The sequence below is a fragment of the Magnolia sinica genome, chromosome 19 (genome assembly GCF_029962835.1).
Source record: "Magnolia sinica isolate HGM2019 chromosome 19, MsV1, whole genome shotgun sequence".
Taxonomy (NCBI): domain Eukaryota; kingdom Viridiplantae; phylum Streptophyta; class Magnoliopsida; order Magnoliales; family Magnoliaceae; genus Magnolia; species Magnolia sinica.
Window position 1 is genome coordinate 859,601 of NC_080591.1, and position 72,089 is coordinate 931,689.

At 40.4% G+C, this 72,089-nt stretch overlaps 1 protein-coding gene and 2 non-coding genes across 4 annotated transcripts; all 3 read right to left on the reverse strand.

Annotated features, from left to right (window-relative positions):
• Nucleotides 1-13,928: 13,928 nt before the first annotated feature.
• On the reverse strand, nucleotides 13,929-23,089 carry LOC131234793 (abscisic acid 8'-hydroxylase 2). Of its 2 annotated transcripts, XM_058231750.1 has the most exons (10): nucleotides 22,855-23,089; nucleotides 21,066-21,387; nucleotides 19,104-19,253; nucleotides 18,797-18,968; nucleotides 18,594-18,673; nucleotides 18,079-18,162; nucleotides 17,848-17,926; nucleotides 17,158-17,264; nucleotides 14,716-14,834; nucleotides 13,929-14,353 (listed from the first exon to the last, which is right to left on the reverse strand). In XM_058231750.1, exons 1-10 carry the CDS (start codon nucleotides 23,067-23,069, stop codon nucleotides 14,239-14,241), a joined length of 1,443 nt encoding a protein of 480 aa, XP_058087733.1. In that variant the 5' UTR covers nucleotides 23,070-23,089; the 3' UTR covers nucleotides 13,929-14,238. The 2 variants fall into 2 exon arrangements, with proteins under 2 accessions (XP_058087733.1, XP_058087734.1); XM_058231751.1 differs by lacking the exon at nucleotides 17,158-17,264.
• A 7,617-nt stretch (nucleotides 23,090-30,706) lies between these two features.
• LOC131235774 (small nucleolar RNA R71) lies at nucleotides 30,707-30,813 on the reverse strand. Its single transcript, XR_009166295.1, has one exon. It is a non-coding gene; the product is annotated as a small nucleolar RNA R71 (small nucleolar RNA).
• A 6,679-nt stretch (nucleotides 30,814-37,492) lies between these two features.
• LOC131235775 (small nucleolar RNA R71) lies at nucleotides 37,493-37,599 on the reverse strand. Its single transcript, XR_009166296.1, has one exon. It is a non-coding gene; the product is annotated as a small nucleolar RNA R71 (small nucleolar RNA).
• Nucleotides 37,600-72,089: the final 34,490 nt, after the last annotated feature.

Genomic DNA, 72,089 nt, shown 5'->3' on the forward strand with positions numbered 1-72,089 from the left:
ACTGAATGGTGTACCATATCCTTTTCAATTGACAAACATTATAAGGATGAAGTAGTATGCGATGTGGTTGACATGGAAGCATGTCACATACTACTCGGTCAACCCTGACAATCTGACCGTGACGACACTCATAAAGGGTGAGATAATATATATATATATATATATATATATATATATATATATATATATCTCCATCAAGGATGACCGAAAGATTATATTGGCCCCTTTGGATTCAGAGGGACTACCTAAAACTTCTAAAGTGGAGGGCCGTTTTCTCTTAACCATATGACAAGAATTTAAAGAAACATAACAGACTTATGCATTAATTGTAAAAGGAAAAGAATTCGAGCCTACCATCATCCCTAAACGACTAAGGCCTATATTATATGAATTCAAAGAAATTTGGCCTGATAACCTTCCCGATGGGTTACCCCCCATGCGGGATATCCAGCACCATATCGACTTTGTCCTTGGCTCCAGTTTACCCAATCGTCCTCACCATTGGATGGGTCCAAATGAATTTGAGATTCTGTAGGGGCAAGTGGAGGAACTGATCTGTAAGAGTCTTATTCGAGAAAGAATCAACCCATGTGCCATACCGGCTCTATTAACTTTAAAGAAAGATGGGAGTTGGGAGTTGGTGTACGTGTGTCGACAGCCGGGCCATCAACAAAATCACCATAAAATACAGGTCTCCTATACCATGGTTAGACGATATGCCGGACATGCTGGAGGGCTCAAAAATATTCTCTAAATTGGACCTAAGGAGCGGCTACAATCAGATTCGAATACGGTGGGGTGATGAGTGGAAAACGACTTTTAAGACTAAGGAAGGATTGTATGAATGGATGGTCATGCCCTTCGGTCTTTCGAACACACCTAGCACATTCATGAGATTGATAAACCAAGTTCTGAAACCTTTCATTGGGAAGTTCGTTGTGGTTTATTTTGATGATATTTTGAAATACAGGCAAGATGAAACCACTCATATGGAACACCTCAAGAAGGTCCTTCAAGTGCTAACTGAAAATAAACTGTACCTCAATTTAAAAAAATACAGCTTCATGACTGATAGCCTGTTGATTTTGGGTTTTGTCGTAATATCTACGGGCATTCGGGTGGATGAGGAGAAGGTGAAGGCAATTAGAGAATGACCGATTCTCACAAATATTTACGAAGTGCAAAGTTTTAATGGATTTGTGACATTCTATTGTCAGTTTGTGAAAAATTTTGGTACCATTGTGTCACCAATCACAGATTACATGAAAAAAAGGGCAGTTTTAGTGGATTGATGAAGTTGACAGGAGCTTTGCCGAAATTAACCACTGGTTATCTACGACCCCGATTCTTGTACTTCCTAACTTCAACAAACTGTTTGAAGTTGAATGTGATGCCTCACATGTCAAGATTGGAGGAGTTTTGTCTCAAGAAGGTAAGCCGGTAGCCTTCTACAGTGAGAAACTTAGTAATGCAGGCAAGAAGTGGTCTACATATGAGATTGAGTTCTACGTAGTGGTTCAGGCACTGTGACACTGGCGACATTATTTGATTCAAAGGGAATTCATATTTTACACAGACCAACAAGCTCTCAAATTCATTAATAGTGAAGCTAACATTAACTGTGTGCATGCTAGATGAATCTCGTTTTTGTAGGAATTCACGTTCGTGCTAAAACATAAGTCTGGATAACAGAATAAAGTAAATGTTGAGGGTCAAATATTGCATATTAGACCCCAGTTATTACCTGCTTTATGAACATGATAATGTTTAATGCCCTATTTTAATCGTGTTTGTGCTGCAAGGTGAATTTAGGAACCTGGACTGAAAAAGGGTACTAAAAGCATGGATTTAATGTTCAGACGCCACCAAGGCAAGGGACGGACCCCAGGGGATTGAGATCGAAGAAATTACACGCCGTAGATTCGATAAAATCAAGTCATTCACATTAACGATGCTTAAAAAACGTCCTGAATGCAAAATCATAGGGTTTTCACAATCCGTTCGGCTTGAAAATTTATATATGGCCTGAGGACCATAAATTAACTTTATGCGTCGAATTTCAGCCATTGGATCCCTGTGTAAGTGGCCCAACGGACAGATCAGACCATAAATCATCAATCTGGGGCCCACCTGATATCTGGATTTACTTCGAATTCGGTCTCAACCCCTTAAATGAGATTGAAAAACGGATGGACAGAGTGGATTTCGCATGATCATCACGATGGGCCCCACCTTGGGTTGCATGTGTGCACAGCACATGGGAGTGTGATGTACACCGAACCCATGAAATCGGTCAACAGCCCGCTGATTGATTCCTTTTTAAAAATAAAAATTTAAAACGTCCAGCAAGGGACGTTGTTTCTCCGGTTTTAGCTAGTGGGACCCATCCATCGTGCTGATGGACGATCTGAACCGTCCAGTCGCTCCAAGGGGTGGGCAAGAACCTCTTCTAGCTTTCCTTTTTAGCTCATACACGCGATCATACGACTTCCACCGTCAAACGCAAGATGAACGGCAGCTTGAGTTTATTTAGTAGGCCACGATAAAACCTACCAAAACCACTCCTTCTCGACTAGTTTTTCGCTAGGAATCTAATGATGGATTTCATCAAAAACATCACTGTGGGGCCCACCGATCATCGCAGCGTCGATTTTTCGCAGGCCATGCATCCGAAAAATTCGGATGTTCCGGGCTGTTCCGCGATCATGTCCGTGATCGGATTCACCATATGAACCGTCCAAGGGTGAGATAGGGTAGCCATAACCTCGTCCAAGAAGTATTTTTTGAGAGATATGGACGGTCAGCCTTCTAAACTCGGTCAAACGCAACATTTTCTTGATACGTTGAAATAGAGCCGCTTGTTGTGCAAAAATTCCGGCCGACCGACCTTGCTCTTCTCTTTGCCGAGAAAGAGAGGACGTGAAAGGGACATATCCAGGGATGTGCAGCCATGGAGGTGTGGTGGGAAGCAAAGGCAGAAAAAGGGAGAGAATGTGGAGATTAGCCGGCCATAAGGAGTTTCTTTTTCCTTTTCTTAAGTTTTTTTTAATTCTTTTAAGAGTTTTTAGTTAATCGTGCTTATGGTTGGCTAAACCTCTTAGCTAAGGCTAAGAGGTGAAGCTTGTAGCGTGATTGGGGAGTTAACTTTGCTTTGATTTATGTTTATTGAACTCTCATGGATTCTAGTTTGATTATAAGGAATGTTTTTAGTTTTAATGGTTTGTTGTGACTCAAATTACAATAGATCTGTAATAGGTTGAGATATTCTCTTTTTATGTATTGAGATTATGAACTTGGGAACCCTGTTGTTCACCTTCATCTCATGGGCATGGTTGGGTGATGGAATCCTTCATAACTTTCATAATTCTTTCATGATTGGTTGTGAGATTAGTAAATTGCTGTCGTTTGCCATAGTCTCTTGGGCATGGTTAGGTGACGGAATCACTTCTAAATCTTCACCATTTTTATCTATTGATGATTAGACACATGAGAAGTTCAGAGATCTGACAAATCTCTTCTTACCAACTAGATAGGATAGGACTCTGATTCCAGTTGTCTTTGAATCATTGCTAGGTAGCGTCCCAATTGCTACAAGTGGATCATTAGCACTCTAGTTTCCACCTTTATTTTTATTAGTTTTTAATTAATCTATTCATAATTAATCTCTTAATTTTCTCTGATTTAGATTATATCTTTGCCTAGTTTTAATTTAAGTTACTTTCAGATTACGTATAAGGTTCAGTCCCTGTGGATTCAACCTCAGACTTACTGAGATTATTACTACATTACAACCCTATACTTGGAGTGTGAACAGTAAATGATGCACTCAGTCGCCGTGCAACTTTGTTAGTCACTATGAGCAATGAAGTTGTCGTGTTCGAGTGTCTCAAAGACATATGCCGACGACGACGACTTAAAGGATGCATAGGTTAGATGCCAAGAAGGTCACCCTGGAGACTTACATATGCAAGACGTGTTCCTTTTCAAGGATAATCAACTGTGCATTTCTAAAAGTTCGTTAGAGAACAAATAATCCAAGAGCTACATGGAGGTGGCTTTACTGGACACCTCGGGCAAGACAAGACATGAGCTCTTGTGGAAGGGCAGTATTATTAGCCACAATTGGTACATAATGTGGGAAAGGCAATCCAACGTTGTTATATTTGTCAGACCTCCAAGGGATAATCTCAGAATACGGGCCTCTACACCCCTTTACCCGTGCTTGACAGCTCTTGGGAGGATTTATCTATAAACTTCGTACTTGGTCTCCCATGAACACAACGTAGCATGGATTCAGTGTTCGTGGTAGTAGATTGTTTCTTCAAGATGGCGCACTTTATTCCATGCAAGAAAACTCTCGATGTAACACACGTGACGAATCTATTCTTCAGAGAAGTTGTGCGGCTACGTGGGGTTCCCATGACTATTACTTTTGACCGTGACACAAAGTTCATTAGCCATTTTTGGCAAACTTTTTGGACTCGATTCGATATACTACTTCAGTTTAGCAGTGCCTACCACTTACAGACTAACGAGCAAACCAAGGTTGTGAATCGCATGTTGGGAAACCTTGTTCGATGTATATCAGGAGAAAAATCAAAGCAGTAGGATTTGACCTTGTCTCAATCGGAGTTTGCATTCAATAACATGGTAAACATCTCGACAAGAAAATTCCTGTTTCAAGTTATTTACAGACGAGTACCTTGCCACACACTCGACTTGGTCCTTCTGCCTAAGTTTCCAGGCATGAGCATTACAACAGAACATATGGTAGACAGGATCATGGGCATTTATGCGGAGGTACAGACCAAGCTACATGCTTTGAACGAAAAATACAACGAGCAAGCAGACAAGCATCAACGATAAAAAGTGTTCGAGGTGGGTGACCAAGTAATGGTCCATTTGTGCAAAGAAAGATTTCTGACTGGAACATACAAGTTGAAGAATAGGAAGATTGGACCGGTACCAATTATCCAAAAGATCAATGACAACGCTTACGTTGTTGATCTTCTAGATGACATGACAATCTCACGGACATTCAACATCGCTGACTTGACTGAGTATCATGAACCAGAGCAAGACGAAAACTCGAGGACGAGTTCTTTTGAAGTGGGGGATACTGATGTAGAGAGGGTCGCGGATAATTACATGGCCAAGATGGATCAGAAAAGGCCTAGTCGATGACAGAAGTGATCCAGACCATCGGACCTTAAATCAGGCGTTTCTCGCAATCCGAAATGAGTTATTGGACGTAAAATATATAATTTTGGGGTATAACGAGCTACTTTAGCCAACCAACCTCGTTATGCCGGGTTATGTAAGCCGGATTTACAAAATACAGCCAGATCGACGGTCGTTTCCTTATTTTAAGTCCGTTTTTACTATAAATAATAAATTTTAGTTTGATTATAACTCTTCATCCGTTGGGCTTTAGGAGTTGCACCCAAAGCGAAAAGAGCTTAGAAAAATTAGGAGAACAGCTTGGTCAAGCCAAGTAGGACACTTAATATTTTGGCCGAAAACCTTGCACAGTAGTAGACATCATGACAGTCTATAAATAATAAGTTTACTATTTATAGTAAGTCGCGAATTCTAGAAGTTTTAGTTATAGTTTGATTCTGATTTCTCTTCCATTGCTTGGTATCCCTATTTAAAGGGCTGTGAACTCGTTTTTATTCATTCATCAATCAATTTCGAATTCATTAGAATTTATTTCTATTTTCATGTTTTCTTTCCTCGTGGATTCGAGAAGTCTCTGTGAGGAGTCTAGAAAAGTTCTGTGGATTCGGAATAGTTATCCTCTTGAGGAAGACGGTGCTTGACCTCACGTCCTTGGCTGCATAATATATATATATATATATATATATATATATAGAGAGAGAGAGAGAGAGAGAGAGAGAGAGAGAGAGAGAGAGAGAGAGAGAGAGACTCTCAGGCATTCCTATCCATATTTTCCTTGAAACTTTCCTCCAATGGGTGTTGACATCCATATTTTCCTTGAAACTTTCCTCCAATGGGTGTTGACATGATTTATGACTGGGATCGTGAGCATGAACTATGGATCTTAATATTAGAATTTGCATGACCTTTCAAGCAGGCTTGGGCAACTTAGGGTAGTAGGTGGTCATCCCATTCAAGGAGACCAATTATAAATTGAAATGAAAAGTCTCCACCATTAGACTAAACAATGAATTGATGCCTTAACCTTACCTTGCACAAGAGTCCGAGTGTTTATAGATCAAAGATTTTGATATTAGACTTTTAGATATTTATATTAAAGGATCATTTCAAGTCTTTGATCATGAGGTCCATCATATCAAGTCTAGGTCGACTTATACATATACCAAATTTGACTATTCTCTAGAGTTGATGATATATGAGGAATTCAAATTCCTAATATAGTATCTCTCCTCTACTGCATTTTCCTTCATCTAGAATAGATTAGAGAGAGATCTCCACTGCGGAGAATCCGCATCCACACTTTTACATCAAGATTAATGGCCAACAAGTCAAAGTATGAGGTGTGTTTATGGTTTTGGTTAAGGTTTGGATTGCATTCTACTTGGGAATTTTAAATTAATTAAAATTTGATGTTTTTCAAAATTTTAATTTTGTTGCGTTTATAAAACTCTTGCAATTTGATCTACATGTATTTTAAGCAGTTCCGTCCAAAATAGGATGAGTCACCTTAGTTACAAATGGGCTGAGTGGGGTTGGTCCTATCCTTCCCCAACCTGACCTTAGTTACAATATGGAAAGATAGCTCTACCATAATCTGGTTTTGTGCACTCCATTGTAGAATTTTGGCTAGGAAAATGATCCAGGTGGCCCTTTCCAGCCTTTCCCTACTCCCCTACACCATATCCCAAACCAGGTTAATTTAAAAGCATTGGCCTTGGCCTTGGCCTTGGTTCTACATGGTCGGCCCTGGGATTGAAATTGTCCAATCTAATAAATTTTCTGGGTATCCCCTCCATCCATAACAAGTCTCATCATACGAATGATTTTGATAATTGAAACATAACCTCATTTACAAAAGTACTTATAAACAACAAGTATGTTGATGTTAGGCCAATGAATATCTTTCAAGTGTCTCTTATTTTTAGAAATGACAGACAGGGCCCTGGTCTAGGTCATTCATCATTGGTCCTAGCCTAACACGGGCCTAGATTTAAAGACCAGGCAGCCCAAACCCTGGCCTTACGGGGCCGGTTCACCAGTCCATTGCCATTCCTAATTTAGAATGAATTATAAAATGGTGGCTGACTGTTTAAACATACACCGTTCATAGTTGTCCACTAATCTAGATTGTCCGAAATTCATCACTCAACTGCTAGCAGATCATAACCAAAATGTTGCAATTAGAAGATAAGATTGACCATCTGATTTTATTTTATTTTTTTAATCTTCAAACCATGTAAATGAGACCCGCATTTGGGTGGCGTGGACAGCCTACGTCAATGCCACAAGTGCATCTGATGAGTCACCATGATTTTATTTTATTTTTTCCTAATGTTGAAAAATTAGAGAGTAATCCAACCCTCGGCCAATGATAGTTCTGTTAACCTTGGAAAGCGACGTAGATAGTGTGTCTACATCACACTCTTAACTCAGGGATGTAGATTAGGTTCAACCTCAGTGGTGGTGTGGTCACGAGGTGAGATTTTATTGGTGGGGCCGTATACAATGAGAGATGGGTTTTTTATGACTGAGTACGTACTCACCACGGCCCACCTATCAATTCTCACCATGTCACTACACTGCTGAGGTAGTGAGGGCCTTACTACCTAATCCACTCAGGTAAGGGTTGAGATCTGGTGCATGCCACGTGGCAAAAATCGCGGCTCAGGGCTTGTGTTTTAAGTTGGAAGGAAATCACCTGTGGCCCCCCATATGACATCGATCCATCCATACACCGTACAAAAGGATAAGATGTATTATAATGTCTTCCTCCGAGGAAGCATATAGAATTTACTGATGCTTTTAGTCCATTAATGCCTGTTATTTGATCATCCAAACTGTTTAAATGATGGGCCTTTAGGTGAGCCATATGATAACAAATATTGGAAAATCCTAATCCTTGTATTAGTGGTCCAAAAATAGGCAGTCCTAAAGAAAACGCCTATACCATTTCATAAGAAAACTATGAAAGATGTCCCAGAGTTGTGATCTACCCGTCTGGATTTATGCTACTTGAAGTTTGAGAATGGATCAACCGTAGGAGGAATATTTCTCAACAATAGATACTCTCTGATTCTCTCTCTACTAGATTTTGAGGCCCAATTGATCAAGCCCAGGCCCATCTCGTTGAGCGTATTGCAGGGAAGGCTCAATTCCGTTTCATCACTACTTAGGCATCCCCCATTCAATGTATGCCCCACCAGATCGAAGGGCCCAAGAACAGAATTGCATATTTTTTTCATACTAATAACAGTAACGCGTTATCTACCACCCCCACATATTCAATCTCCTAGCCCATCAGACTCAATCTGGGATGCTTCTTGTGGCATCACCCATTCAATGTAGGGCCCACCAGATCAAATGGTTGAAATCAAAATTGCCCATTTTCCAAACTAACAAATAACACATTATCTGTCACACCCACATGTCCAATCTCCTAACCCCTCAGATTGTCTAATATTTGCGACGTTAAGTTCAATCCAGGTTTCTTCATAGGCATTCCATTAAATTCTAGGGCCCACCAGATCCAGAGGTTGAAAACAGAAATAGAAATTTTCAAACTATCAAATTACATATTATCTACCAAACCCACAAGTTCAATGTCCTAACCTGTCTGCTCATCAAAGGTTAGGCTTTGATACATATCTCTTCTTGTACTTAAGATCTCTCTTTTCGTACACTTTCTCATGGCTGATTTAAAATCAAACCACCCAAAAATAAAACATTTAATTAAGAACATGTGGGTTTTCTTGGACTTGTTTCCACATGTCCACCCACCGTGATGTTTGTGTTATATCCACTCCGTCCATCTGTTTCGTCAGCTCATTTTATGACATGGACACAGAACGAGGACAGAGATCCAAGAATCAAGTGGGCCGCACCACAAGAAATAGTGGGGATTGAATTCCCATAGTTGATACCTTCTTGAGGTCATAGAAGTTTTTGGATAAAAGTGATATTTTTGTTTTCCCTTTCATCCAGGTGGGAATCAGCTTTTGAACCCGTTGGATGGGATATAAACATCACGGTTGGGGCCAAGAAGCTTTCAAAGGTGGTCTTTTACATCCCCATTGTTTCCTATGGTGTGCCCTCTTCAGTTTTGGATCTCCCTACTGTTTGGACTTATGTCCTAAAATGGCCGCCAAAACAGATGGACGGAGTGGATGTAACATGAACATCATAGTGGGCCCCACTGTGCTTGGGGTCGTAGGGAATCCGCGTCCAGCTAGAATTAGATCATTGGCTCATGGTTTGGACGTCAACATGCTTCAACCATGGTTAGAAAATCCAAAAAAAAATAAATCAACTTGACTCGATGTTCAGTTGATTCGATAGGAGAAGATATTTAAAAATTATAAATTAAGAAAAAGGGATGGAAGTAGATATTTAACATAGTAAAATAATATAAAAATACAAATGTTATTTTCAAACCACTCAGTGGTGGGCTGGATAAGTTCAATTTTTTTTTTTTGTAGGTTCCATTTGTTTGAAGCTCCTGGAAAGTGAGCACGGCTGCTTTACATCATTTCCATTCTCATCCAGGGAGCAAAAAGAAAATAAAATAAAATAAAACCAACAACTAGGCATGCTGTGAGAAACTTCGGAAACAATCTAGCCTGAAGAAAAAAAAAAATCAAAATAAAAATCAAAATTAAAAAACAGTGATTGTTTCTCTCCCCTCAAATGTAGTCTCTACTTTAGGTTTGCAAAGCAAAAAAAAATTATTAACCATGAGTATTCACATTGGGAGATAATTGGTAGGTTTTGAAATCCATAGAGATTGATCTGTTCAGCATCTATATTGTTGGATTGGATGATTCACATCTCTAGTTGCCCAAAATAGAAACAGAAATTCAAGATTTGAAATGAGTTGCAGCGTCATGACAAATCCAGTCCATGCCTTGTCCAAAATATCAGACTGATCTGGAATTCATAGTTCCTGTATGCATTCATTTAAAAGGATTGTTGGTTGAAATGCATAACTTCTACCACCGAGACATTGCATATACACCACTTATTTAGTGGTTATGTATTAATGTCAGTAATAGCATATCCAATGTCCAATCATTTGAACACCTACTTTATGAAAGCGAACTCAAGCCGAGCAACATATGACAACATATTATACGGTAGTGATTGGAACAAAATTTTAATATACGCATTTTTAAAGGAAAACAATGTGACAAATTACACTTGTAGCAACTCTGGCTATAATGGATGCCCACGTGTAACAAAAGTAAGCCAACTTATATTAATAAAAGCATGATGGTGGCCAAACCCCATGCATGAGAAAAACTTAAGAGAGCTAGAGTTTGTGGATACTTTCTAATTCCGTAAATACATGGCATATATAGCCCCACCTACGGACTTTATAGCCTTAATTTGATGCATGGGATTTTGCTTTTTTAATATTGAGCAACAGCAGTATCATACTAGCTTGCACTCTAAGAGCCTTAATTTGAAGCCCAAATCATGCAATCCAATTAGGGCCCGTTTGGCCGGTCGGATTGGAAGGGATACTGATGTAGAGCGGGTCGCGGACAGTTTCATGGCCAAGATGGATCAGAAAAGGCCCGGTCGACGACAGAAGTGATCCGGACTATCGAACCTTAGATCGGGCGTATCTCGCAATCCGGAATGAGTTAGCTGACGTAAAATATATGATTTTGGGGTAGAACGAGCTACTTTAGCCAACCAACCCCGCTACGCCGGGTTGCGCTGCCCGGAATTGCGAAAAACCCCTTGATTGACGGTCGTTTCCCTGTTTTAATATCGTTTTTACTATAAATAGTAAGTTTTAGTTTGATTATAACTCTTCATCCGTTGGGCTTTAGGAGTTGCGCCCAACGTGAAAAGAGCTTAGAATAATTAGGGGAACGGTTTGGTGAAGCCAAATAGGACACTTACTATTTTTGGCCGAAAACCTTGCGCACTAGTAGACATCACGACCGTCTATAAATAGTAAGTTTACTATTTATAGTAAGTCGCGGATTCTAGGAGTTTGAGTTGTAGTTTGATTATGATTTCTTTTCCATTGCTTGATACCCTTATTTAAAGGGTTGTGAACTCGATTTTAATTATTCATCAATCAATTTCGATTTTATTAGAATTTATTTCTATTTTCTGCTTTCTTTCCTCGTGGATTCGAGAAGTCTCTGTGAGGAGTCCAGAGAAGTTCCGTGGATTCGGAATAGTTATCCTCTTGAGGAAGACGGTGCTCGACCTCACGTCCTCCCCTGCGTCAGTTTGGTATCAAAGCGAGGTTTCTCCTCGGATTGATGGCTTCTAACGACGGGTCGGGCAACAATCCCATGGGCGGTGTTCTAGGGAATTTACCTTTAACGGCGGCAGCTTTCGAAGCAGCACGACGAGAGAATCGGCAAGCCATGCAAGGGCTGCAGGCTTCCATTGATCACATGGCGGATCGTTTGGCGGAGGCCCTAGGGCAGCTCCGTGTTCATGGTGGTGATCCACCATCAACAATTGCTAGAATTAGTAATCATATTGATTGTAGGGCGATGCTATCAGTGAACCACAGGATCCCTCCTAATAAAGTGGGATCTAGCGACATGATTTTACAGCATCCTAGACGAGCCATTGATCAGGTGGATCGGATGGATCAAGAATTCAAGATGAAAGTCGATCTTCCTAGTTTTAATGGTCAACTCTACTTCAAGGACTTCCTCGATTGGTTGCTTAAAGTCGAACGTTTCTTCGACTATATGAACATAATGGAAGAAAAGAAAGTTAAACTCGTGGCCTACAAGTTGACGGGCAGAGCTTCAGATTGGTGGGAACAACTTCAACTCGAGCGAACGAGACGGATGAAGGCGCCAATCCGCATGTGGTCGTGGATGAAGAAGTTATTGTGCATGCGATTCTTCCCTACCAATTACGATCAGGTATTATTCCAACAAAATCAAAATTATTGCCAAGATAACCAATCATTAAAGGGTTATGCAGAGAAATCCTATTATTTATCGGCGAGAGGTGACCGAGTCAAAACGGAGTTACAACAAACCACAGGATTCATCAGTGGAAAACATGTGACCCCTATGGGAACGATGAGCCAACTCAAGACTTCTAAAGTGAAAGAACAATCTCTCATGACTGAACAGGCCTTTGTTAAACAATCTGAGGAAACGGGAGACATATATACAGTAGTTGAAGAGAAAAAATATGTGGAGCCTGTGAATATCCTAGAGGATTTGGAACCAGTATCGCAGGAGTTCAAGGGGATTGTGCTCGATGAACTCCCTAATAAATTATCTCCCATACGAGATATGCAAAATCACGTTAATCCCATCGCAGGGGTAAGTCCGCCTAATTGTCCACATTATCAGAAAATATATGAAATCTTGAAGACAGATGTGAAGGAATTAATCGATATTAGTCAAGTCAAGGAAAGCATGAGTATATGTATCGTATCGGCTCAAAAGCTTAATGCCAAGTACGAAAAAAAGTCTAATGAACATCGGCGTCAGAAGTTATCTCAGACTCATGTGTCAAGTCCCTTGTGTAACTCGAGGACGAGTTTTTTTCAAGTGGAGGGGTCTGATGTAGAACCTGTCACAGACACGTTCCTAGCATGGTTGAGCCAAAAGAAGATGGACCGTGAATTGACTATAACTTTTGATCCGGGTATCGTTATGGGGCGCACAACCTATCAATCTTTACTGAAATGGGCCATCCGAGGTGAACCGACCCACAAAGTGGGTCGCATCTATCCGTTTCGTCAAAAAAGGCGCGCTTTCAGTTCAAAAACGAATTTTTAGGAAAATTTTACTATTTTTAGTAATTCCGATTTTTTAAATATTTTTAGAGTTTTAGATTTTCTTTCCTTTTAGAAATAACTTTTAGTTATACTAGGACTCTTCTAGAGAAAGTTTATTTGCAATTTTTATTTTTAGAAATTAGGCCTTAGAAGAGTTTTATTAGAATTAGGATTTTTATTAGAGTTAGAATTTTGCTATTTTTGGTAATTACGAATTTTAGTTTATTTTTTTTCCTATATTAATGGTGTAAGGAGACACATTAGGAAATTATCAATTATTCATCAATCAATTTCGAATTTATTAGAATTTATTTCTATTTTCTGTCTCTGTGAGGAGTCCAGAGAAGTTCCGTGGATTCGGAATAGTTATCCTCTTGAGGAAGACGGTGCTCGACCTCACGTCCTCCCCTGCGTCAGGATTGGATGTCAAATAAACAGTACAGTGGGCCTTAGGAGGATTATAATCAGAGTCGGTGATCTGATCCCAATCCCATGTATCTCAAGACAATCCGCTGACAACACCATCATTACATTTAAATCCCATCAAATCCACCCTCATCCTTCAAATTTGCCTGGGACGTGTTTGGTGTGAGGGATTAGAAGGGATGAGAAGGTTTAATACCGGGATTGGCCGGGCGCGCCAAACAGACTGGATATAGCAATCCAGGGATATATCAATCCCATGGATCTCCAGACAATCCACTGACAACACCATCATTACCTAGAAATCCATGCCATCCACCCTACTACCATTCAATCCCTTCCAATCCACCCGGCCAAACGGGCCCTTAAAGCGTCCTCACTTGAACTCACCATGCATGTGGGCGCTCTGGTGGGCCCCACCACATGGGGTCCACGACCAACGATTAATCATATGGATTGTGATGTTAGGCATACAGCGATCAAGCAACTCTACTTTCTCCCCCAATGGGTTTTATTGGGTGCACCTCACCCGACCGTAGATGGCCCATGGAACAAAAATCTACCTAATTATAAAGTCCCAACTACTGAATGGGTCTAACATATACATAGTTAAAGAAAGAAAACATAACAATGGTTCACAATCCACTGATAAAAAGCCAAACATTCTATAGCTAGGATCTTCCTATCAATTATGAGATTTTGTACAGCAATGGATGGATCCTGAACCATGGCCCCTACTTAATTTTGATATACTGTGGCTTACCTGAGGTGTGAAAATGCATGATTTTTATGCCAGAAGAAACCTCAGATCTCATACACGTGTGTGTACGAGTGGGAATGTGAGGGAAGGCATGGGAAACTTAAGGCAGCGTCTCATCTGGCCTAATGCAGGTTACACGAACTGGACATCCGCTTTTGAGCCTTGGAAAGAGTGCCCATTTCTCCAGGCTTGAATCTGGGTCAATCACCTTCCACCTGCTTAAAATCAAACACATAGCATTTACATGATCATACGGACAATTGAGACTTGGGCCCAACAAATACAAGACATGGGGCACCCTTCTATGGTTATACTAGCTATTTCATTTGTCAATGACACTCCAACCTTGATAGTTATCCCAACATACTTCAAACAGTTGGAATGTAAGGTCCACCATGTTGTCTCTGTCTTCCAACTGAGTCAATGGGACAAGATCATTGCCTTGCTTGAGCCCTAGATCTTGATCTGGTGGGGCCAGGCCTATTTCATATTTTGATTTTAGCCGTCCATACTAGACCGGTGGAAGACCTGACCCAGGTTGGTGTAACAACCATCAGATGAAGAGATGGCAACACACCTGTATGTTGTAACGAGTCGGTGAAGAAAGACCAGCATCATGGCCTTAGCCAGGTTCATGCCTAGACATGTCCTTCCCCCTGTTCCGAACGCTAGGAAACTGTACGGTTTTGAGTCCTCCTGTCACATAAAAAAAACGAAGAAAGTGTGGGATATGGTCCAAAAATTGAACTGATTGGATGATCCTAGCTAACCATTGGGCCACGGTCCATGTTTGTAACAATCAAATGGTCCAAACTGATTGACGCGTCATGGTCCCAAAAAAATAAATTTCACTGACAAAATAAAATGATCCCGTATGTTCATTGGACATTTTACCGTTGAATGTGGACATAACCGCTTTTGGCCATTGATAAATGTGGACCATTGGCAAGTTTTTGAAACCGTCTATTCTTTGTCATAAGTGTGCGGGGACATCCGAGTGGTTGATGAAGATGGCCATTCCTAAATTGCGCAAGTCAGTTTTATGTTGAATGTGACCATTGCCAATTTGTTTCTTGATCCGTCTATTCTTTTCATTTAGGGATGGTCCACCTGATGGGCGAACCAATCTCTTGCATTTAGTCATCTTCACAGGACGGCAAGCAATGGCATGTTCAAGAGCTGTGCCAACATCTCACGTATGTGCTTGATCCGTACATAATTTGCACAGGGTGGTCCCTATATATGGCGAATATTTCATGGCCCAAAAATTCATTCGGTCTATTGATCGGGTGAGCCACACAGAAATTGACAGTTACAAGATTGATAATCATTGGTTGTTTCTTACATAATGAATCCGCCCAGTGATTTTTATGATAGATGGCTCGCCAGCCCACCTTATGATCGTCACAGATTCAGCGCACGTACGTGTCACATTGACACCTGTTTATGATGATAGATGGCAGGATAATAGATGGCGCCAATAGCTCCATGGTGTTAAGCTACAGTGGAATTTGATTGGCCCAGGTGCTGTTGTCAGAGATGAGCATGCCCGTAGCATGTTTGAACGATGGGCTCATCCTTGGCCGGCGCAAGTGGTTCTCAAATGTCCCAACACTACCAAGCTACATGATGGTGTGAGGACCTTAACACATAACTCGTGTTAAAACTCGTCAGAGTCTACCACTAAGGTAAGGACTGGAACTAGGGGTGTACATGAACTGAGCTAGCTCGGTTAGCTCACTCGACTCGACTCGAAAAAGCTCGATTTAACTCGGTTCAAAGCTGAATTCAAGCCGAGTCGAGCTGATTTTTTGAGTTCGAAAATGAGTTCGAGCAAGCCCTAGCTTGACTCGACTCGGATTGAATTCAGCTCGAATCAAACTCAGATCGAACTAGTTTGGTGACTCGGTTACTTTGCCATTGATGTCGCTCACCAACTATTTGATAAAATGACTCAACAAAATGTGGCCGGTGGCAAGGAAGGTTTGGCTGATGGCAAGGAAGGTATGTACATGAAATGGATACCTTTTTTTTTTTGGTTCTTGTTTTTATGTTACTTAGGTGTTTGAGAAAATACTTGTAAAATCATTGCCTTTGTTTGTAAAACAATGGGATTTTGAAGTTTCAGTTCAGGTGTTTATGGAAATGCCTTAATGCTCGCCTCGATCTTGACTCGAACTTGGCTCTAGTTGCTGATTGAACTGAGCCAAGCTGGCCAGCCAGGCTCGGGGACCGAGTCGAGCCAAGTTCGAATTGAGGTCAGCCACTATTTGAGCCGAGACCAGCTGAGGCTAGCTTGACTCGGCTCGACTTGATGTACACCCCTAACTGGAACCCCCTTAACACATAACGCGGTATGTTATTATGTGACGGGATTCGATTGGGCCGCATGCTATTGGTAGAGATAGGCTCATGCAAAATAAATTTTAAAATTATTAGGTTAATTACTGCTTGACCACCATGTTCATCTCTAACCATAGCATGTGGCTTAATCAAATTCACATACATCCCAATACACTAACAATTCTATTGATACTCTGTCAATCTTAATACTCCATGTAAAGGCAAAAACTTGTACATGTGACATACATTAACTCAAATTAAACATTATAAAGTGCCAAGGCCACTCCTATTAGGTCATAGTCCCTAAATTAGATGGGTTAAACAATCCTAGCCTCTCATATTGGGGGGCGCATCTTTGTTGAAATAAGGCGGTTGAGTATATTTCATTTTTAAGCATCCAATAAATATCCACCAATCACATAGCCAGATAATCAAATATGAATAAGTTTTTGGTTTGGATGCATCTAAAGTGGGACACTAAATTTGGACAGTTTAATTTAAATTACTTATATGCCACGTATGCAATATTTTAAAGTAATTACAACTACAAATGTATCCTCAATAAAAATAAAAATAAAATCTTCAAAGTAATTTCTTAGTGCCTGCGTATTATTAGGCTCAGCCAGAGTATCAGTGTCTCCAAATTCCAAAGCGGCTTATATTTGTATAAACTTACATCGAACCTGGAAGGACAAAACTTCATTGGGTCATCATACACGGTTGGATCGAAGTGTATTGACCTGGCGTCAACGTTCACAATCCATCCTTTTCTGACGTGGAAACCTGGAGGAGTTTTGAAAAGTCACGTCTATTAATAAATTGATGCAAGTAACCTCCAAAACCTATACAATATGGTTTGATAGTGGATTGCTTGTCCTTTTGAGACGTGGCTTTTCCCATGTGAGTTTTTCTACATAAAATTAGTGTGTTCTCTGCATATTTGATTTACGTTTTATTTCATCTTGTTTGATTGAATTCAGATTTGCTTCCACACCATCCCTATTATTGGACCCATCAGATCCGAATTTTAACTCGTCCAAGTCATGGATCCAAGCTGAACCCAAGTAAGTACGATGATTAAATCCAATCTAATTTTAACCAGGTCCAGTTAGTAGACCGAACCTGATATGATCGTAGCTGGGGTCCAAATTGCTTGACCCAACCTGAACTCAACCAGACCTGATTTTAAACAGGTCCAAGAAGGTGAGACCCAAACCCCAGCCTTTATCTCAATGGGTCCATAAACTGATCCCTTAACCGATAAAATCCGGTCGGGTCCATTGGGTCCCTATTGACAGCCACAATTCCAGCCCAAGGAGATAAAAAGTGTAGGATGTTGATAAAGGGTGAAATTTGGAAATTGAACCTTCAATCCAGCAGTCCTTGAGTGCAACCCTTGGGAACCATGAAACCACAGACGCCATCCTCAACGACTCCTTCACAACCTGCATAAACATCAATTCCTGAGCTCAGCTCTATTCAAGACTCATGCATTCGAACAAGAGATTTTAGGCTGCTGGTAGAGGCCAATGGGCTGGTGGATTACTAATTTCAGGCCCACTTAAATCAGTTTAAGTGGCGTGATTTGGTTTATTACCTTAGAGGCGTATGGCATTTCATTCAAATCTTCAAGTCTGAGAGATGGCCCACCAGCTGTGTTGGCTAATAAGAATTGCAATTCCTGATCAAATGGTTAGAATAACATTTAATTCACTTGTAAACTATAATTGAATAGAAATAGGAAATAAAAAGGATGGATACACACACATTATGAAGATCAATGGCAGAGAGATTGCCCCAACATTCTCTCTGTAAACAGCTGCTTAGGCCCCTTAAGTAGTTTGCCCGAACTACCGGTGTTAATGGGCCTGGCCCAACATCTTATGAAGTACAGTTCAGTATAGACTATGAATAGTTAGCTTATGTAGCTTTAAACTTTAACCACCCATTTACAGGAAATGGTGTGACCCACCAGATCATGCAATCAGTAGCATTTTCACATCATCTTCCATCCAAGTAATAGCTCACAATCACAAGGCCTGAAGGACTACCCGCACGGGTGGTCCTGCAAAACTACCATTCATTTTCCCCAAAGCTAAAAACAAAGCTTACTCTCAGTGTTTCTTGAACCCCTTGATTCTCATCAAGGTACTTGACCATCCATGTCATTGCACTTGCTGTCGTAACCTGACCTGCACCGTTCAATTTTTTTATTTTTTTTTCTATCAGTTAAATGGTCCCACTTTTCCTCATAAACTGATCTACCAAAAAAAAAAAAAAAGAAAAAAAAAAGAAAGAAAGCATGAAAGATTAACCTGCAATGATCAAAGTCAAGATGTTATCTTGGATCTGTACATCTGACAGTGGGACATCACATGAAGATCCACCGTCCATTAAAAGGGATTGCAAAAAATCTTCATGATATTCTAACCCTTGTCTTCTAATTGCTATTATTTTCTTCAATCTTTCCATCACTCTTTTCCTTGCCTGGTTGTCTCATCTAGTTAATATTTCTTATCTCATATTCTAAAGGATTAACCAAATAAAAATAAAATGTTGGGCCACGTGTACACTCATTCTAAAAACCCAACAATTGGTAAAAGATTAAATAAAAATAAGTACCTTGAGCCCTTTGTAGAATCTAGTCCAGGGTAATTTCAAGGGAAAAGCCAACATTGCATCACAAACCTCACCAACGTCTCTTTTCAACATTTCAAGTTCACCCAAATTCTCTAAACTCATCAGCATCTTGCATATGGCAACAAACGTTATCTGCAACAAAATAAATAAATAAATAAATAAAAATAAAAATAACCTAGATTTCAGGATATGGAAATGGGAGTTGATATCTACATCTTCCTTTTGTGGTCCACTAGTTGGGCCATGCACATGGATGGGTGGAACTGTTCAGGAGCTAGGTCTCGTCATGAATGGGCCATGGGGAAATATGGATCCATGGACGGATATAATCATATAATGGTCCACGGTTTACATTTAGCTCAAATTTTTTTTTTTTTCTTCAAATGTATAGGTTCATCTTGAGTTAGACCTACCTCCTGAAGTGGGACGCGCACACTAATCCACATCGGCCAGCTGGAGGACTACAATTTGAATTTAGTCCGATGATTACTTGCCATCTATCCTTTACATGTTGGACTTGGATTGGGCTCACTCGTACAAGCATGACATGGTGAGATTTGATTGAATGGCATGTTGCTTTTAAAGATAGAAACCGTACAATTAGGTATTTTACTGAACAACTTTCAAACATAGTACCTTTTGTGGCCCATCTGTGTTTGAACAACTTTCAAGCATACTTTATGTGGCCCCACCTGTGATGGTAAACTGCCATCTAATCCAATCTCACCATGTTCTTCGTGTGCTGAGCTTAGTATAGGCAGAGGGGAATACCCAACCCAAGTCCTTCATGCTAGTGCAAAGCTGTACTGTTGCAACATGAAGTAGAAAAACCTACCCAACGGGTGCATGGAGAAAAAGGAAACAAAGATTTAACATATTGTTGTGAGGAGGAATAAACCTTTCAATCTATGAGGAAAGAAGACATTGAGAGAGAGAGAGGCAGAGAGATCTTCATAATAGTAGACATGTTTGTTCTTTAAAAGATGCATGATGTGTTTTTTATAAGTAAGGACGTCCAAAACACAATTTAATTCAAAAGAGTGTTTTTTTTTTTTTTTTTGAATGGTAAAATTTACTAAAAAGAGTAGATATGTCTAATCTAATTCAAACTCTCATAGATAGTTTAAAATGGAGATTTAAAATCATCACAAGATCCTTTAAATCTTAAAACAACTATAAAAACAACTTACTAAAAATAAAAAATAAAAAATTAACACTTGCTTATAATTTTGACATAAAAACGGTAGTTTTTTGGTAGTGGCAAATTGCCTCCCATCAAAAGTTATAGTGCATTCATGAAGTAGTATGCAATTTGTACTACATCACAAGGGTGGGCTTATCTATCAACAAGGAGGTTGTAAATAGTGGCTCTAGAATTAGAAAGTATAAAACCCAAAATCCATGAACGAAGGAACTGCTAATGGAATGTACTATATATATATATATATATATATCCTACTCTCCACTCTTTCTTTCCATCCACTACTCTTTCCTATGAAAACTCACTATCTGGGTCGTTGGATGCATCAGTTTCCATGCCCATTTACATGCAGGTTTGGACCTAATTTATTTTCTGTGGGCTGGGCTTCCTTATGTTAGCCCAATTAGAAAACTGCTTGGTGCGGCCTAGATTGAACAGTTCTTAAAACATATTGTTGGCCGAGCAGGGATCCAGGCGTGTTTTTCCTGCCAAGGCCACGGTTCATTCACATGCGCTGGGATTTCTATGAATTGGCCCAGGCCCAGCCCATTCATAAGTCTTCTCACAGTCGACATCTAAACTAGCACTGCCAGTTTTATTGAACTGTGAGTTGGCAACAAAGGGGTCCATAACAATTACTCACTTTATTGATATCGTGTATCAAGAGTAGTACTCTACCAGAGCATTAAACAATTCCCTTGAATGTAGTTCTAACACACCAATTTAGAATCTTGGTTAACAACCTTCATGGTGTCGTTGAGTACAAGCACAGACTCCTTTCCTTTCCAGTCATTCAGAGCCTCAATAACCATTACGTCGAACTGTTTGATAAACAAGGACGTGGAGTCCGTCGTGAAAAGATTAGAGAGGCCACTTCGGATGAGCTTATGATGTTCTTGAGAAGCACATAGCAGGCTCTGATTACCCACAAGCTCCGCAATTGATCTTATATATCTCTTTGTAAAATCTATGAAATCACTGCCTAAAACCGCCTTAGCAGCCTCAGTACTAGAAACAAATACATGGGTCTTCCCGAAAATGCTCGTCTTGAAGCAATTCCCATACCTGATGAAGAAATGGTCCAACGTTATATCAATGCAGTTTATTTATTTTGGTTCATGATCTAGTGCAAATATTTTCACTATATTTATAATGATAATGAGTTCTGTGGCGGCAACCGTGATATATTAAAGATATCCACTCCGACCAAACCAAAAATCAGTCCAATCTGTGACTCCAGTGGGCCACACAGCATGAATAGTTGGGAGGGGATGCCTACCACTGATTTGTTGTGCTCCACTCAAGCTCTAGAATGGCCTGGTTTTTGAGTTATACCCTCATCTGGGGCAGATTTTTCACCTCAATGGATTAGAATGGCATATACACAAAACGGGGAGCCCTGAATGAATATCAATGGAAAATGAGGTGAAAAATCTTAAGATAGCATGCGTCTTCGTTGAGGAACCATGCACGGACCCAAGTGTTCAATGATCCAGGCTGTTCATCCACTGGGACCCATGCATTCGCTTGCATGGTTAAAATCATTCAAGGGAGGAGATTTTTTTATTTTTATTTTTTGCCTACCACCCATGAAGCACAACAGTTGAACGGCTTAGAACACTGGAAGCAAATGCAGCATTGCCTCTACAGTTGCTGGGTTGCACCTTTGCATGAAGCATCACTGTTATAAAATAGCTTTGCTGTCTAACTTACCTTTAACATTATATAGCTCATTAAAATAACTTTAGTCACATGTAGTTGATGTTATTTATTTATTTCGATACCCTCCAGATAACATAACTTGTACTATATTCTAAGTAAGTGTATATTACACGTTATTTTTCACTAAAACATTATAATTAATAATTTATTAATTTTTAAAATAATTTTAATAAAATAATATAAAAGATAGTATTAAAGCAGTTAAGTTGTACTTTCTCAATTAAAAATTTAGAACTCATAATGTAAGCTTAAGTCTCATAATTCAGAGAGACGAACACGACGCTACATCCTTGCTGTTTAAAACACTGGTGCAACCAGTATATTGGGTCACATTAAATAAATAAATAAATAAATAAATAAAAGGGATTAGAGATTCAAGCTATCTGAAGGTGGGCCGCAGCCAAACCGATAGTTCGGATTGCTGGCAAGATCAGTTCTTTTGGGCAATGGCCAAGTTGTTGTGGGGCCCACTCGGTAGACTGTCCAAATCAATGATATGATCACCTCCATATTTGCAATTTATTTGAATTTCACCCCAATAGCATGCACATGAGTTGCATGGTGAAAATCTGGCCCGAGCCAACATCGTCCCATCATCTAAATCCAACGGCTAGGATGTACTGGCTCCATTCAATCAATGGATGCAGTTGGAGCGTTTTAGTAGATCAGATGCTAATTGATTTGGGAGTTGCGCCGGATACATCAACTGGAATCCTGAGCCAGTCAATGTAGCAGTCGGATGACAATCTGACGGCTCAGATAGCCTGGCTCTTTACCACGGCGTAAATTAGCAAAACTCAACCGACTTACCGTTGACGGCGAATCCGGACGAAGTCGTAGAATCCCCTGCTGCTGTTATTGGCAGCAAGAAATTCAAGCGTCTCTCCCATCAAAGGGAATCCACAGCTCCCAGGAGGAATCCCCACCGTTGATTTATGACGATGGAAGCAGATCTTCGCGATCTGGAAAAGAGAAAGCGAGATGAGAAGCAATGAAATGAGATGGAGAAGGGTAAAAACAACCATCGTTGCTCCCGTATCGGCTCCTGGGGATCGGTCGTTTCCCATTCCATTTATAACGAAAATGAGGCCTGCGTCAGATTTGATGCGGTTTGGCTAGTGACCCCAACATCAGCCAGCTATCTGGTGTCAAGGCGCTGTGTTCTCCATCATGTTGTATGTTTTTTTTTTTTATCTACACCGTTCATCCATTTTCCAGCTCACTTATGGGAATGATCCAAAAATTTAGGTATATCAAAATATCAGGTGGATCACATCATAGGAAAACAGTAGACACTGAACGTCCACCATTAAAACCTTCCTAGGACACATTACAATATTTATTTGGCATTCCACCTGTTGGTAAGGTTACATATACCTGGATGGATGAAGGGAAAACACAAATATGAGATTGAACCAAAACTTCCGTGGCCCCTAAAATGTTTTCAATGGTAACCATTCAATCCTCACTTTTTCCTGTGGTGTGGTCCATCTGATATTTGTACTGCCTCATTTTTAGTCTTATCCACTAATATGAGCTGGAAAAATTGATGGACGGCGTGGATAAAACAAATACCTTATGGTGGGGCCCAAAGCACTTTGACACCAGCAAGCTGGCTGGTGTTGGCGTGACTAGCCAAATCACGTCCCATCAGATCCCGGCCATGGAATCGAGCAGGACACGCGTTAGCAGATGATGGGGGAACGAATATTGCCCTTTGGCAGACATGAGTGGAGAATCTTTTATGGGTGTTTCCCCACTGATCAGCTCTTATAGCGGTGGGCTTTCGTCATGAAGGGGTCAGGTCTGCAACTTGGTCTGGGCCCGGACCTTAAATATTAGGCTATAGGTCTCCTAGCTGGATGGGGTCAATTGGACTGTCCATCAATCTATCTGAGCTGTCCACTCATATCCGATTCAGTCGATTTAATCAACCGTATCATCGAGGGCAGGCCATGTGCAAAAATACAGTTCGTCCAATAGCATGGAAGTTTTGATAGTCAAGACCCACCGGCGAAAAAAGTTGGTCCACTCATCATCTTGAAATATACTTCAATAAAGATGGAAGTTGGAGTGTGCACAATTTCAAAGAAGCAATTAGTTTTGATGATGCCAACCCACCAACTTACGGCCGCCCACACAAATAGATGGCTGTAACAGAAGTTTGAAAGCTTGGAATAATTGGATTGGCAGATTACTAGTTTTTCAGAAACTATGCATCTTATGGGCTGTTTGATTTTTTATTTAAATGGTAAATACAAGTAAATTCTTAATAATTAAAATTTCTATTTAATTGTTTGAGATGGAAGTTGGAAAGGATTTTTGCTTGGAAACTCATAGGAAAAGTACCTTCTCAGTACTGTTTTAAATTTGTGGGCTCCACCATGATGTATTTGACTTATCCACGTTTTAATAGCACATTTCGGGGCATGAGCCGAAAAATGAGGCAGATCTAAAGGTTAAGTGGACCACACCTTAGGTAAAGGGCTCATATTAATTTCTATTTGTAATCCAACTTGTTCATAAAGTCCCACAGTTATACATAAAGGGCCACATAAAATATCAGCTTGATCCAAAACTTCTAGCCCCACTAAAAGTTTTCAACGGTAAGCATTCAATTATCAGTATTTCCTGTGCTGTGGCCTACTTGATCTTTGGAATTGCCTCGTTCGGCACATGCCCTGAGATGATATGGGGTAAGGGATGGATAGTGTGGATAAGATACAAACATCACAGTTGGCCCTATGATTTTAAATATTGGAAAAAATTATTACTTATTTAATCTCACTTACTATGAAGTATAAATGAAATTTAAAAATCAGACACCCCATGTATATATTTTGATAGATTTATGTAAATATGCTTAGGTTTCTTGGTTTTGGTTGGATTCTTAAAAATTAATTATTCAAAAGAAATAGATTGTTTTTTTGAGAAATTTTATTTCTAGAAAATTGTAAGAAAGGAAATATTGTTTTACTTGTTTTTCAATAAACAATGTATAAAATTTAAAATTTACCTTCAAATTTGTTGATTAGTAAAATAAAAAGGAATTTAAGAAAAATTTCTAGGTAGTCATTAGCATGTGCCAAATCAGAAAATATGGACGTGGGAGATATTTGAAGATGCATAATATCATGTGTATACGCGTAATGTGGGCGCTTGATGCTGAATTGTGGCGAACATTGTTTATGTGTGGAGCTTGAGGTTGTATGGTGGTACTTGTGGCAGAAGACATGCATTGACAGGTTTGACACTGGGACAATTAAAGCTAGATGGTAGCACTTAGTGCATATTGGCACCATAGGCACATATGCCATATTTGGAGCAGTTGAAGATGGACAATGGTCCATGACATATGAATGCATGTGGAGTGTTTTGCTTATGTGGGGTGCAAGAGAAGATGAGTGGTGGTACATGTGGTACATTAGTAGATGTAGGGCGGGAGAGAAGATGAATAGCCTCACATGTGGGATACTAGAATAATATGAGAATGTTTACATGCGGGGTGCACAAGAAGATGGATGGTGACACATGTAGCATCGTAGCACATGTGGGGCATAATCAAAGATGGACAATTAGCTCATTTACCTCATTTGGCACATGTAGATGGTGGCACAGTTAGGTTTAACCCTCATGAACTAATTTTCCTTCCAACATGGGAAAATGAGTTTCCCAAGGATAGAGGTGGGAAAATAAATTTATTTTGTTTAGGGTTACGGTGAGAAACTAAAATTGTTTATTTCCAACAAAGATCAAAAGTGAAAACTGGTGTTTCATAAATTCCCACAAACAAAGGCTTGAAAATGACGAAAAGCTTGGTGGGAAACATTGTTTGCTTTCCTCTTCTTTCCATGAATCCAGATAGGTGACTATAGAAACCTACAAATCTCTCACCTCTTAATATTCCTGTCATTTCTCAATGAAAAAATAAAATAAAAGTAAGATACAAATTCCACAATGTAGTATCTTGTTGAGCAATTAATAATTGATTACAATCTGCTCTAAATATAATTAAACGGACTGTCGTGATCTTTTGCCAAAAAGAAGAAGAAGAAGAAGAAGAAGAAGAAGAAGAAGTAAAGAAAAGAAAAAGAAAAAGAAGCCTCGGCTTGGACCTTGCATGCATGGCCAGATTTTAAGTCAAGTGGCTTGGGCTCAAGTTAAAGAAGCCTGGCCTAGCCTGGCTCACCTTGACTTATATGTACATGTATTATATTGCATAAATATGCCATTTTACTTCTCACCGTTGGTTTCATTCGTCCAAAATGTCTATTACATGTCTACTTTTTTCTCGGCCTGTTGGAATATTCCAATGGCTATTTGTAGTGAGCGTCCTTCCCTGCTCCTCTTTTCCCTATATCTCTGCGGCTGGGGAGATGAAATATCGCATGCGCCCCGTTAAACAATGCTAGGCTATGGCTGAATTGTTTCCCTCCAAATTTTCATTCTATGTGCTGGGGCTATGTTCTTCATTATCCTAATCTGAATCCCCTCCCTTGATAGATGCCTTGAGCTTATTCTTATTGGTTTATCCAAGTTTTACAGGGCTAATCTTATAGGGTTTGTCCTGGAGGTTCAAAACCGCCAGTCTGTCCAAGGATCTGCTTCTTAGGCCACGTGCCTTTTTGCTATATCTGTTTGTCCCATGGTTTCCAGTGCTAATGCCAGCATTAAGCTTGCTTCGAGTAGGCATAGGAAGTTCATCTCTAATATGAAAATTGCATCAATTGCCTTGGTTAGGCATGACTTTTTCTTTTTCCATTCTTGATTCGGGGTGTGTGATATGGGGCTTTCATTTGTTTTCTTTTTTACTACAGTGGGATGTGTGTTTCTTCGTTTGCTTCTTGTCTTTTTTCTCCTGGCTTGGGATGTGGGTGAAGGCTCCTTGTTGTTGAGGGTCAAATATTGCATATTAGACCCCAGTTATTACTTGGATCTACAAGCATAATTCCGTTTAATGGCTGATTTAATCATGTTTGTGATGCAGGGTGTATCTACGAGTCTGGATTAGAAAATGGTACTAAAAGCATGGATTTAACAGTCTGAAGTTACCAAGGCAAGCAACGGACCCTAGGAGACCAAGATCGACAGATTTGCACGCTAGGGATCTGAGAAAATTGAGAAACTGAAGCTCAAGTGGCCTGAAAAGTGTCCAGAATGCAAGATCATAGGGTACCTACCATCTGATCAGTTCAAAACTCCATACGTGGCCTGAGGATCGTAAATGAACCGTACACGTAAAATTTCATCCATTGGATCCCTCTAGAAGTGGCCCAACGGACAGATCAGCCCCTTTAATCATTATGTGGGGCCCGCCTGATATCTGGATATGTTTCAAACTTGGCCTGGACGGTTTAAATGATATGACAGAATGGATGGACGGAACGGATTTCATGAATATATCAAAGTGGACCCTATGCAGCAGTGCGTGTACACCACGTACCGGACGGCTCGCTGTGCACCGAGAAATTGAAGACGGTCAACAAGGCGTTGGCCGATTACAACTCAAAAAACGGCAAAGCCGTCTGCTGTTTGCAACAGAGAGTTGCGGTTGAAGTCAGGTGGGCCACCATCATCGCAGATATCTCTAATCCGGGCCGTCCATTTGTTTCAGAAGGTAAAACCAACCGTACACATGAGGTTTTTCAAAACCTATGCTCGCATACACAGGAAAATACCGTTCAAACGTTGGTTGAACGGCAATATGGAAAATCAGGTGGGCTGCTTCAACGTCAATCCAAAACCGACCAGATCCGAACGGTTTTTCGAGGAAAGTGCAATGGACGGTGTGAATTTCTCATATATGGTCGATCAATGCCCATCAGCCACGGCGCAAGAAGCCTTACGACGTCTCTGCTTCGCGACCAGATCTGCGGACGATCCTGGTGGGCCACGTAAACGATCTTTTCGGATGATCCGGTCCACCCCTCTTGATCAGGGTCAAAAACCGACTGGTCAATGCGCGTTTTCTTGATCTATGTTAACCGGACGAAAATCAATCCGCACCGCACTGTCCGCGGACTCCGTTGCACAATCCACGTTACAGATCGTTGTGGGCTCCTATCTTCAAGGTGATTGAAGATCTGCATCGTCCATCTTGTAGGGATGAGGGACTAGACCAAACCCTAGAAGATCTTTCACCGATCAGCAAGATCAGCAAGGGTGGAGTGCATCGTCTAAATCCCTGCGTAAACAAAGGTTCCGTAGGAGGCCTTGCGTAAACAGACTTGCGGAGGACGTTTCACCGTCAGCAAAGCCCTATTAAAAGGGAATCGGCGTGGGGAGGAAAGGAGCTTTTTGACCAGGGAGTTGGAGGCAGTGGAGGAGTTCTCGTTTTGGCTTTGACGAAGGAAGAGAAACGGAGAGAGAAAGGGAGCAGGGACGTGGCTGCTGGCACGTAACGGGAGGTGTTTTGCTGCTGCAACGTGAGCACAGGTTTGTTTAGCTGATGGGATTGACAGGGCTGCCGGCTGGAACGTGGAATTTGGCATGATCTTGCCGGCACGTGAGCTCGGTTTTGGAGATGAGCATGTGGAGGAAGTATTAGAAGGCTTGGGCTGGACCTGGACCTAGTTGTTTCCCTTTTTCCTTTCTCCTTCTTCTGTTGTTGATTTTTAATTTAGCCCATATCATGTGTTGCTAAACCTCTTAGCTAGGGCTAAGAGGTGAAGCCTGTAGCGAGATGGGAGAACCTACTTTATGCCTTTAATTTAAAATTTCTAAACTGAATTTGATATAGTTAATTATTAAAGGAATATTTTTCTTAGTCTTTTATGATCTGTTGTGACTGAAATTACAATGGGTTTGCAATGGCTTTGAGTATTTCTTTCCCCTTTTTAAGTTTATGAAGTCAGGAACCCCTGTTGTTCATCATTGCTCCATGGGCATGGTAGGATGACAGTACCCTTCCTGATCCTCATACATTGTTGATTGGTTGGTAATTAGTTTAATCCTGTTGTTTGCTTTGTCTCCTGGGCATGGTTAGATGATGGAATCCATTCTAATTCATATACCTTTCATCTCTTGAAAACTATATCAAAGGAAGTCTAGTTGATTTTCATGATTTGCGAAGCAGGCATAAGATCTCCCTGATCTCTACAAGTGGATCCTCTGAATCCCTAGTTTCCTTCCTCTAGATTCCTTAAGTTTTCGATAATTATTCTACAATTATTCCTTAAATTCTATTTGGTTTAGATCACATCTTAGACTAGTTCTAGTTCTACTTGGTTTCAGATAACGTACAGGTATCAGTCCCTGTGGATTCGACCTCGGTCTTACCGAGTTTATTATTACATCACAACCCTATACTTGGGGAGTGAACAAGTTTTTGGCGCCGTTGCCGGGGATTGACGGTTACGATTCTCTGAAATTAATTAGTTTTAGAATTAGGTTAGGATTAGGATTTTACTAACTTTAGGCTAAAAGTTTTTATTTTATTTTATTCTTAGAAACTAACTTGTTTCCATATTTTGTAGGATCCTGACATAAGTCCATAAATTGGTAATTCCTTCCTAATCTCTTTACTTTTTCTACCTTTTAGAATTAGGGTTTAAATTTTGAAAATTTTAATTCTAGTATTTTTTCTATTTTTAGGAAGCAGTTTATTTTTAGAAACTAGATTAGTTATTTCTCTTTCTAGAAAAATCCTCTAATTTTAGAAACTTTTCTCTTTTGTTTTTCACTTTCTATTTTTAACTCTTTTTAAATCTAATTTGTTTCCTCATTTATTTTTAGAATTTTTGTTTAGAAACTAACCTTCCTATTTTGTAGGCTTTTAAAATAGAAATTTCTAATTCGGTAAGCTCTTTCTCTACTTCCTATTTTTCAGTTCTCTTTTAGTAATTTACTTCCTAGTTTAGGACTTTCCTAATTCATTTTAGAAGTTTCCACTTTCTTTTAGAAATTAGTTTACTTCTTCCTTTATCTTAAAGGATTGTTCCTCTTCTTTTAGAATCTAACTTATTTTGTTTTTATTTTTGCAGGTCCTTAACTTAGGGGCATCAATTTGGTAATTTCTTTCCAACTCTCTCTTTCTTTCTTTTTAGATTTTCTTTTCCTTTCTTAGGATTAGACTTTGAATTTGATTGAGGGCTGCGAGTGTTTCATGCCCAAGTGGGCCCGTGACAACACTCGACGTCTCTTGACTGAAGGAGGATTGGTTGAGGGGTTGACTATCCATCGCAGGATTAGACACCGCTGGAAATCCCCTGAGTTAACTGAGATTATGACTGAAGACCAACCTCCTCTACTTCCACCCAGGGTAGAGGATACCCAAGATGAAAATGAGGTGCAACAGGCACCCCCGCCTCGTACTTTACGAGATTATCTACAACCAGCGGGAGTGAGTACGCCCTCATGCATGATTTTTCCTGAAAACACGGGACAAATGGACATCAAGCCAGGAGTTATCCAACTCCTTCCCAAATTCCATGGACTTGAATCAGAAAGTCCATATTTACATTTGAAAGAGTTCGATGAGATTATAGCTACATTATGTTTTCCTAATGTATCTGAGGATACAATTAGGCTGAAACTCTTTCCTTTTTCCTTAAAAGAGAAAGCTAAGACGTGGTTACATTCACTGTGTCCTAGATCCATTGGCACATGGAACGACATGCAGAGGGAATTCATAAAAAAATTCTTCTCACATCATAAAACGATTACCCTCAGAAAAGCAATCATGAACTTTGCCCAAAAGGAAGATGAAACATTCTTCCAATGTTGGGAAATGTTCAAAGATTTGGTCAGTTCATGCCCACAACACGGATTTGAAACGTGGCGCATTACAAATTTTTTCTATGATGGACTGACATCTTCCATGCGCCAAATGGTCGAGACAATGTGTAATGGAGAGTTCATCAACAAAGATGTTGACGAGGTATGGGATTACCTCGATAGTCTCTGAAAAACACAATCATGGGACTATTACCCAATGGCGAACACCACGTCTAGGCCGACTCAATTAAAGGAAAAAGGTGGATTATATCTCTTGAAAGAAGAGGATGATCTCAAGTGTAAAGTGACTACGCTTATAAGGAAAGTTAAGGCCATGGAAGGAAAGAAGGATAAGGTCAATGAAATTGTTTGCGGCATCTGTGATTGCAACATTCACACAACTGAAAACTGTCCTACAATACCCGCCTTTCGAGGAGTGTTGAATGAACAAGCCAATGCCGTAAATAATTATCAAAGACCTTTTACTGGACCTAACTCCAATACATACAATCCTGGCTGGAAAAATCATCCAAATTTTAATTGGAGGAATGGACAAACGGCGACTCCTCCAGGTTTCTTCAATCAAAATCCAAATCAAGTGAAACCTCAAGAGGAACTGGTTCAAAATCCCATACAAGAGCTGGCTCAGGCAATGCGGGGAATTACAGATTTTATGCAAAAGATAGACTCTCGTATGACGGTTATAGAAAAGGGGATGCTTCCTGTACAACCTCTCCCCAATCCTAAACCGCAGTACGAGAGTAATGATCCCAACTCTTCAAATCAAATGGGGCATGCTAAATCCATCACCACTCTTAGGAGTGGGAAGATCATTGATAAAACTCTTCCGGTTAGGCCCGAAAAGCCTCAAGAACCAGAAGAGGACAACAATGATGGATCCAGTGATGCCCCACAAAAAGTAGAACCGGAACTTCTAGAGAAGCCAGTTGCTCCATTCCCCCAACAGTTGGTTTCACCAAAATCTCTCTCTAACTCTTAGGATATCCTAGAGGTGTTGAAACAGGTGAAAGTCAACATTCCTCTACTTGATGTCGTTAAACAGATACCTTCATATGCCAAATTCCTGAAAGACTTATGCACAACAAAAAGACGGAAAATTATTCAAAAGAAAATCTTCTTGACTGAGAAAGTGAGTGCCATCCTGAAGCAAGACATGCCGCAGAAATTCAAGGATCCCGGTAGCCCAACCATATCATGTGTAATCGGGAACCATCGAATTGATTACGCACTTCTTGACTTAGGAGCGAGCGTCAATCTGATTCCCTACTCGGTATACAAACAGTTAGGTTTGGGTGAATTAAAACCCACCCTAACCACACTACAACTTGCTGATCGCTTTGTTCGTGTACCAAGAGGGATAATTGAGGATGTGTTAGTCCAGGTCGATAAATTTTACTACCCTGTAGATTTTATCATCCTGGACACCGAACCCATCAATAACATGAGCATTTAGATTCCCGTCATTCTTGGTCGCCCATTCCTTGCCACGTCAAATGCAATTATCAATTGCAGGAATGGTATCATGACTATGTCTTTTGGAAATTTGACATTGGAGTTAAACATTTTTTTCAATAACGGCAGCAACTCAAAGGATGATGACGATTTCCACGACATTAACATGATTGACTCTTTCGTGGAAGATATGACACCGCTGAGCTTATCCTCCAACCATCTGGAGACGTGCCTGGCCCACTCCCATGATTTTGATGATGACATGATTAGGGAGACGTGTGCCTTGCTTGATACTGCACCGGTACTTGAAGTTAACCGGTGGAGGCCACAATTTGAAGAATTGCCACAAACCGATGTAGTGCCTCTACCGTCTAACCTCAAGCCGCCGAAGCTTGACCTAAAACCTTTGCCCTCTGATTTGAAATATGCCTATTTAGGTCAAGATAAGACATACCCGGTGGTGATCTCTGCCCACCTGGAGAAAGAACAGGAGAGTATGCTCATATCTACTCTCATTGAGCATAAAGGAGCCCTGGGATGGACGATAGCGGACCTCAAGGGAATCGATCCCTCGATTTGTACTCACCACATATATCTTGAGGATAATGCAAAAACCGCTCGGCAACCACAACTTAGACTAAATCCAAACATGAAGGAAGTGGTTAAGGCCGAGGTTCTTAAACTATTGGATGTGGGTATTATATACCCTATATCTGATAGTCAATGGGTGAGTCCAACTCAAGTAGTCCCTAAGAAGTCCGGAATCACCATCGTAGCCAATGCTAATAATGAACTCATGCCAACTAGAGTCACTACTGGTTGGAGAATGTGCATTGACTACATGAAGTTGAATACCGTCACGAGGAAAGACCACTTTCCTTTACCATTCATTGATCAGATCCTGGAAAGGTTAGCTGGTCATTCCTATTACAGTTTCCTTGACGGGTATTCGGGCTACAACCAGATAGAGATAGCCCCTGAAGACCAGGAAAAGACCACATTTACATGTCCCTACGGCACCTTTGCCTATCGAAGGATGCTATTCGGACTATGTAATGCCCCTGCCACCTTTCAACGATGTATGCTTAGTATCTTTTTTGATATGGTAGGGCAATATCTAGAGGTCTTCATGGACGATTTCTCTGTTTACGGTCCATCTTTGAGCAAGTGCTTGGAAAGTCTTAAATGTGTGTTGAAAAGATGTGAAGAAAAGAACTTGGTACTTAATTGGGAGAAGTGTCATTTCATGGTTCAGAAGGGAATTGTCCTTGGGCATATCATCTCGTCCAAAGGAATCGAGGTAGATAAGGCAAAAATCGATCTTATCTCTAACCTACCTCCACCCAAGAACATCAGAGGCGTGCAATCCTTCTTAGGACACGCAGGATTTTACAGGCGATTCATAAAGGACTTTAGTCTTCTCTCTCGTCCTTTATGTAATCTTCTTCAAAAAGATGCTCCGTATGAGTGGACTGAGCAGTGCCAGGAAGCTTTCACCAAGCTTAAGGGCACGTTAACCACTGCACCTATCATGCAGCCACCCGATTGGAGCCTTCCTTTTGAGCTTATGTGCGACGCTTCTGATTATGCTCTTGGGGCGGTGTTGATGGTCAAATATTGCATATCAGACCCAGTTGTTACCTGGATTTAAAAACATAGTATTGTTTAACGGCCTGATTTAATCATGTTTGTGATGCAGGGTGTATTCACGAGCTTGGACTGGAAAAGGGTACTAAAAGCATGGATTTAACGCTCTGATGACACCCAAGGCAAGGGACGGACTCCAGGAGACGAAGATCGATGGAATTATGCATCAAGGATCCGAGGAAAGCAGGCCCTTCACGTTAAAGAGGCCCGAAATTGGTGAAAAATGCAAGATCACATAGTTCTTGCCATCTGATTGGCTCAAAACTTCATACATGGCCTGAGGGCCATAAATTAACCGTACATATCAAATTTCAGCCCTCGGATCACTATGGAAGTACCCCAACTGACAGATCAGCCCATAAACCGTTGATTCTGGGCCCACCTGATATTTGGAACTGTCTCAACTTTGGTCTCGACGGTTTAAATAAGATGGGAAAATGAATGGATGGATCAGATTGTTGAAACACATCACAGTGGGGCCCGTATGTGATGTGTGTGTGCACAGCACACGTAGACCCGAGCCGCACCGAGCCAACAGACGCGGGTCAGCAGCGCTGACCTGCGTCTCCTTCCCAAACACGGCAGCAGCCGTTTCGCGCTGCGTAACGGACGGACGACGTCCGTTTTGCGGACGGTAGTGGGACCCACAGTGTAATTTTTCAGATGATCCAAGCCATCCATCGTGTAGAGGGCCTCAAATACTATAAACCCTTACTAAAATTTTACACCCAAGCGTGCACATGTGCACGATACAGAGGCCACAAACAGGCACTCCTGCAACGTTCAAAATGAATTTTGGCATGATTTCTTCTTTGGGCCTCATGAATGGACGTTCAAAACCACCCATTTTTGACCGAAATTTCATCCTGAATCTAATGGACGGGGTGGATTTCTTTAAAAATACCTCTGTGGGGCCCACCGAACACGTCAGCGCCTCTGCGTACGCCTTACGTGCGTTCGGGGAATCCGGGATTTGCGGGAGGTAGTGGATCACGATCATTAACATTTTGAGTGATCCAGACCGTCTAATATGTCTACAGGGAGGCCAATACCCTAGCTAAGATTTCAGAATTGTCAGGAAGGTCGATATCACGCCGCAAAGACACTCCAAACGCAAGTTGTTTTGCGTTTTTACTGCGCAGACGAACTCAGTTGCTGCGAAAGCTCTTCTATTCCGACTCCAACACAGTCTCTTATGCGAAAAACTTCCGCATGGAGGACGGAAATTAGGTGCCAACGAGAGTGCTATAAAAAAAGAGAGAGAGAAAGTGTAAGAGGATCAAACGGGTCTCGGTTTTGAGGAACGGTTTCGGCTGCTGCTGCACGTCAGAGGGAGGCTTGCGGTAGGCTGCTGCTGAACGTGGTTTGCTGCTGCTGAGGTCGGTTGCTGCTGCACGTGGGAAGCAGCAGGTGTTTTTTCTGCTGGATCGTGGGGCTGGACGTGAAAAAGAAAGCAAGAGGTTGAAAGGAGACGTGGCTGCTGTCAGCGTGTGGATCCAAAGCTTGGCTGAAACGGTTCTCCTTCTTCCTCTTCTTTTTCTTCTTCTTCTTCTTTCTTTTAGTTAGAATTTAGCCCATATCATGTGTAGCTAATCCTCTTAGCTAGGGCTAAGAGGTGAAGCCTGTAGCGAGATGGGAGACACTATTTCCTGCTTTTCATGAACTGAACTTGGTTTTGAGTTGATTATTAAAAGAATATTTACTCAGTCTTTAATGGTCTGTTGTGACTGAAATTACAATGGGTTTGCAATGGCTTTGAATATATCTTTTTCTCTTTTGATGTTTATGACGTCAGGAGACCCTGTTGTTCATCATCGTCTCCTGGGCATGGTTGGATGATAGTACTCTTCCTAACTTTCATGTACTTTCGATTGGTTGGCAATTAGTTTAATCCCGTTATTTACTTTGTCTCCTGGGCATGGTAAGATGATGGAATCCATTCTAATTCATATACTTTTCATCTCTTGAAAACCAGATCAAGTAAGTTCAGTTTGAATTCCATAATCCTTGATGCAGGCATAAGATCTCCCTGATCCCTACAAGTGGATCCTCTGAATCCCTAGTTTCGTTCCTTTGAATTCCTTAAGTTATTAGATAATTATTCCACAAATTATTTCTTAAATTCTATTTGGTTTAGATCACATCTTAGTCTAGCTTTATTTCTACTTAGTTTCAGATAACGTACAGATATCAGTCCCTGTGGATTCGACCTCGGTCTTACCGAGTTTATTACTACATCACAACCCTGCACTTGGGGTGTGAACAAGTTTTTGGCGCCGTTGCCGGGACTGACGGTTACAATTCTCTGAAATTAATTAGTTTTAGAATTAGGTTAGGATTAGGATTTTACTAACTTTAGGCTAAAAGTTTTTATTTTATTTTATTCTTAGAAACTAACTTGTTTCCATATTTTGTAGGATCCTGACATAAGTCTATAAATTGGTAATTCCTTCCTAATCTCTTTACTTTTTCTACCTTTTAGAATTAGGGTTTAAATTTTGAAAATTTTAATTCTAGTATTTTTTCTATTTTTAGGAAGCAGTTTATTTTTAGAAATTAGGTTAGTTATTTCCCTTTCTAGAAAAATCCTCTAATTTTAGAAACTTTTCTCTTTTGTTTTTCACTTTCTATTTTTAACTCTTTTAAAATCTAATTTGTTTCCTCATTTATTTTTAGAATTTTTATTTAAAAACTAACCTTCCTATTTTGTAGGCCTTTAAGATAGAAATTTCTAATTCGGTAAGCTCCTTCCTTTCTATTTTTCAGTTCTCTTTTAATAATTTACTTTCTAGTTTAGATCTTTCCTAATTTACTTTAGAAATTTCCACTTTTTTTTTTTTTTTAAGAATACCTTCTTTTAGAAATTAATTTACTGTTATTTTTCTTTTAAAGGATCATTCTTCTCTTTTTAGAATCTAACTTATTTTTGTTTTATTTTGCAGGTTTTTAACTTAGGACTCCAATTTGATAATTTCTTTCCAACTCTCTCTTTCTTTCTAGATTTTCTTTTCCTTTCTTAGGATTAGGTTTTTAATTGAGGGCTGCGAGTGTTTTCATGCCCAAGTGGGCCCGTGACGACACTCGACGTCTCTTGACTGAAGGAGGATTGGTTGAGGGGTTGACTATCCATCGCAGGACTAGACACCGCTCGAAATCCCCTGAGTTAACTGAAGTTATGGCTGAAGACCAACCTCCTCTACTTCCACCCAGGGTGGGGGATACCCAAGATGAGAATGAGGTGCAACAGGCACCCCCGCCTCGTACTTTACGAGATTATCTACAACCGGCGGGAGTGAGTATGCCCTCATGCATGATTTTTTCTGAAAACACAGGACAAATGGACATCAAGCCAGGAGTTATCCAACTCCTTCCCAAATTCCATGGACTTGAATCAGAAAGTCCATATTTACACTTGAAAGAGTTCGATGAGATTATAGCTACATTATGTTTCCCTAATGTATCTGAGGATACAATTAGGCAGAAACTCTTTCCTTTCTCCTTAAAAGAGAAAGCTAAGATGTGGTTACATTCATTGCGTCCTAGATCCATTGGCACATGGAACGACATGCAGAGGGAATTCATAAAAAAATTCTTCCCACATCATAAAACGATTACCCTCAGAAAAGCAATCATGAACTTTGCCCAAAAGGAAGATGAAACATTCTTCCAATGTTGGGAAATGTTCAAAGATTTGGTCAGTTCATGCCCACAACACGGATTTGAAACGTGACGCATTACAAATTTTTTCTACGATGGACTGACATCTTCCATGCGCCAAATGGTCGAGACAATGTGTAATGGAGAGTTCATCAACAAAGATGTTGACGAGGTATGGGATTACCTCGATAGTCTCGCTGAAAAAACACAATCATGGGACTATTACCCAATGGCGAACACCACGTCTAGGCCGACTCAATTAAAGGAGAAAGGTGGATTATATCTCTTGAAAGAAGAGGATGATCTCAAGTGTAAAGTGACTACGCTCATAAGGAAAGTTGAGGCCATGGAAGGAAAGAAGGATAAGGTCAATGAAATTGTTTGCGGCATCTGTGATTGCAACATTCACACAACTGAAAACTGTCCTACAATACCCGAATTTCGAGGAGTGTTGAATGAACAAGCCAATGCCGTAAATAATTATCAAAGACCTTTTACTGGACCTAACTCCAATACATACAATCCTGGCTGGAAAAATCATCCAAACTTTAGTTAGAGGAATGGACAAACGGCTACCCCTCCAGGTTTCTTCAATCAAAATCCAAATCAAGTGAAACCTCAAGAGGAACTGGTTCAAAATCCTATACAAGAGCTGGCTCAGGCAATGCAGGGAATTACAGATTTTATGCAAAAGATAGATTCTCGTATGACGGTTATAGAAAAGGGGATGCTTCCTGCACAACCTCTCCCCAATCCTAAACCGCAGTACGAGAATAATGATCCCAGCTCTTCAAATCAGATGGGGCATGCTAAATCCATCACCACTCTTAGGAGTGGGAAGATCATTGATAAAACTCTTCTGGTTAGGCCCGAAAAGCCTCAAGAACCAGATGAGGACAACAATGATGGATCCAGTGATGCCCCACAAAAAGTAGAACCGGAACTTCTAGAGAAGCCAGTTGCTCCATTCCCCCAACGGTTGGTTTCACCAAAACCTCTCTCTAACTCTCAGGATATCCTAGAGGTGTTGAAATAGGTGAAAGTCAACATTCCTCTATTTGATGTCGTTAAACAGATACCTTCACATGCCAAATTCCTGAAAGACTTATGCACGACCAAAAGACGGAAAATTATTCAAAAGAAAATCTTCTTGACTGAGAAAGTGAGTGCCATCCTTAAGCAAGACGTGCCACAGAAATTCAAGGATCCTGGTAGCCCAACCATATCATGTGTAATCGGGAACCATCGAATTGATCACGCACTTCTTGACTTAGGAGCGAGCGTCAATCTGATTCCCTACTTGGTATACAAACAGTTAGGTTTGGGTGAATTAAAACCCACCCTAACCACACTACAACTTGCTGATCGTTCTGTTCGTGTACCAAGAGGGATAATTGAGGATGTGTTAGTCCAGGTCGATAGATTTTACTACCCTGTAGATTTTATCATCCTGGACACCGAACCTATCAATAACATGAGCACTCAGATTCCTGTCATTCTTGGTCGCCCATTCCTTGCCACGTCAAATGCAATTATCAATTGCAGGAATTGTATCATGACTATGTCTTTTGGAAATTTGACATTGGAGTCAAACATTTTTTTCAATAACGGCAGCAACGCAGAGGATGATGACGATTTCCACGACATTAACATGATTGACTCTTTCCTGGAAGATACGACACCTCTGACCTTATCATCCGACCATCTGGAGACGTGCCTGGCCCACTCCCATGATTTTGATGATGACATGCTTAGGGAGACGTGCGCTTTGCTTGATACTGCACCGGTACTTGAAGTTAACCGGTGGAGGCCACAATTTGAAGAATTGCCACGAACCGATGTAGTGCCTCTACCGTCTAACCTGAAGCCGCCGAAGCTTGATCTAAAACCTTTGCCCTCTGATTTGAAATATGCCTATTTAGGTCAAGATGAGACATACCCGGTGGTGATCTCTGCCCACCTGGAGAAAGAACAGGAGAGTATGCTTATATCTACTCTCATTGAGCATAAAGGAGCCCTGGGATGGACGATAGCGGACCTCAAGGGAATCGATCCCTCGATTTGTACTCACCGCATATATCTTGAGGATAATGCAAAAATCGCTCGGCAACCACAGCGTAGACTAAATCCAAATATGAAGGAAGTGATTAAGGCCGAGGTTCTTAAACTATTGGATGTGGGTATTATATACCCTATATTTGATAGTCAATGGGTGAGTCCAACTCAAGTGGTCCCTAAGAAGTCCGGAATCACCATTGTAGCCAATGCCAATAATGAACTCGTGCCAACTAGAGTCACTACTGGTTGGAGAATGTGCATTGACTACAGGAAGTTGAATATCGTCACGAGGAAAGACCACTTTCCCTTACCATTCATTGATCAGATCCTGGAAAGGTTAGCTGGTCATTCCTATTATAGTTTCCTTGACGGGTATTCGGGCTACAACCAGATAGAGATAGCCCCTGAAGACCAGGAAAAGACCACATTCACATGTCCCTACGGCACCTTTGCCTATCGAAGGATGCCATTCGGACTATGTAATGCCCCTACCACCTTTCAGCGATGAATACTTAGTATCTTTTCTGATATGGTAGGGCAATATCTAGAGGTCTTCATGGACGATTTCTCTGTTTACGGTCCATCTTTCAGCAAGTGCTTGGAAAGTCTTAAATGTGTGCTGAAAAGATGTGAAGAAAAGAACTTGGTACTTAATTGGGAGAAGTGTCATTTCATGGTTCAGAAGGGAATTGTCCTTGGGCATATCATCTCGTCCAAGGGAATCGAGGTAGATAAGGCAAAAATCGATCTTATCTCTAACATACCTCCACCCAAGAACATCAGAGACGTGCGATACTTCTTAGGACACGCAGGATTTTACAGGCGATTCATAAAGGACTTTAGTCTCCTCTCTCGTCCTTTATGTAATCTTCTTCAAAAGGATGCTCTGTACGAGTGGACTGAGCAATGCCAGGAAGCTTTCACCAAGCTTAAGGGCATGTTAACCACTGCACCCATCATGTAGCCACCCGATTAGAGCCTTCCTTTTGAGCTTATGTGCGACGCTTCTGATTATGCTCTTGGAGCGGTTCTAGGCCAGAGAAAAGATAAGAGGCCCTACGTCATTCATTACGCAAGTAGAACTTTAAATTCTGCCCAGGTGAACTACTCGACTACGGAAAAGGAACTCTTAGCTGTAGTGTTCGCCTTGGACAAATTTAGGTCCTACTTGATCGGATCCAAGATCATTATTTACACAGATCATGTGGCACTTAAGTATCTTCTTTCTAAGAATGATTCTAAGCCCCGTTTGATACGATGGATCCTTCTACTTCAAGAATTTGATTTGGAGATTAAAGATAAAAAGGGAGTAGAGAACGTAGTGGCCGATCACCTTTCTCGCCTTAATACCTCGATTCCCTTGAGACAACCCATATCAATGACATGTTCCCTGAGGAACAATTGTTTAGAGTCTCCCATTCACCTTGGTTCGCTAATATTGCTAATTTTCTTATCACAGGTTCTATACTAACACATTGGACTGCGCAAGATAAGAAGAAATTCTTCACCGAGGTGCGCAACTTTTTCTGGGATGATCCTTATTTATTTAAATATTGCCCAGACCAAATTCTAAGGAGATGTGTACCAGACGATGAGCATCAGAGCGTCATCTCCTTCTGTCACTCACAGGCCTTTGGTGGTCACTTCTCTGCTAAAAATACCACGGTTAAGATTCTGCAGTGTGGCTTTTACTGGCCCACTATGTTCAGGGACACTCATGAGTTTTGCAAAGCTTGTGAGCGTTGTCAGAAATTGGGAGCATTGTCCCGTCGAAATATGATGCCTTTGAATCCCATCCTTATCATTGAAGCATTTGATTGCTGGGGCATCGATTTCATGGGACCATTCCCCCAATCGTTTGGAAATCTGTATATTTTGCTCGCGGTGGATTATGTCACTAAATGGGTCGAAGCGATTCCATGTCGAACTAATGACCATCGCACGGTCATTAAATTCTTAAAAGAAAACATCCTTTCTCGATTCGGAACGCCTCGAGCCATCATTAGTGATGGGGGCTCACACTTTTGTAATAAACCATTTGAGAGCTTAATGAAGAAATACGGTATCTCTCATAAGGTGAGCACCCCATACCATCCACAGACAAGTGGACAAGCTGAGATTTTCAATAGGGAGATCAAACATATTTTGGAGAAAACGGTTAACCCAGATCGTAAGGATTGGTCAATCCGATTGACCGATGCCTTATGGGCATACCGTACTGCATTTAAAACCCCTATTGGAATGTCTCCCTTTAGACTTGTCTATGGGAAGGCTTGTCACTTGCCTGTGGAGCTGGAACATAAAGCGTACTGGGCGATCAAAAATCTTAATTTCAATCTGGACAACGCTGGCTCGTTACGCAAACTTCAGTTGAATGAACTTGAGGAAATCCGGAATGATGCGTACGATAATTCGAGAATTTACAAGGACAAGATGAAAGCATTTCATGACCAACACATTTTGCGAAAATCATTCACGCCTGGTCAGAAGGTCTTTTTGTACAATTCTCGATTACATCTCTTTCCAGGTAAGCTTCGATCTCGTTGGACCGGCCCTTACATTGTTGTCACTGTTTTTCCATATGGGGCCGTTGAGATAAGAGATCCCGACAATGGCAAGAAGTTTAAAGTCAATGGACATCGATTGAAACCATTTGTCGAGAAATTTGATTCAGAGGACATGTCCATGCCTCTGACTGATCCTGTTTACCAGGATTAATCTCCTAGTCTGATGGAGGTATAGGTAAGTTTCCTGTTTTCTTAAGACTAGGGTAGTTGCTTTATTTGTCTGGCTGAAGACGGTAAACTTAGCGCTCCTAGGAGGCAACCCAGTTCTTCATTTTATGTCATTTTTTCATTAGTCAGTTCAATGTTTGTGGGTAACATTACTGCAAACCCTCACGAGACTACAACTCGTTCACTAGGGGTAACCTAGGGGTTTAAAGGCTTGTTGCATACGCTAAATGCAATCGAGAGTACCTGCGAAAGTGGTGTAGGTAGGATTTCATTTTTGTTATTTTTATTTTACTTCTGTTGGTTTCTCTCTTGTGCTGACCCGATCTTACGTAGATATATTTGGAAAGCCTTTTGATTCTTTCGTCCAGGTACTATCTTTCCATCACTCCTCTTATATTTTTGTTGTCCCATGTGCATTGCATGCCTATTTCTTTTACATTGAGGACAATGTAGATTTTTGGTTGGGGGTGGGAGATTAGGTTTCTTAATCAGTGTTTTCTTGGTCTTGAGCAAAAATTGTGAAAATTTTTAAATTTTTCTAGAATTTCATATGAATTCGAAGCGATTTTGACGGCCATCTTGGATTTAGAACTACAAGATGCGTGATGTTGGTACTTTATGACTCTTGGATTCAGTTATCTATTGAATTTCACAGCTAAGTTTGAATTGTTAATCCATTATTAAAAGTTGTAAACATTGATTGAGTCATGAATTCGCAGGACACATCTCGCATGCATATTAAGGTTTCAGTTCGATATTGAAGGATTAACTTGGTAATCACTAAACATGAAAGGAACCAACTTGAAAAATTGAATGGATTGGGCGAATGGTCTACACCATAGGTTTACTCCCTATAGGTGTAGATTTAATTCCCTATGAATGATATGTGAAAAAATTTGGGTGTACAGTCTTTACCTTAGGTTTGCTCCCTGTAGGTGAGGATTTGATCCCTCTTCTTGACGTTACTTTTAATGAAAAAAAAAAAAAATCAAATCAAGAATTAAAAGAATAAAAAGATAAGGTGTAAACCAAGTTGGGTTATCGTGATTTCTCTTATTTGTTACCAATGATATCCTTAAATATCAAGGTGAATCTTAATGTTGACAAGTCGAGATTGGACTATACATCCATGGAATTCAATATTTAGAATTATACTAATTGATGGACTAATATTTTGAACTTGATTATGAAGTTTACCGTGAGCTTGATTTCAGGAAAAAGTAATGCCAACATTCATGAATCTTAGAATTCGAGTATCTGAACTATTTTTCATAGATCCCTTGAGTTGTAGAAATTATCCTGTAATTCTCAATTTATTTTTCGCATACTTTGCTCGGGACTAGCAAAATGCTGGTTGGGGGTTGTGTTGAGGGTCAAATATTGCATATCAGACCCATTTATTGCATGGATTTACAAGCATGATACCGTTTAATAGCCTGATTTAATTGTATTTGTGATGCAGAGTGTATTTACAAGCATGAACTGAAAAGGGGTGCTTAAACCATGGATTTAACGCTCTGATGACACCCAAGGCAAGGGATGGACTCCAGGAGACGAAGATCGATGGAATTATGCATCAAGGATCCGAGGAAAGCAGACCATTCACGTTAAAGAGGCCCGAAATTGGTGAAAAATGCAAGATCACATAGTTCTTGCCATCTGATTGGCTCAAAACTTCATACATGGCCTGAGGGCCATAAATTAACCGTACATATCAAATTTCAGCCCTCGGATCACTATGGAAGTACCCCAACTGACAGATCAGCCCATAAACCGTTGATTCTGGGCCCACCTGATATCTGGAACTGTCTCAACTTTGGTCTCGACGGTTTAAATAAGATGGGAAAATGAATGGATGGATCAGATTGTTGAAACACATCACAGTGGGGCCCGTATGTGATGTGTGTGTGCACAGCACACGTAGACCCGAGCCGCACCGAGCCAACAGACGCGGGTCAGCACGGCAGCAGCCATTTCGCGCTGCACAACGGACGGACGACGTCCGTTTTGTGGATGGTAGTGGGCCCCACAGTGTAATTTTTCGGATGATCCAAGCCATCCATCGTGTAGAGGGACTCAAATACTATAAACCTTTGCTAAAATTTTACACCCAAGTGTGCACATGTGCACGATACAGAGGCCACAAACAGGCACTCCTGCAACGTTAAAAATGAATTTTGGCATGATTTCTTCTTTGGGCCTCATGAATGGACGTTCAAAAGCAACCATTCTTGACTGAAATTTCATCCTGAATCCAATGGACGGGGTGGATTTCTCCGAAAATACCTCTGTGGGGCCCACCGAACACGTCAGCGCCTCTGCGTACGCCTTACGCGCGTTCGGGAAATCTGGGATTTGCGGGAGGTAGTGGGTCACGATCATTAACATTTTGAGTGATCCAGACCGTCTAATGTGTCTACAGGGAGGCCAATACCTTAGTCAAGATTTCAGAATTGTCAAGAAGGTCGATATCATGCCGCAAAGACACTCCAAACGCAAGTCGTTTTGCGTTTTTACTGCGCAGACGAACTCAGTTGCTGCGAAAGCTCTTCTATTCCGACTCCAACACAGTCTCTTATGCGAAAAACTTCCGCATGGAGGACGGAAATTGGGTGCCGACGAGAGTGCTTTAAAAAAAGAAAGAGAAAGTGTAAGAGGATCAAACGGGTCTCGGTTTTGAGGAACGGTTTCGGCTGCTGCTGCACGTCAGAGGGAGGCTTGCGGTAGGCTGCTGCTGAACGTGGGAAGCAGCAGGTGTTTTTTCTGCTGGATCGTGGGGCTGGACGTGAAAAAGAAAGCAAGAGGTTGAAAGGAGACGTGGCTGCTATCAGCGTGTGGATCCAAAGCTTGGCTGAAACGGTTCTCCTTCTTCCTCTTCTTTTTCTTCTTCTTGTTTCTTTTAGATAGAATTTAGCCCATATCATGTGTAGCTAATCCTCTTAGCTAGGGCTAAGAGGTGAAGCCTGTAGCGAGATGGGAGACACTATTTCCTGCTTTTCATGAACTGAACTTGGTTTTGAGTTGATTATTAAAAGAATATTTACTCAGTCTTTAATGGTCTGTTGTGACTGAAATTACAATGGGTTTGCAATGGCTTTGAATATATCTTTTTCTCTTTTGATGTTTATGACGTCAGGAGACCCTGTTGTTCATCATCGTCTCCTGGGCATGGTTGGATGATAGTACTCTTCCTAACTTTCATGTACTTTCGATTGGTTGGCAATTAGTTTAATCCCGTTATTTACTTTGTCTCCTGGGCATGGTAAGATGATGGAATCCATTCTAATTCATATACTTTTCATCTCTTGAAAACCAGATCAAGTAAGTTCAGTTTGAATTCCATAATCCTTGATGCAGGCATAAGATCTCCCTGATCCCTACAAGTGGATCCTCTGAATCCCTAGTTTCGTTCCTTTGAATTCCTTAAGTTATTAGATAATTATTCCACAAATTATTTCTTAAATTCTATTTGGTTTAGATCACATCTTAGTCTAGCTTTATTTCTACTTAGTTTCAGATAACGTACAGGTATCAGTCCCTGTGGATTCGACCTCGGTCTTACCGAGTTTATTACTACATCACAACCCTGCACTTGGGGTGTGAACAGCGATTCACAACTTCGGTCTGCCCATCAGTCTGTATGTGGTAAGCACTGCTGAATTGAAGTCGTGTATCGACTCGACTACGGAAAAAGAACTCTTAGTTGTAGTGTTCGCCTTGGACAAATTTAAGTCCTACTTGATCGGATCCAAGATCATTATCTACACTGATCATGCGGCACTTAAGTATCTTCTTTCTAAGAATGATTCTAAGCCCCGCCTGATACGATGGATCCTCCTACTCCAAGAATTCGATTTGGAAATTAAAGATAAAAAGGGAGTAGAGAACGTAGTGGCTGATCACCTTTCGCGCCTTAATACCTCTGAGTCCCTTGAGACGACTCATATCAACGACATGTTCCCTGATGAACAACTGTTCCGAGTCTCCCATTCACCTTGGTTCGCTGATATTGCTAATTATCTTACTACAGGTGCCATACCGACACAGTGAACTGCGCAAGATAAGAAGAAATTCTTCACCGAGGTGCGCAACTTTTTCTAGGATGATCCTTATTTATTTAAATATTGCCCAGACCAAATTCTAAGGAGATGTGTACCAGACGATGAGCATCAGAGCGTCATCTCCTTCTGTCACTCACAGGCCTGTCGTGGTCACTTTTTTGCTAAAAAGAACACGGCCAAGATTCTGCAGTGTGGCTTTTACTGGCCCACTATGTTTAGGGACACTCATGAGTTTTGCAAAGCTTGTGAGTGTTGTCAGAAATTGGGAGCATTGTCCCGTCAAAATATGATGCCTTTGAATCTCATCCTTATCATTGAAGCATTTGATTGCTGGGGCATCGATTTCATGGGACGATTTCCCCAATCGTTTGGGAATCTATATATTTTGCTCGCGGTGGATTATGTCACTAAATGGGTCGAAGCGATTCCGTGTCGAAAGAATGACCATCGCACGGTCATTAAATTCCTAAAAGAAAACATCCTTTCTCGATTCGGAAAGCCTCGAGCCATCATTAGTGATGGGGGCTCACACTTTTGTAATAAACCATTTGAGAGCTTAATGAAGAAATATGGTATCTCTCATAAGGTGAGCACCCCGTACCACCCACAGACAAGTGGGCAAGCCGAGATTTCTAATAGGAAAATTAAACACATCTTGGAGAAGACGGTCAACCCTGATCGTAAGGATTGGTCAATTCGATTGACCGATGCCTTATGGGCATACCGTACTACATTTAAAACCCCTATTGGGATGTCTCCCTTTAGACTTGTCTATGGGAAGACTTGTCACTTGCCTGTGGAGCTGGAACATAGAGCGTACTGGGCGATCAAAAATCTTAATTTCAATTTGGACAACGCTAGTTCGCTACGCAAACTTCAATTGAATGAACTTGAAGAAATCCGGAATGATGCGTACGATAATTCGAGAATTTACAAGGACAAGATGAAAGCATTTCATGACCAACACATTTTGCGAAAATCATTCACGCCTGGTAGAAGGTCCTTTTGTACAATTCTCGATTACATCTCTTTCCGGGTAAGCTTCGATCTCGTTGGACCGGCCCTTACATTGTTGTCACTGTTTTTCCACATGGGGCCGTTGAGATAAGAGATCCCGATAATGGTAAGGAGTTTAAAGTCAATGGACATCGATTGAAACCATTTGTCAAGAAATTTGATTCAGAGGACAAGTCCATGCCTCTGACTGATCCTGTTTACCAGGATTGATCTCCTAGTCTGATGGAGGTATAGGTAGGTTTCCTGTTTTCTTAGGACTAGGGTAGTTACTTTATTTGTCTGGCTGAAGACAGTAAACGCAGCGCTCCTGGGAGGCAGCCCAGCTCTTCATTTCAGTTCGTTTATATCATTAGTTAGTTCAATGTTTGTGGGTAACATTATTGCAAACCGTCACGAGACTACAACTCGTCCACTAGGGGTAACCTAGGGGTTTAAAGGCTTGTTGCATACGCTAAATGCAATCGAGAGCACCTATGAAAATGGTGTAGGTAGTATTTCATTTTTGTTATTTTTTTTATTTTATTTGGTCTCTCTCTTGTGCTGACCTGCTCTTACGTAGATATCTTTGGAAAGCCTCTTGATTCTTTCGTCCAGGTACTATCTTTCCATCACTCCTATTTTTCCGTTGTCTCATGTGCATTGCATGTCTATTTCTTTTTTACATTGGGGACAATGTAGATTTTTGGTTGGGGGTGGGAGATTAGGTTTCCTAATCAGTGTTTTCTTGGTCTTAAGCAAAAGTTGTGAAAATTTTTTAATTTTTCAGAATTTCTGATGAATTCAAAGTGATTTTGATGGCCATCTAGGGTACTTAGAATTTCAAAATGCGTGATGTTGGTACTTCATGACTCTTGGATTCAGTTATCTATTAAATTTCACAGCTAAGTTTGAATTGTTAATCCATTTTTAGAATTTGTAAATATTGATTAAGTCATGAATTCGCAAGACACATCTCGCTTGCATGTTAAGGTTTCAGTCTGATATTGAAGGATTAACGTGGTAATCACTAAGCATGAACAGAACCGGCCTGAGAAAATTAAAAGGATTAGGCGAACAGTCTTTACCATAGGTTTGCTCCCTATAGGTGAGGACTCGATTCCCCATGAATGATATATGAAAAAGCTGGGTGTACAGTCTTTATCTTAGGTTTGCTCCCTGTAGGTGAGGATTTGATCCCTCTTCTTGGCGTTACTCCTAATAAAAAAAAAGGGGGTCAAAAATTAAAAGAATAAAAAAATAGGTGTAAGCCAAGTTGGGTTATCGTGATTTCTCTTATTTGTTACCAATGATATCCTTAAATATCAAGGTGAATCTTAATGTTGACAAGTCGAGATTGGACTATACACTCATGGAACTCAATATTTAAAATCGTTCAAATTAATGGATTAATATTTGAGCTTGATTATGAAGTTTACTGTGAACTTGATTTCAAGAGAAAGTAATGCCAACATTCATGAATCTGAGAATTCTCATATCTGGATTATTCTGCAAAAATCACTCGAGTTTTTTTTGGAAATTGTTCTGTAATTCTCAACTTACTTTTCGCATATTTTGCTCGGGACTAGTAAAATGCTGGTTGGGGGTTGTGTTGAGGGTCAAATATTGCATATTAAACCCCAGTTATTACTTGGATCTACAAGCATAATTCCGTTTAATGGCTGATTTAATCATGTTTGTGATGCAGGGTGTATCTACGAGTCTGGATTGGAAAAGGGTACTAAAAGCATGGATTTAATAGTCTGAAGTCACCAAGGCAAGCAACGGACCCTAGGAGACCAAGATCGACAGATTTGCACGCCAGGGATCTGAGAAAATTGAGAAACTGAAGCTCAAGTGGCCTGAAAAGTGTCCAGAATGCAAGATCATAGGGTACCCACCATCTGATCAGTTCAAAACTCCATACGTAGCCTGAGGACCGTAAATGAACCGTACACGTAAAATTTCATCCATTGGATCCCTCTAGAAGTGGCCCAACGGACAGATCAGCCCCTTTAATCGTTATGTGGGGCCCGCTTGATATCTGGATATGTTTCAAACTTGGCCTGGACGGTTTAAATGATATGACAGAATGGATGGACGGAACGGATTTCATGAATATATCAAAGTGGACCCTATACAGCAGTGCGTGTACACCACGTACCGGACGGCTCGCTGTGCACCAAGAAATTGAAGACGGTCAACAAGGCGTTGGCCGATTACAACTCAAAAATGGCAAAGTCGTTCGCTGTTTGCAACAGAGACTTGCGGACGGACCTAGGTGGGCCACCATCATCGCAGATATCTCTAATCCGGACCGTCCATTTGTTTCAGAAGGTCAAACCGACCGTACACATGAGGTTTTTCAAAACCTATGCTCGCATACACAGGAAATTACCGTTCAAATGCAGGTTGAACGGCAATATGGAAAATCAGGTGAGCCGCTTCAGCGTCAATCCAAAACCGACCAGATCCGAACGGTTTTTCGAGGAGAGTGCAATGGACGGTGTGGATTTCTCATATATGGTCGATCAATGCCCATCAGCCACGGTGCAAGAAGCCTTACGACGTCTCTGCTTCGCGACCAGATCTGCGGACGATCCTTGTGGGCCACATAAACAATCTTTTCGGATGATCCGGTCCACCCCTCTTGATCAGGGTTAAAAACCGACCGGTCAATGTGCGTTTTCTCGATCTATGTTAACCGGACGAAAATCAATCCGCACCGCACCGTCCGCGGACTCCGTTACACGATCCACGTTATAGATCGTTGTGGGCTCCTATCTTTAAGGTGATTGAAGATCTACATCGTCCATCTTGTAGGGATGAGGGACTAGACCAAACCCTAGAAGATCTTTCACCGATCAGCAAGATCAGCAAGGGTGGAGTGCATCGTCTAAATCCCTGCATAAATAAGGTTCCGCAGGAGGCCTTGCGTAAACAGACGTGCGGAGAAAGTTTCACCGTCAGCAAAGCCCTATAAAAAGGGAATCGGCGTGGGGAGGAAAGGAACTTTTTGACCAGGGAGTTGGAGGCAGTGGAGGAGTTCTCATTTTGGCTTTGATGAAGGAAGAGAAACGGAAAGAGAAAGGGAGCAGGGACGTGGCTGCTGGCACGTAACGGGAGGTGTTTTGCTGCTGCAACATGAGCACAGGTTTGTTTGGCTGCTGGGATTGACAGGGCTGCCGGCTGAAACGTGGAATTTGGCATGATCTTGCCGGCACGTGAGCTCGGTTTTGGAGATGAGCATGTGGAGGAGGTATTAGAAGGCTTGGGCTGGACCTGGACCTGGTTGTTTCCCTTTTTCCTTTCTCCTTCTTCTGTTGTTGATTTTTAATTTAGCCCATATCATGTGTTGCTAAACCTTTTAGCTAGGGCTAAGAGGTGAAGCCTGTAGCGAGATGGGAGAACTTACTTTATGCCTTTAATTTAAAATTTCTAAACTGAATTTGATATAGTTGATTATTAAAGGAATATTTTTCTTAGTCTTTTATGGTCTGTTGTGACTGAAATTACAATGGGTTTGCAATGACTTTGAGTATTTCTTTCCCCTTTTTAAGTTTATGAAGTCAGGAACCCCTGTTGTTCATCATTGCTCCATGGGCATGGTAGGATGACAATACCCTTCCTGATCCTCATACATTGTTGATTGGTTGGTAATTAGTTTAATCCTGTTGTTTGCTTTGTCTCCTGGGCATGGTTAGATGATGGAATCCATTCTAATTCATATACCTTTCATCTCTTGAAAACTATATCAAAGGAAGTCTAGTTGATTTCCATGATTTGCGAAGCAGGCATAAGATCTCCCTGATCTCTACAAGTGGATCCTCTGAATCCCTAGTTTCCTTCCTCTAGATTCCTTAAGTTTTCGATAATTATTCTACAATTATTCCTTAAATTCTATTTGGTTTAGATCACATCTTAGACTAGTTCTAGTTCTACTTGGTTTCAGATAACGTACAGGTATCAGTCCCTGTGGATTCGACCTCGGTCTTACCGAGTTTATTACTACATCACAACCCTATACTTGGGGAGTGAACACTTGTGGATCTCTTTTCTTGTTTCTTTTTGAGATCTTTGTATTTATTTAGGCTTAGTCTGTTTTGGAAATAACCAAAAAAAAAGAAAAAAGAAAAAGAAAAGAAAAGAAAAGAAAAGAAAAAAAGTATGATCTAGTTGATCGATGAATAGATTAGGAGCATCAAGTTGGAGATAGGAATTTTATCACTTTTCGGATCATGTTGGGCAGGACTTGGTCAGGCTCGGGCTTGGGACTACTATTGCTAGGCCCTGGGCGTGGGCCAGGTTCAGGCCTCAGGGTTTAAGTGTCAGGCTGGACCGGCGACTCACCTGGCTCAGTCCATGACTCATTGCAACCCCTAGCTAACGGATATGATGCATCTTCGTGTATGCCCCGCTCTCCTTACGAAGGCTCTACCTTACAATTCTTCTGATTGAAACTTTTTTTTTTTTTGTTGAAACAACAGAGGATGTACAAGTTCTTCGGGCGGACGTCACAAAAAGATCGACGCCTCACCTATCATATGAACGGATGAGGAGACAATAGCATTTCCTCAAATAGCCTAATCCTACCTTGTCCAAGAAAAGAAGGCCCCTCGTGCTGGCAAGGAGTTCAGATTGAGACTCATAGAACGAGGAGCCTTGGGAAGCACTACCCCTTTTGGCTAGATCATCAGCTATAACATTGGCTTCCCTAGGAGTGTCAGAGAAAGAGATGTCCAAAAACTCTGAGAACGACTTAACTCTCGCATGCTAGTAGCACATGGACCAGGCTGGCTTGGAGTTATTGGCAAGGATATTAACAATTGACATGGAATCTCTAGCCACTTCAATCTTGGAAAAGCCCAAATCAGCGGCCTTCTCAAGGCCCTCGCAGATAGCTCGAAATTCAGCTCGGGAGTTGGAGCCCGCCCCATAACTTGAGGAGAAGCCAAAAATGAACTTCCCTTCCCAACATCTCCCAATACCGCCCCCTCCCGAGGTCTCCGGGTTACCTAGAGTAGAGCCGTCCACGTTGATCTTTATCCATCCCTTTTTGGGGTGGCTCCATTTGACCACCTTGATGTTTCTTGGGCTGAGAGCGGGGTTTGAAATTTGGAGAAGCGAGAGCATATGGTAGGAGCGTCGGTTGAGAGTGGAGGGAAGTCGAAGCGTGCAACTAATTTTTCTGATCCAGCAATGGACTTGGCCAATGACTTTGGAGGGGGAAAAACCTGAGTTGTCAAAATGGGCTCTATTCCTTTCCAGCCACAACTCCCAGAAAATGAAGGAGGGGAGGATAGCATGCAAGAGGTGCAGACGGTCAGAGGTGGCATACGTCCTCCACAGTGAAGCCCTGTCCATCGCTGACAACTGAGAGAAGCCTTGGCCGTGAATCATAGAGGATTGGAAATAGTTCCAAATCCTTGAGGTAGTAGGGCCTGAAGAAAAGAGGTGATCTAAGGTTTCCAAGTGCGGCTGGAGCGGCAGGGGGCAACACTGACATTTAGAGGCCAGATGGACACCTCGGTCTTGAATTCTGTCTTCAACTGGTATGACTCTATGGATGATCTTCCAATGGAAAAGAGAAATTTTTAATGGGATCACTGGATGTCAGATCCATTTGGCCTAGTTGAGTTTCGTGCCAGCCATTCTGAGGATATTCCAAGCAGACTTAACTTCAAACAAACCTGAAGTAGAAGGTTCCCAAATTTTAGAATCGGCCCCAGATGAGGTGCAGAAGCCCTCCTCAGCTATGTGATCCGCCACCGCATGCAGGAGGGTGGCCCAAGCCCACCTCACGTCAAGCCAGCCGAACGACCCTAAAACATCCCGAACCTGAAGACTGAGAGACTGGGGCGCATGTTGACTCCAATCAATTAACGGGCCGAGCCCTGACCAGTTATCGCTCCAGAAGTTTAGGTCTCCTCTACCCACCACCCAGCGTGAGCTAGCTGAAACCAAGGGGAAAAGAGAAGCAATTTTTTTCCTGATTGGGGAGGGGAGATAGGAGTGGGAAAAACTGCTGACGAAACTGCTTCAACAACTAGAATTTTCAGCGTCCAGAACGCTCCATGCTAGTTTCATCCTGAAGGCCTACATCACCTGCCCGAGGCCTCCCTCCTTTGGATAGGACAACAACTCCCACCTCATCCAATGGCAGCGCCGGCGGGCCCCCTCCCAGCCCCAGAAGAAGTTGGCGTAGGCTTTTTCCAGCTCCCCCAGGAGGGATGCAGGGATCTCTGCAGTAGCCATCACGTGAATTGGAATGCTATTAAGCACATGGTTGATGAGGGTTGCGTGACCTGCTTGGGTCAGCAATTTGGAGTTCCAACCCAAAATCCTGTGATGAACTTTTTCAACCAGCGGTCTAATGTACCTCTTTAAAGCTTTCCCTTTGAAGATAGGGACCCCCAAGTATGTGAATGGGGCTGACCCTTGATTAAAACCAAGAATTCTTTGAACTGATCTACATTTGGCTGGCGATTGGGAGGAAGAGAGGATGAAAAAACTTTTCCTATTGTTGATCTTTTGGCCCGATGCTGCTTGGTACAATCTGAAGAATTTAGCAACTTTAGTGAGGGAAGAATTCCCTCCATTGGCAAACAGAAGCGTATCATCAACAAACAATTGATAGGTGATAATCGAGCAATTTCTGTGAGTGGCATAGGGGATGCAGCCGCCAAGCATGAACAGATTGTTGAAGCCATGACTCAGCCTTCAGATGCTAGGATGAACAGGGCTAGCGAGATCGGGTCTTCTTGACGTAACCCTTTTGACGACCGGAAGAAACCACATGATTCCCCATTAATTATGACTGAGAACCAGGAGTTATTCCAACAATTTTCAGCCAGGGCTATCCAAGTAGGGTCAAAACTGAACCTGTGAAGCACTTCCTTGAGGAACTTCCATTCCAACCTATCATAGGCTTTTTCCATGTCGAGCTTGATAAGAACATTCCCCCCTCTGACTTTTCTGTCAATATCCCTAAATAATCCTTGAGCTAAAGCACAATTTTCTGCTATAGATCTCTCTTGGACAAAGGCTCCTTATTCCTGCGAAATAATTTTGGGAAGAATCGAGCTTAGTTTATCCATAGTTACTTTTAAGAAAATCTTGTAGAAGCAATTACATAAATTGATGGGTCAGAAATCAGTAAAAGTTTTTGGATTTGCAGATTTAGGGATGAGACAAATTAACGTAGGAGTGTACGCTTTGGGGAGGGGGGTCCCTTGGAAGAAGGCAATGGTCGCCTGGTCGATGTCTCGGCCAATGATCTCCTAGCAGCCTTGGAAGAAGCCCCTGTGAAGCCATCGGGGCCCAGAGCTCCATCTTGGGGGAGGGAAGCCACGACCCTCTTGACCTCATCGAAGGACGGCACGCGCAGCAGCTCCCTGTTCTGGTCGGCCGATAGAAGCTCAGGAATCGAGTCGAGAATACCATCATGGAGGAGAGAATAGGCTCAGCTGATAGGAGCAAAGAAAAGTAGTCGACCGCAACATTCTTGATTGCATCGTGGTTAGATATAATCTCTCCATCTGCCAACTGGATAGATTGAATGGACGATCTCCTGGCTCGATCCGTTGCGACATTGTGAAAGAAGCTATTATTTCTATCTCCCTCTTTAAGCCAATCGCACCTGGATTTTTCCACTGATTATAGTCATACGGATCATTGGTGGGAGAATCTGATGGTTGGTAATACATATTATCACTCATAATATAATCACGCGTTGTTTTCTTTTTATGATGGGTGATAATAATTCTTACTCCCACAGTTATGATAACCCCAACAGTCACGTACTGTCCATAGGGTGTAATTATTCTCCCGTTTATGATCGCGTAAGGAATTCTTAACCAATGGAGCATTATACTCTGATCGGTTCTCGATGATTGTTTCAGAAAAATTCTGAGACGTAGGTTGATTTTTATCATAATCATCATACATCCCTTCCCATGTCTCTTAGACATCTCAGCATAGTGATGTTCCTATTCTTGCATATACATGGTGAAACCCTAACTCTGAATCTAATCCTAAGAAAAATAAAGAAAAGATCTTACAACAGTATGAAAAGTAAGAAGAGGGAAGAAGTTAGAAAGAAGTTACCAAATTAGAAGTTCCTATGTTAAGATCCTACAAAAGAGAACAAAAGAAATTAGTTTCTAAAAATAGAAATTCTAAAGTTAGAAAGTTCTAAAAAAATTAGAAAGATGAGTTAATTTTGAAAAAGAATACCTAAAATTAGAAAGTTTCTAAATTAAAAAAATCTAAACCTAAAATAAAAAAAAGTTTCTAAAAATAACTAGTTTCTAAAAAGGAAAGTTTTTAAATCCTAAAAATAGAAAGTAATGTTAGTTTCTAAAGATAGAAAGTCTAAAAATAGTAAGAGATCCTAAAATAGAAAGTAAACTAGTTTCTAAAAAAGGAAAATTCCTAAAAGGAAATAGAAAATTTCTAAAACAAATCAAGAAGGTTCTAACCTAGAATTAGGAAGTTAGTTTCTAAAAATAAAAGAAGTCCTATAATATGAAACAAATCAGGAAAATTCTAAAAATATGAAACAAATCCTAATTTAAAAATAGAAAGGAAGAAAAATCAGGAAGAGATTACCAAATCAAAAAACTTATATCGGAGTCCTACAAAACAGGAAAGTTAGGTTGGTTTCTAGAAATCAAATAGAAAAACTTAAATCTAGAAAAACCCTAATCTTAACCTAATTCTAAAACTAGTTATTCTCAGAAAAATGTAACTGTCAATCCCCGGCAACGGTGCCAAAAACTTGTTCACACCCCCAAGTATAGGGTTGTGATGTAGTAATAATCTCAATAAGATCAAGGTCGAATCCACAAAGACTAAACCTTGTACGTAATCTAAAAGTAACTTGAACTAGAACTAGGCAAAGATGTAATCTAAACCAGGAAAAATTATAAGAAATAATGGTGAAATATTAGACTAAAACTTGTAAAATTCAAAGGTGGGAAACTAGGAATTCAGAGGATCCACTTGTAGAGATTAGGGAGATTTATGCTTGATTCATGAACTCAACTGGACTTCGAGTCCCATCTTCATCCAATTGGAAGATATATCATTAAAACTCTATCTGAACTTCTTTTGATCTAGTTTTTAAAGAAATAAAAAGTATGAGAATTAGAGTTGATTCCATCACAAAACCATGCCCATGAGACAGTAAACAACAGAATTAAACTAATCCACAATCAATTTGAAAGATGCATGAATGTTAGGAAGGATTCCAACATCCAACCATGTCCAAGCAATGGTGAACAACGAGACTTCCTAACTTCACAATCAAAATAACGAAAAGGAAATACTCAAAGCCATAGTAGATCTATTGTAATTTCAGTCACAACAAACCATTAAAAATTAAAAGATTTCCTTATAATCAAACTAGAATCAAATCAGTTGATAACATGAATCAAAGATGTAGATACTACCCATCATGCCACAAGCTTCACCACTTAGCCCTAGCTAAGAGGTTTAGCAAATCATAACCATGATTAACTAATCTCTGGAAAAAACATAAATAAAAAACAAAGGAGATAAAAAAACTCAGTTTAGAAAAACTGCTCCACGTCCATCTCCTTAGATGCTCTTCACGTTGCTGATCTCTCTCTTTTATTGCATGTATGGGGCGGTGATGGGGTGAGAGAAGTCGGTGGAATGTCAGGCTGGAGTCGGTGGGCGCTACGTACGCAGCTTTTTACGCAGGTCCCTGTTTAGGCGCGGCAGGAACTTGGAAACTGACTTGCATCGGCTCGGATTTGTGGTGGCTGATGGTCCCTGATTTCTAATCTGGATCATGGACGGGGTAAAGGCCCACCTATGCATCTTTTGGACATTTCGGATAAAAAATCCAACCTCGATTGTGATCATACAATGGCCCACGGAGGCCCATTTTCACGGATGCAGAGTCTGCGCACGCTCCTTGCGCTGTACCGTTGGTGGGGCCCATGATCATTGTCGGTCAAGAAATCCACACCGTTCATCAGTTTTGTGGTCGAATTTCGGTAGGATCGACGATTTTTGGATGTCTTTTGATGCGACCCACCTTATCGATCGTGCGGTGATGATTCTGCCATCCAGTGAGTAAGAGAACTGTTTCTGACGAGTCTTAAGCCCATATCTCCTAGGTTACGGTTGGTTTAGCCCTATGAACTCAATGAACGGTGAAGATCATCCAAATGTATGATGATAATGGCCCACCGAGCTTCGTCCGCAAGCTCTGTCTGTGAAACAAAGGCGGCAGATCCGGATTTTTAAATCCAAACGGGTCAGCGGTCGCTGACCGTTTCGGATGGCCTGCAGTGCACGTGTAGCACTCGTGTGGGCCCCACAATGATATTTCTGATGAATTCACACTGTCCATCTGCCTTCCTATCTCACTTAAAGGATTGATACCAAAATTGAAGCATATCTAGAGATCAGGTGGGCCCCAGATTGATGATGTATGGGCTGATCTGACCATTGGGCCACTTTCGCATGGATCCGAGGGCTGAAATTCGATGTGTACGGTTCATTTGTAGTCCTCAAGCCATATATGAAGTTTTGAACTGAGCGGATGGTGAGAATCCTCTGATCTTGCATTCTGGACGATTTTCAGGCCTATTGGACTTCAATTACTTGATTTTCTCGAATTTCTGGCATGTAATTTCTTCGATCTAAGTCCCTTGGGGTACGTCTCTTGCCTTGGTTATTTATGAGCATTAAATCCATACTTTTAGTACCATTTTCCAGTCTAGGCTCCAAAATTATCTTTCAACACAAACACGATTAAAATAAGATGTTAAATGGTATCATACTCGTAAAATTAGGTAATAACTAGGGTCTAATATGTAATATTTGACCATCAACAATTTTTTCGGACAAGAAAAATCTATTAAAAAAATCAGACTTCAGCAGTTTGTTTTTCAGCTAAAAAAATCTGTTTAAAAGAAATCAAAATTTTAATCCATCCCTTTCTCCCTTCCTTCTTCGAAAAAATCTGCCATTTTTTTTTCAAAAAAATCAGATTGTTTGGATTATCTTAAGGCCTAGTAAAGCCAATTTGTCTAACCCATAAAGCTTGTTGGTATAAAGATGGTCACCACAATGCAGCCATAGGTTCCTAAGTTGTCAAAGGAAAACTATGAAAAATGGTGCATCCAAATAAAGGTGATATTCGGGTAGGAAGATCTATGAGAGATCATCACCATGGGTATGTAGAACCCACTATGGAGGAGAAGCCGCCTTCACCAATGAGGAAAAGACCACATACGTGCCAAATGCGATGTTTGTATCGCGTTTCTGATATATATGAACTACATTGAGTTTAGTGTATTCCATATATATGTAGAAAGTATCATATACGTATGAAATTTGAACGTGTGTTTGCCATGATTAATTGTCGTGTATTTGTGCTAGTTGTATGTGTAACAACTCCTTGGCGAAAGGATTTGCCCTAATACGTGTTATCACCAACATATGTCATGTATGTTGGAATATGTAGTCTAAGTGTTTGTAGAAATGTCTGAATGAACAAGTGTGTAATAAATTATACTTTATATGGGCATTAAGAAGAGATTCTTAACTACCTTAACGATGTGTATGATTTCCTCCATGTAACTTATATTCTTTGTCTGTTTTACTTAGACACTACATATGTGTGAATTCATGTTTAAGTTGAAATCCATCAAATGCTTACATGTTGTATGATTGGAATTGTTGATCCATTACTGTTCTGATTAACTTGTATGATTATCTGTTATAGTGGATTTTGTTTGGGACTACAGAATAGTCTAGGCAATTGGTAACAGGCATTGAATAGGTGGCTGAGGTTGATTTCACCACATAAGACGTGATCGATGAATCCGAGCCGTACTTGGGATGTTGGCAGTGGTTAGGCCACACAGAATGCTTACGCACTTCATGTCAATCAACTCAACGTGCGCTTGTACTAATCGAGCTCGTCAAGTAACCCGATTAACCCGATGTATGTTCACCATGTATGGACGCTACTGCTTCAATCTAAGGTACCAAACTCACCAGTGAAAATCCTTTAACCTTGGTACCTCGATCCACTAAGACTCATGAGCCGGGTATGGTGGTATGGGACACCGTGGTCGAGCTGTCGGCTTACACTGGGGTAACGAGACTCCCTGTAGTGACCAGTGAGCAACACAGTCTCATGAGCTGAATATAGTGGTATGGGACACTGTATTCGAGCTATCAGTCTACACTGATAAGGTGACGAGCCCTTTGTAGTGACCTCGAGCATACGCTAAGACTGCGTAGAGGCGATGAGCCCTTACGTAGCAATAAGAGTACACTAGGCCTACACTGATAAGGTGACGAGCCCTTTGCAGCGACCTAGAACCGCAATATCGTATGAGAATTGCTAGGACTGACGACCCTAGAATGGATCATTGTTTGGGAATTAATATAAGGGAAGTACCTTAGCTTCCCAATTATGCTGTATGAAAAGGACTAATAAGAACTTGGTAATCACGCTCATGCACCACATTGCATGTGCCGTTTGACAATGTGTAGAGAGCACGAGGAAGTGACTGACATGCGCGACCGTTAGATGAAGATCGCTGAGGAAGTGCAGGCGAGAGCATGCATCATGTATTCATACCATTCCTGCATTAATCAAAGTACTTAGGGATGTTCAATTATATTGCTTTATCATTACTGCTTGATTGAATTGATAACATGTTAACCTTTGTTTTATTGTCCCACTGAGTTGATCACTCACTCCCACATTATGGGACGGTGTTGTACACACCAACCAGACCCTGTTGTAGGTTCAAATGATGGCGTAGCCTGCGAGGCAGAGCCGGACTTTGAAGACGATGAGGAGGCATTCTCCTATATGCAGTATTCAGGCGGGTTCTCGTAGACCATTCTGAATCGACGAGGGCTTCAGGGTTATACTTGTAGTGGACTGTTACATTTTTGATATTTTATATTAAACAATACATGTAATTATTGACCTGGCAATGCATACATACTTTGGGGACCTAAATTGATTTATAAAGTTATACATAATCGTTCCAGTCTTCTGCTTGTGTATTACAACTGTCTCTGGATTATGTTTTGCTATTTTGGCTTAATCTTATTCATGTTTTATGCACTAATGTAAACAACATTTAATCATCATTAAATATGTTGTATAAGTAATGTGTTGGAACTCGGGAGTTGGACTTTTACTCGACTCCCGATTTTCAGGGCGTTACAAGGTTATAGGTTTAGGTTTATGTTAGGTTATAGGTTAAGGTTTAGGGAATTGAGAATAGGTTGAGTTTTAAGTTTAGGAAATCGGGTTCGGGCTCGGGTTCGAGTTTAGGTTTGGGTTTTCAAGTTTAAGTTTAGGTTAAGGAGTTGAGATTAGGATTAGGTGTAGGTTTAGGGATTTGAGAATACATTTAGGTTTTAGGTTTAGGTTTAGGTTTAGGAAATCGGGTTCGGGTTTAGGTTTGGGTTTTCAAGTTTAGGTTTAGGTTTAGGTTAAGGAGTTAAGATTAGGATTAGGTGTAGGTTTAGGTTTAAGAATTTCAGAATACAATTAGGTTTTAGGTTTAGGTTAAGGTTATAGGTTTAGGTTATAAGTTTAGGTTATAGGTTATAGGTTTAAGGAATTGAGAATAGGTTAAGGTTTAGGTTTAGGAAATCGGGTTTGGGTTCGGGATTGGGTTTAGGTTTGGGTTTTCAAGTTTAGGTTTAGGTTTAGGTTAGTGAGTTGAGATTAGGATTAGGTGTAGATTTAGGTTTAGGTTTAGGTTATAGGTTATAGGTTTAAGTTTAGGTTTAGGGAATCAGGTTCGGTTTCGGGTTTGGATCGGGTTTAGGTATTCTCTAGTATTATCTACTATTGAACCTAGTATTATCTACTACATACTAGTAACATACAATCAATATTGGGGCACCATACCATAAGCTACAATAATTTCATGTCCCCCTAAACAAGGTATCCTCCATTGATAACACACACACACACACATATATTATAAGTTCTTTATTTTCATTTACATTCGCAAATACATTCATCATCCATCCAAGAAAATTGAAACAAGTACTGTCACTCTATGACTAACAGTTGAAAAGGAAAATTATGCATCTTATCTTACCACCGCAATTGACGGCACGTCGGATTGGCCTGGGGAACCATGTGATACATCCATCCCCATGATGTTTGTGGGAACTCCAGAAATCAAGGAAATGGAAAGTGAGTGTTCAACTGCAAGTAAGGAATTCATTCCACCAAGTTGTTGAAAAGAAAGGAAAGGAGGTTGTCAGCTAGACAGAGAGATCACATCTGAAATTCCCATCCATTAGTTGTGTGTGTGAGTGTGCGCGCACGCACACACACACACACACACACCCACCTTTAAAGGGCCATCTTCTTCAATAAGATCATCATCATCAACCCTCAATAAGGTGACACCTCTGGCAGCTAAAAAACATGGAGGGACCTTTAGAAAAATTTCACCATCGACTTCCATTTTCGCTGTAAATCTAGTAAAAAGATTCATACTTGCGAGTGACGATACGAAGGTCGAAATCAAACTCACACGCAGAACTTGCACCGCCGCTCACTCTAGAATGAGTACATTTTAAAGAGAAAGAGAAAGAAAGAGAGAGAAATGGCAGTGAGGTGACTTTTGGCCCTCTCGAGGAAGAGAAATTAGTGCGGTGATTTGATTTGCCCGACGAGTAGTGAGATTTCAGTCGACACCGGTTTCCTACTAAACGTAAATCAAAATGAAAATTTCTACAGAAACAATGGTTTCCCATGCAAGTAAAACACACTATAGAAGAATGTGACTTACATGAATTCCAACTTTTTCAACTTTGAAATTGAAAATGGTATATCCCCATAGATGTCGTTGAAAGACCAATCCTGAGGGCAACACCCACAAACCCACTCATAAAATGTTAGCAACAAAAATAATGCCAAAGAATCCATGACTTACAACAAAATCACCCATCTGCTGACATTAGAGAAAACAATGACTTTATATATAAATGTTAGAAACTAAATTGAGATATAGAAGACACGTACATGGAGAGTAGGCATTTCAGATCTCCAATTGCACCAGAAATATTATTGCATGGAGAAAACGAAACTTCAACATCGAGTCATACATCAATTCAAAATAAAGTAATGACATACCAAGAAGGAAATTAACATTTGAAATATGGAAAACTGTTGTTCTTTAGCTAACACACCAAATTCCCAAACCCAAAGCTAACACATAATTCTCATAACTTCTTTACTTGAAAGGAAACAAGATTATCGCAATTCATTTTAGATGGTGTACAGTAGAGTACACATTCCACTACCATATTTATGGTATAAAGTCCGGCACCTATCATTCCTCAGCCCCCAACCACGACAACTTTTCCGACTCCCCAAAGGGAAGTTTTAATACTATGATTGTCTATGACGCATGGTACGTGGGCACTATGTCAGGGAAGTTTTTCAATTCAGTCTGTGAAGCATGGTACGCAGGCACTACGTCGTAATACTCAAAGTAATGATAGGTTGATTGGATTTGTTTTGTATCAAGCTATATGTTTTTTGTTTTCACTTCATCCCATTGGGAATGACCTTATAAACGGTTTGGATAGCATATAAACATTAAGATAGGGTTTACGCATTCTTACGGCCATAAAAATTTTGAATCAGACCTTATAAACGGTTTGGATAGCATATATACAATCTCGTACTAAATGAAACGACTTTCACTTTCCATAACCATCTATTTGCAAGTTCACTAACTGGACAATTAAGGTCATTAGGTGAGGAGATTTTGGAGTATGGCCCTCCACTATATAAATTCTCTAGATCCCTCATTTAATGAGAACTGTTACTCGTAAAAGTAAAAGAAAGGTGGAATGCAACTCTCATGGTTTCTGGGATACCAGTGCCAGAAAGGAGCAAAATGGACTAAATATTTAAATTTCTATGAGTTGAGATATATAAATTTATTAGTTGAGATATATAAATTTCTATCAAACAAGATATACCTCTAAAAGTGTGATGAAGTAGTCTCAAAATCCATAATAATTCGTGGGTTTTCCTTGAAAATCCAAACTTTTGGTGAAATTGAGGAATGGGAATGATAAAAGATTTAGTTTGTACGGTGAGAGCTGAAGAAAGCATACAAATCAAAACAAGTCAATTGACTGGTTCCAAATGCAAACTCCAAAGTAGAAAGTATTTGCATCATGGAATCTCATATCCCAAAAGGTTTCTGAGTGTTCTTAAAAATCCAAACTTACAATGAAAGAGTTAAAAAACTCTTTTTTTTTAAAAAATCCAGCTCTTTTAAACACTGAAACTCTTTCAGGTGCTGATTCTAGAGCCACATAACTTTCAGGCTCAAATCCTAACATGAACTTGTACATACAAAAGATGTACAGAACAAATTTCAACCAAACATCAAGGTGGAAAGCACATAGAATTCAATTACACAAACTCCCTATAACAGAGGTAGTAAGAAATTCACATCCCCTATTTTCTAGCTCTTGAAGGCCAATTCCACACAAACATTTCACCATACTAGCACAAACCAACCATAAAATCAGAAAGAATCGTACTAGACAATAAAAGAGCATTTCATTAGATAAAAAACAAACACCTACCATGCATATACTCTTTGCTAATACCCAGCAGATTGTTCAGGGCCAAACTAGGAAACTGCCCATGCTCCGTTTCAGTTCAAAATTTCCAATGGAAGTACACTTGACTACTGTGGCTGCAGATGAGTAATTCAGTGACCACATCTAAAAAAGAAATTAAAAAAAACAATCGACATACCCCAAAATCATGCCTGAGTAATTCCATGTCCTGCTTGCACCAAAGCAATTAGCTAATTATTCCAAAGGAGTTACAAGAGATTTAGAAGGACCATGAATCAATTTTTCATGAACAGTGACATATAATGCAAAGGAGTTTTGAGGCAGTACCTGTATTGCAATAATGAATTCTGAAACCAAGAAAATCTTCAAATTCACAAGAGCCCACACCTTTAGTAGCAAATTGCTCAATTATATATATATATATATATATATATATATATATATATATATATATATATATATATATATATATATATATATATATATATATAAGTGCTTTATTTTCAAGTAGAGAATGATTGCAAAGATCAAAGCAAAACCAATCTAATGAAGAGATAATATGACATTCAACAAAAAATGCACAACATAGTCAAAATTTCAAATTTTCCATGTAGGGACACAATTCAAAATATAGAATATTCAAATTATGAATTTTTACAAGGCAACATTTTTTTTTTCATGAAGGATAGTAAGGCAACAGTTTAATAATATAGAATAGTCAAATTTTCAATTTTTACAAGTAGGCCAAAAATTCAATAACATAGAATGACTTATCAAAAATTTCAGCCCTACATCTGATGGGGCTGACCAAATCAAAGGACTGAGATTGGAGGGAATTATCATACCAACTAAGTAACAGACATGTTCCCATCCACATCAAGGCACCAATATAAGCATCCAACCAAACAATGGACCTAAATATGAGCATAACTTGATACAACAGTAACGATCTAAAACAAGACTTTATTTCATTCTTGCACAAAGAAAAAGGAGAAACCTATTTAAGCCTACTTGCAAGAGTGTTCTTGTGGCAAAATTCCAGGCCCTATTTTGCAAATACATTAATCATCCATCCAACTATTAATAACAAGAAAGGCAGAAGAACCAGTTCATTCAATAGTACCATTTAAGCAAGCCTTGGTGGAAGAATCACGCTACTGATCAGATGATCCTAACCCCATGAATGAGGCCAACTTGTTATAATCTCTCTCCTTTTTTTTTCCTTTAAAAAAAAAAAAAAAAAAAAGGAGCTATAAATCGCAAGGTTAGAATTGTCGAACCAAAATGCTAATTTGGAATCACAAGCAATACAAAGTGGGAGCCATTGGATGAATGGTTCAAGATGATTGGACCTATTTCATTTTTTTGCTCCATCTTGACTGTCCATTTTCCATGCTATTGATCGGATGCTTAATGATCATCTAATTGATGTGATTTTTTCACCATAGCTTGTCCCTAGTGGTATGATAGAATGTACTTCAAATTAGCGACTAGAAAAATTAGTGAGTCATAACAAAGGGAATCTCATTTTCCTGAGCTTTAATATTGGTTTAACCAACAAACTTCCCAAAACAAAGTTACTCGTTTAACTTATAGAGTTGAGGAAAATAACATGTTCCAGCTTTCACTGATTCTTTCCAAGTGGACTATTAAGAACAGAAATAGTCCTAATATAGGTGGCTGGAGCAAAAAAAATTAAAAAATCTGCCAGATCCACACCCTGGTGGGCCACATCACAGATAGTAATGAGAAAAAAATAATAATTAAGAAATCCCCAACTAGTTAGGGATTAAACAAGACAAATCCCTAATGAGAAATTCGATAATACAAATCTCTAAAAAGGGTTTCGATAATGCAAATCCCCAACTAGGGATTCAACAATACACATCCCTAATTAGGGCTTCGACAATGCATATCCTTAATTAGGTATTATGCATTGCAGAAAGCAATAACGAGAAGGGAAAAGCCTTACATCAGTGAAATGGAGGGCCGAGATTTACGAGCAACAGAAGGCCGAACTGCAGCAGAGGGCCGAGGAGATAGAGACAAAGGGCTAGGGTTTTGAGAGAGAGAAAGAGGGAGAGGGAGAGCGAGCGGAGAGGGAGAGGGAGAGGTGGAGAGAGAGGGAGATGGAGAGGGAGAAGGAGAGGCAGAGAGAGATTGAGAGAGGGAGGCAGAGGGAGAGTGAGTGCGCAGAGAGGGAGAGGCAGGGAGAGTGAGAGAGAGAGAGAGAGTTAAGGGTGGCGAGGGCCCTTTGCCTGCGCTCGGTTTTGGCGAGAGAGAGAGAGAGAGAGAGAGAGAGAGAGAGAGAGGTGCAGAGGGAGAGAAGGAGAGACGGAGGGAGAGGGAGGAGTTAGGGTGCTCCCCACTGTTGATGTCGGACGCGGATTAGCTACCGATAGGTTGAGTAGCGAGACTCGCTATTGAAGTGACGTCACCAAGTTGTGTGGGCCCCACCATGATGTATGTTTTGTATCCACACCGTTCATACATTTTTAGAGATCATTTTAGAGCATGAACCAAAGAATGATGCAGATCCAAGGCTAGAGTGGACCTCACCACAGAAAACAGTGGGGAGAGTGGTGCCTACCAATGAAACCTTCCAAAGGTCCGTCATGATTTTTTTTTAAGATCCAACTTGTTCATGTGTTAGTGAAGACATGGAAGAAGGGAAAACACAAATATCAGCTTGATCTGAAACTTTTGTGGACCTTAGAACCTTTTAATGGTGGGCGTCACTCTCCCCACTGTTTTTTGCGGTGTGGTCCACTCGAGATTTTGATCTAACTCATTCTTTGGATCATCCCCTAATATGATCTCTCCAAGTAGATGGACAGTGTGGATACAAAACATACAACATGGTTGGGCCCACAGAACTTAGTGACGTCACTTCAGTAGCAAGTCTCTATACTCAACCTGTCAATAGCTAATCCACATCCTGATGGGAATGGGGTGGGTGACGTCAACAAGTTCTGTGGGTCCCATCATGAGGTATGTGTTATATCCAAACTGTCCATCCATATGGCGAGCTCGTTGTAACACTTGAGACAAAAAATAAGACAAATCTAACTATCAAGTGGACCACACGATCAAAAGCAGTGAGGGATTGAATGTCTACCATTGAAACCCTTTTGGGGGTGATAGAAGTTTTGGATCAATAAGAAATTTGTTTTTCCTTTTCATCGAGGTCTTTGTGACCTTATGAACAGATTAGATGAAAAATAAATGTTAGGGTGGGCCCTACGAATTTTTTAATGGTGAAAATCATCACCCCTGCTGGTATTTGTGGTGTAGTCCATTTAATCTTTGGATATGATTCATTTTTTTGGATAATTTTCTAAAATGATCTCGAAAAATGGATGAATGGTGTAGGTTGATCCCAAATTTTCGATAAATCCAAAGCTCAAGTGGACCATGCCACACGAAACTGTGTGGAATAATGATTTCCACCATTGATACCTTCCTTGGGCCCATAGTAATGTTTATTTGCCATCCAACCTGTTCATAATATCAAAAAGATATGAATGAAGAGAAAACACAAACATCAGCTTGACCTAAAACTTCTATGGCCTCCAAGAATTTTTCAATGGTAGAGGTTCAATCACACTATTTCCTGTGGTGTGGTCTACTTGAGCTTTGGATATGCTTCCTTTTTGTTCTTTAGACCTCAAATTATCTCATAACATGGATTAACGGAGTGGATAAAATAAATAAATAATGGTAGACCCGACAAAGTTTACTCAGTATGCTAAGGGTAACGAGTAACTTACCCAAATGTAGTGGAGAGGGGTTTCCTTAAAACATTTATAATCATATATTGGGCCTGCCTAAATATGATTCACATATCCAACACACTCATTATGTGTGTCCCACTTGGATGAGGGGTCAGACCAAGTTTCACTCGCATCCAAAACTCAAGTGGGCCCCACCAAGTGCTTTTATATTTTTTAGGTGTCTTCAATTAGTTTTAGATGGTATGGCCCACTTGAGTTTCGTTTACCAATGATTTTTGAGATATCTCATAACCTAATGGGGACACATCAAATCCACGGTATTGATGTTCGACACACATCATGATGGGGCCCACAAAACTTACTAACATCAATTCTTAGGTTCTCATGAGGTCAGTAAGTTGGGTCACAATTTTCACCAGAATATTTGGCCCATTTTACATGTCCGGTCCATTTACTCTATTTTACTGATCAATACTCTCAATTCGACTAGTTACTCGCCTCAATCAAGCTACATATGAGAAAGATATTAGGCATACAAGATTGATCAACAATTTCAGTGAAATTTGATTTAAACATCTGAAGTTATTTACTCTTCAATTTGAATTGATTAGATTGTCCAAAAACGATTAAAGGTTTAATTAGTGGATGTGCTTAATAATTTAGTAATTTTATTTTTCACAAATAAATTTAACATTTGTTTTTGCAACATGTATATTTTTTTTTACTCTTTTAACTAAATATCATTTTTATTATAAAATATTTCAAATACAAATTTTGAATTTTTATTTTCAAAATCTCAAAAATTTTCTCATATTTTAATTTTTTTTCTAAGAAATTTCAAAATGTCGATTTTTTTCTTCAAAAGCATTATTTTGTTCTAAAATTTTTTCTTAAACATAGACAAATTCTAAACTTTTCAATATTCTTTTTCATGTGAAATTACAAATCATTTAAATATTACCTTTTAATTATATATGTATATAAAAAAATTTCCATTCATATAATATGAAAACTATACACACACACACACACACACACACACACACACACACACACACACACATTTTTACTGACAAAAATTTTTAAAAATTAAAACATTTTTACATTATTGCCGACAGTTTTCAGCCATCGGGAAAAAGATTTTGGAAAAACACTTTTACCGACGAACATTTTCGTCGGTAAAAGGCTTACCACGAACATTTCCAACATGGCACAAAAATTGTTCGTCGGTAAAAGTCTTACCGCGAAAATTTCCAACATGGCCCGAAAATTTGACATGTCAAAAATTCAAAACACCCTTTAGCGACGAATATTTTCGTTGCTACAAGTGGCTTTTAGCTATGAAATTAATTTCGTCGCTAAAAGGAAACATCTCGACTTTTTTTATTTTTTCAAAAATTATAAACACCCTTTAGCGACGAAAAATTTTCGTCGCTAAAGGTGGCTTTTAGCTACGAAATTAATTTCATCGCTCAAAAGGAAACATCTCGGCTTTTTTCTTTTTTCAAAAATTCAAAACACCCTTTAGCGACGAAAATTTTCGTCGTTAAAGGTGGCGTTTTAGCTACGAAATTAATTTCGTCGCTAAAAGGAAACTTTTCGATTTTTTTATTTTTAAAAAAATTCAAAACACCCTTTAATGATGAAAATTTTCATCGCTAAAGGTGGCTTTTAGCTGCGAAATTAATTTTGTCACTAAAAGGAAACTTTTCGATTTTTATTTTTATTTTTTCAAAAATTCAAAACACCTTCTAGCGAAGAAAATTTTCGTCGCTAAAGGTGGCTTTTTAACTACGAAATTAATTTCGTCACTAAAAGGAAACTTTTCGATTTTTTTGTTTTTTGAAAAATTCAAAACACCCTTTAGCGACGAAAACTTTCGTCGCTAAAGGTGGCTTTTAGCTACGAAATTAATTTCGTCGCTAAAAGGAAACTTTCCGATTTTTTTATTTTTTCAAAAATTCAAAACACCCTTTAGTGACGAAAATTTTCGTCGCTAAAGGTGACTTTTAGCTATGAAATTAATTTCGTCGCTAAAAGGAAACTTTTCGATTTTTTTTTTTCAAAAATTCAAAACATCCTTTAGCGATGAAAATTTTCATCGCCAAAGGTAGCTTTTAGCTAAGAAATTAATTTTATCGCTAAAAGGAAACTTTTTGATTTTTTTTTCAAAAATTCAAAACACCCTTTAGTGACGAATATTTTCATCACTAAAGGTGGCTTTTAGCTATGAAATTAATTTCATCGCTAAAAGGAAATATCTCGACTTTTTTCTTTTTTCAAAAATACAAAACACCCTAGCTTTTAGCTACGAAATTAATTTAGTCGCTAAAAGGAAACTTTTCGATTTTTTTTGTTTTTTCAAAAATTCAAAACACCCTTTAGCGACGAATATTTTCGTCGCTATAGGTGGCTTTCAAATTTTTTATTTTTTCAAAAATTCAAAACACTCTTTGGCGACAAAAATTTTCATTGCTAAAACTCTTAGCGGGAGAATTTTCACAATAGCGGGAAAATTACTTTTCCCGACGAAAATTTTCATCAGTAAAAGTGACTTTTAGTTACGAATTTACAATTTCGTCAGTAAAAGTAAACTTTCAGCGATGAAAAAAAGTTTCGTCGCTAAAAACCCTCTTTCTTCTAGTGTCTCTACCTGTCCTGGTAGATTTGTAGTTCATGGGTTGGATGTTAATGGGAGGTTCTTTGGGGGTGGCAAGCTTGTGTTTTTGAGGTAAAGATGGGGGGTTTCTTGATGTAGAGCAGTCGCGAGCTTACATGGCCAAGATGGATCGGAAAAGGCCCGGTCGACAGAAGTGATCCGGACCATCGAACCTTAAATCGGGCGTATTTTGCAATCCGGAATGAGTTATCTGACGTAAAATATATGATTTTGGGGTAGAACGAGCTACTGAAGCCAACCAACCCAGCTATGCCGGGTTGTGTGTTGAGGGTCAAATATTGCATATCAGACCCATTTATTTCATAGATTTACACGCATGATACTGCTTAATGGCCTGATTAATCGTGTTTATAATGCAGAGTGTATGTACGAGCCTGGACCGAAATGGGTGCTTAAAGCATGGACTTAATGCTCTAATGACACCAAAACGTGGGACGGACTCCAGAGACCCAAGATCAACAGAATTACACATCAGGGACCCAAGAAAATCAAGGAAGTGAAGCTCAAGTGGCCTGAAAGTGTCCAGAATGCAAGATCATAGGGTTCCCACCATCTGATCAGTTCAAAACTTCATACGTGGCCTGAGGACCATAAATAAACCGTACACATCAAAAATCAGCCATTGGATCGCTGTGGAAGTGGCCCAACGGATAGATCAGCTCCTTAAATCCTTAAGTGGGGCCCACCCGATATCTGGATACTCTCCATGTTTGGTCTCAACTGTTTAAATCTGAAAATATGGATGACGGAGCGGATTTCTCACAAACATCTCTGGGGACCCATACATGCGAAGTGCAGAACGGTGCAGGGCGGCAGACCGGGGGCACCCACCCGATCCTTGCAGCAAAAAGAGCTTCCTTTTCCAGTGGGCCCCATCAATCAGTTTCCCATCAACCCCCATGCCCAATGACCAACATCTCGCTAGCTTTCCTTTTTGGCCCATGCATACACACAAAGGCAGATTTCATAAATGGATGGCGGACTAAGCAAGCTTGTGGACCACACCGATTCTCTCCAAAAAATACTCATTTTCTTCATTTTCAGTGGACGGAATGGATTTCTTAAAATACATCATGGGGTCCACCACCATCAAAACGGCGTGTTGTGCAACAGAGCCGGTGGATCGGCCACTTTAAGGGACTTCAACTGGGGTTGGGATTCCAAAGAGGCTTGGAACCATCACCTAGGTGGAATTTTTCTAGGAAGTAACGTGTAGCGAATTTCGACCGCCGAAACTTATGATGGACGGCGGAATACAACATCCAGTGGGCCATACAAGAACCTGCCAAAATCACTCTGTCCTGAAGTTCAATGGATGGAGGGGATTTCCTGGCCAGTTCCGATCTTGGGCCTCACCAATCATCACCGCAAGAAGGCTAGCTCACGAACGCAAGATGGGCAGAGTCCCACCAGGAGTCGGCTGCGAATGGAGAGGAGAAGAGGTGGACGGCTGCATAAAAGGGAGAGGTTTTGGACGGACTCTGGGGGGAACCGGGGGAAAGAGTTTGGCTGCTAGTGCTCGGGCTGGGATTTTTCGTGAGGGGCTGCTGTGCACGAGAGGAGTGCGGCTGCTGGTTCATTGGCAGGGGAATGCCGGAGCAGGGTGATCGGTTTTGGGTTTAGGCGTTCAACGAAGAGAATCAGAAAGAGA

Coding starts and splice junctions, on each gene's coding strand:
- LOC131234793 (XM_058231750.1), bottom strand. CDS start 23,069: ATGGTTGTTTTTACCCTTCTCCATCTCATTTCATTGCTTCTCATCTCG. Junction 21,388..22,854: donor GTCCGGATTCGCCGTCAACG/GTAAGTCGGTTG, acceptor TTTCTTCATCAG/GTATGGGAATTGCTTCAAGA. Junction 17,927..18,078: donor AAATGCCATACGCCTCTAAG/GTAATAAACCAA, acceptor ATGTTTATGCAG/GTTGTGAAGGAGTCGTTGAG.